General features: G+C 37.1%; 2 protein-coding genes across 4 annotated transcripts; one reads left to right on the forward strand and one right to left on the reverse strand.

Annotated features, from left to right (window-relative positions):
- Positions 1 to 20,605: 20,605 nt before the first annotated feature.
- Positions 20,606 to 38,188, forward strand: LOC121984158 (choline/ethanolaminephosphotransferase 1-like). Of its 3 annotated transcripts, none has more exons than XM_042536968.1 (19): positions 20,606 to 20,760; positions 20,854 to 21,130; positions 22,428 to 22,437; positions 22,528 to 22,578; positions 23,129 to 23,206; positions 27,371 to 27,446; positions 27,526 to 27,548; positions 27,623 to 27,723; positions 29,523 to 29,617; positions 29,720 to 29,788; positions 33,127 to 33,196; positions 34,974 to 35,037; positions 35,118 to 35,158; positions 35,252 to 35,336; positions 35,891 to 35,953; positions 36,095 to 36,153; positions 36,261 to 36,313; positions 37,703 to 37,775; positions 37,871 to 38,188. In XM_042536968.1, the coding sequence occupies exons 2-19, from the start codon at positions 20,994 to 20,996 to the stop codon at positions 37,890 to 37,892; spliced, it is 1,170 nt and encodes a 389-aa protein (XP_042392902.1). In that variant the 5' UTR covers positions 20,606 to 20,760; positions 20,854 to 20,993; the 3' UTR covers positions 37,893 to 38,188. The 3 variants fall into 3 exon arrangements, with proteins under 3 accessions (XP_042392902.1, XP_042392904.1, XP_042392903.1); XM_042536970.1 differs by having other exon boundaries at positions 20,897 to 21,130; positions 22,541 to 22,578; XM_042536969.1 differs by lacking the exon at positions 22,428 to 22,437 and having other exon boundaries at positions 20,878 to 21,130.
- Positions 38,189 to 43,803: 5,615 nt separating this feature from the next.
- Positions 43,804 to 47,728, reverse strand: LOC121986521 (WD repeat-containing protein 75-like). Its single transcript, XM_042540488.1, has 9 exons — positions 47,648 to 47,728; positions 47,399 to 47,539; positions 47,249 to 47,293; positions 46,210 to 46,376; positions 45,303 to 45,381; positions 45,143 to 45,228; positions 44,579 to 44,708; positions 44,355 to 44,487; positions 43,804 to 43,937 (listed from the first exon to the last, which is right to left on the reverse strand). The coding sequence occupies exons 1-9, from the start codon at positions 47,687 to 47,689 to the stop codon at positions 43,804 to 43,806; spliced, it is 957 nt and encodes a 318-aa protein (XP_042396422.1). The 5' UTR covers positions 47,690 to 47,728.
- Positions 47,729 to 72,089: the final 24,361 nt, after the last annotated feature.

Raw genomic sequence — 72,089 nt, forward strand, 5'->3', positions numbered from 1 at the left:
CTGAATCCTACTCAAGTTAATATGACCAAGCCTTAGATGCCAAAGATATGCTTGGTTCATTTCCGAAGGTTCTTTTCTCTTATTAGAATTGGAAGATGAGTTATAAATTTCCATGTTATGCTTTGTGGAAGAAATTGGATTTAAAGTATACAAATTGCCAACTAATGCACCAGAACAGATAATCACTTTATTTCTTTTAATAACTACATCGTTACTAAAGGAAACTGAATATCCATCTAAAAACAGTTTAGAAACTGAAATTAAATTCTTTCTAAAGGGTACATAAAGACAATTTCTTAAAATCAAATTTCTATTTCTACTAAAAGATAAGTAGACGTCTCCCAACAGCTGCTACTTTAGTAGCATTGCCCATGTAGACGGTAATCTCTCCTTCAGATAGTCGTCGGGTTTCTGGAACCCCGAAGGAATGCAGACATGATCGATGGCTCCGTGATCTACACACGGTCTTTGGTAGATAACACCGCTAAACATGTTTCAACAACTAGAGCATGAGATATACCTTTATTTTGGTTCCTACGAGGACAGCCCGCCTTTGCTTGCAGATGAAGCACTTGCCCTTGGGCTTCTTCACTCCCGTACACTGAGATTTATTCACTTTCTTTCGAGCCGACTTGTTTCTTCTTCTTCTTTCCTTTCGGTTTAGAAGTAGAACCATTTTCGATAGTGAATTTGAGAATTGTGACGAAATAATCCTTCTCTGTCAGTAGTTTCCCTAATGAATAAATCCTTTTATTCATATTATAGTTCAAGGCGAACCGCTCAAAACTTCTAGGTAGCGTTGGAGGATCATATCGATCCGGGTTTCCCATCAATTTCTCCTCCAAGGATCTGTATCTCGTTCAGATAAGCCATCATCTTTAGGATATGATCCCTTACAGGAGTACCCTCTTGCATGGTGGCTGTCATTATCTTTCTCATAGCTTCTTGTCAAGAAGCCCTATCCTGATGACCAAAGAGTTCCTTGAGATTGTTCATAATATCATAAGCTGTTGGTAAATCTTGATGCTGATGTTGCAATACATTTGACATTGAAGCCAACATGTAACACCGCGCCATCTCATCTGCCTTTACCCATCTCTTATGATATTCAATCTCCTCTTTGGTAGATTCACCAGTGGGTGCATCAGGACAAGGTTCAGTCAGTACAAATTTATAGCTTTCAGCAGTCAGAACAATGTCCAGGTTCCTTTTCCAATCTATGTAATTAGGTCTAGTAAGTCTATTTTGTTGAAGTATGATGGACAGTGGGTTGAAAGTCATCCTAAGAATCACAAATAACTTTTGGTCAGAACTCTAAATTTAGAATAATATTGATTCCTCAAACAATACTATTTTAAATTAACCAACACCTCATAACACCGTGAATTTTGTATGTCACGTTAGTGTGGACGTATACAAATTCAACATTTGTAAAAGGAGGATTTTAACCCATTAATTTTATTATCTTGTCAATCCTAACTTTTGACAAATAAAATTAATAGTTGGCATTATTTGGTCACACAAATAATAGCAGTGACTCCGATGGGGAGGATACTATTAGATGTGTCTAAGTGTATACCATTACTTGACACTAAGTTCATTAATAAGATTATGCCCCTTCCGTTGGGGAAGATCACACGCTCTTAATTAACTTCCTATAGTCATCCAAAAATGGAAGTATGTTCTAGTGATCCGCAAACAAGCTCATCCGTTATGGAGGAAGGCACTCAGAGCCAACGCGCAAGCTTGTTTGCATCACTTACAAACCAGTAATGGAGACCATTGGATTTACTTAAAAATCTCTCTCCCACTTAGTTATTTATAAATGAGGAATTTTAACTATGCTAGCCTACTAAACTTGTAAACTATCATGCACACATAGCACAATATAAAAGCAATAAATAGAAAATCTAATTTTCAACTATTATGACTTTTATCTCTAGTTGTCCTCCGTGTGTTGTCATCCCAAGCTGCTGCCATATTTGGCCACCGCTACCAGGTCTAGCTGTCGCATTCATCTTGCTCCTTGTTCCGCTGCGCCTCTGGTCCTTAGAAGGTTCCACGCTTTGCAAGATTCGATCCGCGACATAAATAGAATTTTACATTTTTGATCCTATATTCCATAAAAGGAATGTACATGTATCTAGATCAAAAATAAAATCCTAATAAAACTAAATACAGCTCCTGCTGTATTTTAATATAATCACGCACACACATATAAATGCCCATGACATGTCCAAGGGTCCAATCACACACATAATAACTAAAAGCCATAATAGTTGGATCCTGCATCCACAAAGTTAGCACATCCTACTATTAACCTGCCTAAATTATGTATGACATGTGCATAATTAACCTAATACCAAATACACAGAGGCAAAACCCTAGCTCTGATACCAATTGTTAGTTACTACTCGGAAAACCTAGAGGTTCCACTGTATAAAAATTTTGTACAAAGGTCTGAACCTTTTCCTAGCTACCATGTGTTCTTTTAAATTAAATTTTGGATCGCCTGCGGAACTTAACACGTTTGATCCAAAACTTAATCTATTTGTTCTTTTAGGTTTTGACTTGGATCTCCTGCGGAACTTAACACGTTCGACCCAAGTCTCCTTAAGTTATTAATTCCATTAAATATTAATTTCCATAATTGGTTCCCAGTACTGACGTGGCGAGGCACATGACCTTCTTGGATATGGGAGCAACCACCACCGACTAGACAAAACCTTTTATAGAAATCTAATATTTAATTTCCTAAAATAACTTTAGGTTAACCGAAAAGAACAATCAAATCACAAGGAAAAGAAAAAATAAAAGAACACAACATCGAAAAACATATTCGAAATTCTAGAACGTAAGCCTCTTGTATTTGGTATTATTTCCATAAATAACTAGCATGATGCGGAAAGAAAAATTACTAGTTATACCTTGTAGAAAAACCTCTTGATCTTCTACCGTATTCCTCTTCTAACCTTGGACGTTGTGTGGGCAACGATCTTCCGAGATGAGAAACCACCAACCACCTTCTTCTCCTCCTAGCTAGGTTCGGCCACAAAGAAAGAAGCTTCACCAAGGAAGAAAACCAAAACACCAACCAAGCTCCAAGAGATGCTAGCTTCCTCTCCTTCTTCTTCTTCTTCTCCAAGTAGTATCCGGCCACCACAAGAGCTCCAAGGGAATAGAGGGGTTCGACCACCACAAGAGGAAGAGAGGGAAAGGATGGTCGGCCACACCAAGGAACAAAAGAGGGAGAGAAAATAATAGAGGTTGTCTCTCATGAAGGCACCCTCACCCCTTCTTTTATATTCCTTGGCCTAGGCAAATTAGGAAATTTAATTACAATAAAATTTCCTTAATTTCCTTGACATGATTTAATTGAGAAAAATAAAATAAAATTTCCCCAATTGAATTCAAGTGGCCGGCCACATCATGAAGAACAAATTGGACAAGTTTCAATCCACAATTAAAACTTCCTAATTTGTTTCCGGAAATTTTAAAAATAAAATTTCTCTTCAAAAATCTCTTCATGGTTGATAAAAGAAAATTTCTATAATTTTAATTTTATCAACATGTGAATAATTTTAAAGAGAAAATAAAATATCTCACCAATCTACAAATAAAGAAAGAGATCTAATCTCTTTCTTTAATCTTTTGTAGATATTTTATAAGAGAGATATTTTAATTTAAATTCTCTTTAATAAATTATTTCTTCCACATAATAAAAATTAAAATTAAAATTCCTTTTTAATTTAATTTGGCCGGCCCCCACTAGCTTGGGTTTAAGCTAGGGTCGGCCACCCAATTTTATACCTAGGCCGGCCCTAGCTTGGTTCCCAAGCTAGCTTGGTTGGCCCCCAATTGGTGGGTATAGAAGGTGGGTATAGAACTCTATAAATAAGAGGCTACGATAGGGACTGAGAGGAGGAATTGGTTTTGGTCTCCCGATAAAATTAAGCATCCCGTGTTCGCCCCGAACACACAACTTAATTTTATCAATAATAATTCATTCCACTAGAGAACTATTATTGAACTACCGCACCAATCCCAAATTACATTTTTGGGCTCCTTCTTATTATGAGCGTGTTAGTCTCCCTGTGTTTAAGATATCGAATGTCCACTAATTAAGTGAGTTACTGACAACTCATTTAATTAATATCTAAGTCCAAGAGTAGTACCACTCAACCTTATCGTCATGTCGGACTAAGTCCACCTGCAGGGTTTAACATGACAATCCTTATGAGCTCCTCTTGGGGTCATTATCAACCTAGTATCTCTAGGACACAGTTTCCTTCTATAATCAACAACACACACTATAAGTGATATCATTTCCCAACTTATCGGGCTTATTGATTCATCGAACTAAATCTCACCCATTGATAAATTAAAGAAATAAATATCAAATATATATGCTTGTTATTATATTAGGATTAAGAGTACACACTTCCATAATAACCGAGGTCTTTGTTCCTTTATAAAGTCAGTATAAAAGAAACGACCTCAAATGGTCCTACTCAATACACTCTGAGTGTACTAGTGTAATTATATAGTCAAGATAAACTAATACCTAATTACACTACGACCTTCTTATGGTTTGTTCCTTTCCATTTTGGTCGTGAGCTACTGTTTATAATTTATAAGGTACTGATAACATTATCTTCTGCATGTGACACCACATGCTATGTTATCTATGTAGATAATTTGACCAAATGTGATTCTTTATTCAAAACAAATATTTACAAAAGCTTAGACTTTCAGTATACACTCCAACAACTTAGTCCGACATGACGATAAGGTTGAGTGGTACTACTCTTGGACTAAGATATTAATTAAATGAGTTGTCAGTAACTCACTTAATTAGTGGACATTCGACATCTTAAACACAGGGAGACTAACACACTCATAATAAGAAGGAGCTCAAAAATATAATTTGGGATTGGTGCGGTAGTTCAATAATAGTTCTCTAGTGGAATGAATTATTATTGATAAAATTAAGTTGTGTGTTTGGGGCGAACACGGGATGCTTAATTTTATCGGGAGATCAAAACCAATTCCTCCTCTCGGTCCCTATCGTAGCCTCTTATTTATAGAGTACTATACCTACCTATACCCACCTTCATACCCATGTTATAGGGGCCGGCTAAGCTAGCTTGGGGACCAAGCTAGGGCCGGCCACCCATGGACCAAGGCTTGGCCGGCCCTAGCTTGAACCTAAGTCTAGGTGGCCGGCCATTAAAAATACAAAAGGAATTTTAATTTTAAATTTTTTCTTTTGTGGAATACATGATTTAAAAGATAGTTTAAAAATTAAAATATTTCCTTTTATAAGATTCTACAAAAGATTAAGAGAAGAGTTAAATCTCTTTCCTTATTTGTAGATTAAAAGGTTGATTTTAATTTTGGTAAAAACTTTACTTATTTATCATCCACATGTTGAAAAGTTAAATTTTAAAATTATAGAAATTTCCTTTTATAGCATCAATCATGAAGGGATTATTAAAGAGAAATTTTATTTTAAAATTTCTCTGGAAGCAAATTAGGAATCTTTAATTTTTCTAGCGAAAAATTTCCTTGTTTGCTTATTTGATGTGGCCGGCCATATACACTAAGAAAAGGATTTTAATTTTAATTAATTAAAATTTTCCTTTTCAGTGGCAATAGAATTAAAGAAGGTTTTATTAAATTTTCCTTATTTGCCAAGGCTAAGGATTATAAAAGAGGGGGTTTGGGTGCCTTCACAAGACATAACCTCTATTCTATTTTCTCCCTCTTTTCTTCCTTGGTGTGGCCGGCCCCTTCAAGTTTTCTCCTCTCCTTGGTGTGGCCGAACCTTTCATCTTCCTTGGAGATCAAGTGGTGGCCGGATTTTAGCTTGGAGAAGAAGGAGAGAAAGCTTGCATCCCTTGGAGCTTGGTTGGTGGAAAAAGATCTTCATCCTTTGGAAGCTTTGTGCTTGGCCGAAACTTGAAGGAAGGAGAAGAAGGTGCTAGGTGGTCCTCGTCTCGGAAGATCGTTGCCCACACAACGTCCGAGATTAGAAGAGGAATACGGTAGAAGATCAAGAAGTCATTATTCACAAAGAAAGGTATAACTAATAATTGTTTTCCGCATCATGTTAGTTTTGTTTCTTTGTAAAAATACCAAATACAAGAGGCATGCGATTCTAATTTTTCGAATTAGTTTTCGAAGTTGTGTTCTTTTGTTTTTTTTTTCTTTTCCTTGTGATTTGATTGTTCTTAGTGGTTAACCTAGGGTTACTATGGGAAGGTTAAATATTTAATTTCCTTAAAAGACTTTGTCTAGTCGGTGGTGGTTGCTCCCATATCCAAGAAGGCCATGTGCCTCGCCATGCAGTACTGGAAGCCGATTTTGGAAATAGATATTTAATTGTCTTCGTGACCTAGGTGATTTGGATCGAACGTGTTAAGTTCCGCAGGAGATCCAAGTCTAAACCTAAAAGAACAAATAAATTAAACTTAGGATCAAACGTGTTAAGTTCCGCAAGCGATTCAAGTTTAATTTAAAAGAACACATGATAGCTAGGAAAAGGTTCAGATCTTTGTACAAAATTTTTGTACAGTGGAATCGTTAGGTTTTCCAAGTAGCAACCAACAGATAGAGGATATGTGTGTCGCTCAAAGGTCTTGGTTGTCAGCCTCACACCACACTCGAGATCATGTTTTTCCTGTTGTGTCTTGTTGTTTATATTTACGCTTTGTTTCATTCAGGGATTTTAGTCTTGTGATGTCCTTTTATTTGGACTTGTATTTGTTGTGTAAGTCATATCGATATACAGTCATTTATATTTTATTTTTATTGTGAGGGGATTGTGTAAATCCCTCTTTTGAGTGGTGGTTATATGTTTATCTTTCACAGAATATTTATTTCTGATTTGTGGACTTATATCATGTTGTATCAAATATTGTCACAAGAGGGTACCGTCAGTTCTATTGGACAAGTACACCTCTGGGACATGACAATTTTATTGGTATCAAATCATGGTTCGAGTTTTAATGCTAGGTTTTATATTTTTGGAATTTCCATTTCATTTTGATTTACGAGTTTTTAAGTTTGGGACGTAAGGTAAGCCATAGGACATCTCTGAGCTATAGAAAAGTAAGGTATAATTCTAGTGATTATCTTACCTTTTGTGTTCACTATTTTGTGTAATTTATTATTCGATGAGTTTAATATCATAGGAATTAAGGTATGGTTGGTTAATGATGTGTTAACTGCCAGCGCACGATTATCGTCAAGTAATGAAATTTATAAAAGTCGATCCCATGAGGATTGAAGCTTAAATGCTAGTTGGTTTTACACTTCAAATCTAACTAGACAAAATCAATAATAGGTTGTTTTGAGATTTTCGATCAAATGTAGAAGTAAAAGAATGAAAATTGAGGAAGTCCTTAATTTAGAAGATGTTCTAGGTCGAAGGTTTCATTGTAATGGTGGATGTTGTGCTATGAATTAACCCATTCCTAGTTCTCTGTTTGTATGTTTGTAGGACAGTCTAAACATTTACCGAATTCCACCCCGCGATGGTGTATCAGAGTACTTCCCTTGTCAATAACCAAGTACGCCATCAAGTGAAGAAGTAACTTAGAGAGCCTAGGTTTTCAGTAGAGTACCTCCGGTAACAAGGTCTCCCTTGGATATACGTCTCTAGATTATGTAGGTCACTTGCGTAGCGTATGATTAGGGGAAGCCCATTAGGTCAAGTGATAGACTTATCCATATATAGAATCGTCCTCCCTTAGGAGGTTACATTCCATATAGAAGGATAGTTACCTTAGATACTCAATTATAAACAAGTATCCTAAGGCCATGCCGAGCTATATCGGAACGTACACTCAAAAGAGACGATTATTTATGCATCTGATCAATGAAATTCAAGTTCATGCACAGTCTTAATTTAGACACACAGCAATGTATCTACTCAGAATAAGATCTATGCATACAAAAATGTAATCTAGATAGACAAATTCATGATCATAAGGGAAAAGCCTCTATGCAAGCATTTCATCAAACAGAACAAGTGCGTACAAGTTTCATCAAACAAGGAAATTGGCAATTCATAGAGTTTGCATCATCCACACATTACAATTACATCCTACGTCTTAGAACAATATAAATAAGCAAGAAATACAATCCAAACACTCAAAATATATAGAAATTTCCAAAATCCTAAGGAAAGGGAGTAGAAACTTATCCTTTAACATCGAATGAAGTGCTTGGAATGCTGACGAGGATGGAGCAACAGAATGACCTCAGATCGTCCAGATGACGGCTTTGAATGTAAGGATTCGACCTAGATGGTCTCCTCCCGTCCACCAAGCTTCCTCCTCTATAAAGGGGATGAAGTGTCTCTTAAATAGAGGTGAGGCATGGGGTGGTCGTGCCTCTAAGCACGACCTGAACATGGCTCTGGGCACCTGGTCGTGCCATTTGGTATGACCAAAGCTTTCTCTAGCTTTTGGTCGTGCCAAATAGCACGGCCAAAATAGAGTCTTCTTTGTTTATCCCTTCTGGGCCGTGTTATTTGACACGACCTGATATTTAAACCTACATTTCTAGAAGCATGGTCGTGTCTCAAGGCACAGTCAAGTTTAATTTTGCTTTGGAAAAAGGAATGGGAAGATTCTTGGTCGTGCCATTTGGCACAACCATGCCCATTTCTTCTCTGGCTCTTCTTCTTGGTTGTGCCATTTGGCACAACCTCTTACCTTCACTTCTTCCTTAGCCGTGCCTCAAGGCACGACCACCTTCCGGGGTGGTCTTCTTCTAAGTTTTCTCATGGCCATGTCTCAAGGCATGACCTCCTTCAAAAATGGGTTGGAACAAGAGGCACGGCCATGCCTCTAGGCATGGCCACCCCTTGCTTGCTGCTTCTTGGATGCGCTTCCTAGGATATGGCCGCCTCCTTGAGGCATGGTTAGGGGCACACCAGTATGAAATGTCACAATTAAGTTTGAGGAAAAGTTGTAGATCTCGAAGTTATCTTCACTTTGACACTTGGAACGACCCAAAACTCCAACCGAGCGAAAAGTTATGGCCGTTTTACTTTGCATTCGTGCACCAATCTAAAATCTGGCACGCCCATGCTTGAAGGCACGACCATGCCTTTTGTCCATGTGATTTTGCCCTAAAACTTCTCATGGTCGTGTTCCTCATCAAGTCATGGTAATGTGGGTGAAATTTGAGCATATTTTGACTTTGTTTAGACCCTGATATATTCCAAGGAACATGGAAATGTCGTTGGACATTATTGCTTGTTTTGTCTTTCGGAGTTGCTCCAAAGTGTACTCTTCATTTGTTTTCACTCCGAAAGGCATTCTTTTCATCCCAAAGTCCATATATGAGGGAGACATGGCCATGCCTTGGGGCATGGCTAGGTCTTAGCATTTCTTCAAATGATCTTCTTTTGTGTGTTTTGAATTTTTTTTTGCTTCAAATTGCTCCTGAAAATGAAAATAGACTCAGATCTCTAAATGCAAGATAGTAATTATGCTGAAATTAATATGATACAGGGTGAAAAAGCATAGATAATAGATAATGAATGCAAGAAGATTTGTGTTAAACCCTACAAAATAACATATATAATCTACGCATAACAATTGGACTCCCTCCAATTTTGTTGGATGGTGTAGCTGTTTCTAGACCTGTATATTAGGTACTAATTTATTCATTTCTAGCATGATGACACCTAGTGAGAAAGCCTTAATTTTTACTCATGGTCAAGGTCGACTATGGACATGATCAGTTGACATTTAGGACCCAAATCTGATGTTGAGGAAATGGATATGATGAGAACCTATTTCCCAACTAGAAGGAGAGTCAATTGAGTTGATATGATACACCTAAATTAAGTAATTGTCCTCTAGGAATAAATTATGATCAGTGCACTGAGGAGATGTAGACTAAGTTTCTTAAGAGCCATGATATTGCATCTGTAATTTACTTTTCGGTGTTGCTATTGTATAGTGATCTTGGTTCAGATTTCTAGAGCTTTATACCTTGTGATAATTTTAGGTACTTGAACAGTTGAACTTCAAACTGCAGCTTTTATATATGTAAGGATTAAGTCTCAATATATGTAACATAGGATAGGCTGTTGCTGTGCAAGATATGACTATATATGAGGTGTATGAAAGAAAGTTGTCATTTGTGCTTCATGTTGCTGGTGACTTGCGCACGTGGGAGTAGCAGAAGCATAATAGATTTATAACCCACAGAACAATGATTTCATATCTTAGGAGTAGATCATGTAGTTTTATAAGGGAATCTTAAATCCCTCATTATTGGAAATTTATTCATGATACTAGAATGGACTAGTATGTAGGTGTGCTATTTGATTGTTACATTTATATGGGATCTCTTAGTTCGAGTAGTAAATTTGGGGACTAAATTTTTATTAGCGGAGGAGAATGTAATATACGATAAATAAATAATAAGTGTTGTTTGAAAAATAACCTTACAAAATTTTCTATAATTTTTTAGGGATTTTTCATAATTAAAACTGAACCCGTATGATATTTTTAGGGAAAGAATTCAATTAATTAAAGATTAATTAATTAATCATTATTAATCAACCTTAAACATTTAACTTAATGTTACTGTACCCTAAAGGGAAAATTACCAATTCATTCACCCTCTCCCCATCTCTACGTCATCACCACCGACACCTTCTCCCTCGCGTACATCGTCGATCGTTGGCTGCCAGGCGTTGACGCCTGATGCCCATAGAATATATAGCTTTTTGGCATACTTTAACACACATTTACTTGTATTTTATGAGCATAATCTATGTTTATTGTACTCTATTTCATTATAATGTCATATTTCTACTTTTTTTTTTTATTTGGAGATCTACTTTTTTTGCTTATTTTCATTGATAGGACGTATTTTGGAGTAAAAATGGAGCAAAAGACACTTTAAAATATTTTGTGAAAATCCAGCAATATGACCTTGTCAAAAGGCATGGTCGTGTGTTCTTGCCTGTGGCAAAACAAGGGTAAACTGTGCCTCCCACCAGAGGCCAATCAAGGGGCAGCTGTGTGAAATCACACGACCGTGTCCTCTTTCAAAGCTGATTCAGAGGCTGGACATGCCAAATGACACAACCATGTCCCCTCCGTGGCCATTCATGCCATGGTCGTGCCAAAAGGCACGGTCATGCCTCTTTAGCCGAGACTATTCATGCCTAGGCTGTGCCAAAAAGCACGGCTGTGGCGGAGAAAATAAAGGGACCATGTCACGTGTAAACAAGGCTGAGTTGAATCTGGACAGACTATAGACTTATTTTTAAATGGGTATAACTTTGTGTTCGATTAAAATTACGGGTTGTTATTTATACCGAAATATAGCTAACTTGAAAATATGCAACTTTTCTTCAGGGTTCAACAGAGAATATTATGGTATAGTCATGCTAAAAGGCACGACCGTGACTCCCATCCATGGTCGTGTCACACACTCTGCCCAGACTGTAGATCAAATTTTGAACCACCATAAATTTTGGCTCAATTGGAGCCAAAGCTCGACCCAAATGTTAGAATATAGATAATTTCAAGGGCTACAACTTTGGTTCAGAGTGAAATACAAGAAAATCAGGTTTAATGCGTGAAAAATTTAGTTTACCAAACCCATGCAATCTTGGTTAATCTGGGCAGTTTGAAGAAGGTATAAAAGGGTCAAGAAATTCATTCTTTGACTCATCTTTGGTTTGGGGTTCCACCCCCATTCCTTGGGGAATAGTTCTCCCTCTTGGGAAAGCCCTAGATCTTCCATCTTTATCGATCTGTCTACCTTCGAATCAAGGATTGCAAGTAAGAAGACTGACAACACGTAGATAAGCATTCCTCTCTTCTCTATCTTATGTTTTGGATTGTAGGATGCTTAATTTCTCGTCTCTTATTTATAAATCCTTTATAATGGATCGTAGATCTCAAAATCAAGGATGTGCAAAATAACTATGATGTGATGTATAAACTATGTATTTGGATATTTTCTTATTCAATGAAGTATTTATGTCATGTTCTATATATTGTGCCTTCTATGTGTTTGATAAAATGTGTAAATGGTGTAAATATTAGATGTGTATTGATTATTTACCCCATGCAGGGGATACTCTAGATTGTACGACTTGGGGGGGCCTTAATGACAAGGGTATCCTTTTAATTGAACATCTAGAGTATCATCTTGAAAGGGAGCGTTGGGGTTGCAAGGTTGCAAACATAGTCCTATATTGAAAACACATGGAAAAGATCATGGGTTTATAAGAGAAAAGATATCTCCATTGGCATGAGGCCTTTTGGGGAGAGCCCAAGAGCAAAACCATGAGGGCTTAGGCCCAAAGTGGACAATATCATGCTATTGTGGAGATATCTAAATTCTTTTCGATCCTACAATTGGTATCAGAGTCCGGACTGCCAGAAGGTTTAACCACCGACTGCACAAGAGCTATGGTCTGATTGAGTCATGTGGGTACAATATTAACCTCGAACAAAGAAAGTGGGGGCTCCTATGTTCGGATCAAGAGAACTAGACACCAGGCAGGAAGTCCTAGTTGCGACTAGGCAATGAAGTCCCAGTAGGTCGGGTGGACCGAGGGGCAGGAAGACCTGGTGGGTCGAGGATCGGACGTGGGAAACCTATAGTCCTTTGTTTGAGGGGGGGATTGTTGGGGTTGCAAGGTTGCAAACATAGTCCCATATTGAAAACGCATGAAAAAGATCATGAGTTTATAAGAGAAAAGATATCTCCATTGGCATGAGGCCTTTTGGGGAGAGCCCAAGAGCAAAATCATGAGGGCTTAGGCCCAAAGTGGACAATATCATGCTATTGTGGAGATATCTAAATTCTTTTCGATCCTACAGGGAGGACAAGCCTCCACAAGGAAACATCTAATTAGACTTAATGAGTTATCTCTAATCCTATGTTAATAAGTGTCTTATGTAATCTAGTGATTATATGACTGGGAGACCCTAGTGACAGGGTTATCCTTTTAATCAGACTTATTAGGTTATCTCTTATGCTTAGTAAGATCGAATACCAATAGGGTAACACTCCGACATGATTGTCACGGGATAGTATCGGTATTTAGTTAGACTTTCTACATGTGCATAAGAATGGAGGTAAAGAGATGAATAATGTATAGAGACATTAACTAACATCATAGTAAGATCGAACTCCTAGAATCATTCCCTCCATTCACTCTTTCCTTCTCTCTACTCTCTTTACTTTTACTAACATTATAGTAAAATCAAACTCTTAGAATCATTCCCTCCAATCACTCTTTCCCTCTCTCTACCCTCTTTACTTTTCTCTCTATTTTCTTCCTTCTCCCTCTTTACTCTCTTTCTCTCTTTTCGTTCGAGACCAAAGTCAATCTTCGATTGTCTAGATAATTCATCGTGCAATATTAACTAGTGCTTAATTAAGAGTCTTCGTGGGATTAATATTTTATTACTTGACAACAACCATGCACTTATAGATTGTATACATCAATGGTCAACTCTGGTGCATCCACCAGCCAATCTCTCCCTCCCATCTCCTCTTCGTCACCAGCACACCAACGATTGCCCCCATGATGGTCATCGCCCCCAGCTAACTGTCAACATCTCTCTTTGGGTAAGAACAGCACGACAACATCGCAACCATTGTCGTCATGAGAGACGACAGTGATGCCTCTGATCCCTCCTATCTAGTGCCCTAGCTCTGCACTGGCCACATGCTTTCCACCTCGTGTGTCTCAGCCATCGTGAGCAACAATTAGCCGTAGCAATCAGCCATCAGCTACCGTGAGTAGACATTAGGCAACCGTCGGAGCCGGTCGCGCGAGGCCAAATTCATTGTCGATTGTTATGGGTTGCCGCTGGAGGGCTAAGACACTGTTGGGGAGTTAATCTATCACCATCTCACACTAGCGGACCATGAGCCGCAACCGCTTGCTACCACTATTGCGGGTGCTGCCGTTGGCCAATTTGACCCCGCTGTACTGAGTCCAACAACTACTACTATAGCCTAATTTGGTGGTTGCCACTGTCTATAATTGACCATCGTCGTCTGTAGTGAGTTGTTGTGTTCCATTAGGCCGCTAGAGAAGAAGGGTTAAATAGATACTAATTTGAGACACGTCCCGACGTGAAGATAGTTCAGGACGATATATATTTGAAGTGGGTAGTTCTTGCTTGCCTTCTTTAGATTGTTGACCATAGTGAATGATTCTATTATTTGTATTGCTTGTATAATACTTATTTACCTTGATATCTACTCTATGTTGCCTCTTGAGTTTGATCTTTTAATTACTTAATCTTGTATATTGATCTATTTTAGGTATCTATGTAGCCCAAATTGTTATTTCTACTTAGGTTGGTTATACAAGTAGGATATTACCAGACCATAGTATAATTGTGGACATATGTTCATATATGTTCCATAACCCTCCCAACGCCACCCCCCATCACTGTCCCCTTCCCTTTCCCTCCCTCTTCGAGCTCTTAGCATCCTCTCCGGATCTTTTAATCTCTTTCCCTCCCTCTTCAATCGATATTGCACCCCGCACCTCTCAGGCTCTTCAAACCGCCACACCCCCTTTCCCTCCCAAATTGTTATTCTTGTTTAGGTTGGTTATACAGGTAGAATATTACTAGACCATAGTATAGTTGTGGACATATGTTCGTATATGCTCCATAACTCTCGTAGCGTCACCCCCATAACCGGCCCCCTTCCCCTTACCCCCTTCCGTCTCTCTTCCAGCTTTTAGAACCCCCTCTGGATCTTTGAACCTCTTTCCCTCCCTCTTTTGTCGGTGTTGCACCGCGCCCCTCTCAGGCTCTTTAAGCCGTCACACCCCCTTTCCCTCCCTCTTTTGTCGCCCCCTCCCTCTTCAAGCTCTATCAGCGAATCAACTCTGCCCCACCCCTCCCTCTTCGAGCAGTTGTGTGCCACCCCCTATCATTGAGCTCTGTCAGCAGCAAAGGCATAACACCCCCGCCCCTCTTGAGCTCCTTCAACGACAGAGGCGTAGCATCCTCATCCCTTTTCTAGCTCCTTCAACGATATAGGCACATCACTACAACACTATCAATGACAAAGACACTTCTATTGAAAGATAGAACAAAAATATGGTACGAAATAATAAATCTCATACCTTGCTCTACTGAAGATCTTGGAGAATTAGATGGAGAAAATATTGGATGGAGGAAGTCGCCTCTTGCTGTCAGCGAGAAGGTGACGACAACGAACGCTTCTTAGCAATTCCACAAACCAAATCCTAGACTTTTTGCTTAAAATGAATGAACCCATACCTCTGTTACTTAGACGCTAATATATAAGAGAAGATTGTGGGACAACATGTGTTGCAACTTCTCAAGTTGATCACAATTTCTAACATCTCCCACTCATCAAAGTCAATCTACAAAGGCCTAGTCACATAGACCATGAAACAACATTCCAGTCATACTTGGGGAAAATGGTTTGTGTGACAATAAGCACGCTGAGCAATTGATACTAAGAAGGTTGTTACACCTTACATAGCCATTTTCTGAGCGATCAATGCTAATAAAATTGTTATACTTTACTTAGCCACTCTCCTGCTGGCACACAACTGCTCTCTAGAACAAATAAGAGACATTAAGATCTTGTATTTACCCTAGATTAAATCATTTACATCAATATAAACATCTCTAATCCCTCATAATGACTATCATGCCAAGAGCATATTCAATATCTCCAATCAATATAATTATTCACAATCATATTTTATGTACTCAATAAAAAATATAATTGGTCGACTAGTGAATAAATATCAAGGGTGTAAATATATCTTAATCTTCCTTTTTAGTTGAAATTTATTCATCCTAATCAGTCACTTTTGTAGTTATACTCCATAGAATAAATCATTCATAGTCAATAGGTTACATGTTAAAGTAGCATATACTAATTAGAACTTTAAGTAGATAGCTAAATAGTCACTTAGGGTAAAACTAAAATTAACTTATAATCTCAAGGGTATCACATAATAGAGAAGCAGAGATTCATTCTCTTACTACCCTTTTTATCACCATGACACATATGGTATGAATCACATGTTATGATGTATTTCTCTTCATCAATAAAGAGTATATGTTTTTTTTCAAAATTTAACATTGTATAAATTTTGATCTAGACATACCTAATGTTTAATACTGAATTCAACTCATGAATTTAAATCTAGCTTCCTGTAGATTTAATAAATGTGGGTATATTTACTCTGATCATTATCAATACATAAATGATTTCATCTTAATACAACTATCAAGGTAACCCCAACTTATGGGTATGTCTCTATTCATAGTTACATAAGATGCCCCATAAGTAATAGTTTACCTCTATTTATACTTAACAAATAGAGATGATTATTCATATGAGTGAACCAATCTTCACCTGTCAACATGCTCATTGAGACTTTATCCAAAAATATAACAACAACATATACACTGAATAAATCATGACATTTTCATATATCCAATTGTCATTACAAAGTGCTACATTTTATGAAGTCCCAAATGTAAGTACCCCAGATGAGTTTTGATATGATCAACCGAGTTAAGTTAGGCTTTGCACTTTAATGTCTTGTGTCTAAGTATGCAGGTACTTGGGAATAAAAGAAGTAAAACGGAAGACGTAGTAAGCGAGAAGGATGACACGGGAAGCGAGTTGACGAGCTCGATATATCCGAGGGACGAGGAGCTGTAGAAGAATACATCAGTGGATAAGAAGGGTGTGCGTGGTGCTTCCGTGGGATAAGAAGTTGGGGAGGAAGACTGCTAAAAAAAAAAGGCTGAAGCTGGGTTCAGATAATCTCAACTCTGAATGGTTGGAAAATCACCCAAGCAACTGGACAAGTCAACCTGAGTTGGCTGTGTCCAGGCACTTGGACAAGGCCCAAGCACCTAGACTCGCGCCTAGACCAAGTCTAGGCACCCGAGATGTCCCGGCCATGTCAGCGAACCATTGTAGTGAAGATCAGGTTGGTGTCCACGTCAGCAAGACTCTAGGCACCTAGATCGGGTCTACGCGCCCTGGACTTGATAAACTATCGACGAAGAGTCATTGCAAAATGAATTGAGGCGATCATGTCCAGGGGCAGATCGGGTTTAGGTGCTCCAGAGCTACCACGTTAGCTAATGACAAACTTCGACCAGTGGGCTCTAAATAGAGCCTTGGTCTTTGAAGTTCAAGACAACACACTTGTACTTTATTTTTGTAATTTTGTTTTAGTTGTTCATACTTTCACTTTTGTAAGGGGCTTCTCCACCTCCAAGAAAGGAGATCTTTAGTGTCCTTTATTTTGTCTTGGATTAGTAATCACCTACATTATAAACCAAGTAAAACCCCTGTCTCTTACTTTTCTTTTATGCTAATTATTTTTATTGTTTAATGAGTGTGTGTCCTTGCTAAGAAAATTACAAAAGAAAGTGTTAAATTTATTGGTAGACTATTAACCCCTATAGCCGGCTTACACAGGACCAACACCAAATACTTCACATATCCTTGAAATGACTCTTTAGTCAATGATTTAGTAAAATGATCTGCAAGCATAGAGGTGTAGGGATATACTCAAGAATTATCTTTTTTTTCAATAAGAAAAAAAGAAAAATGTGATAGATAAAGGAAGACAGCCTAAGATGATGGCGCCAACTATTGTTGCCCATAGCTCGGAAACAAACTCAACCCCAGTAGCTCAACTGTTCGGGCTCCATCACTAAATAAATCAACAAAATTTACAAAAAATAGAAAAGGATTGTCAATTTATTTTTTTTTTTAATTTTTTTTGAGATTATCGATATGATTCCACAGAAAATTTTGAAAAAAGGATTGTCAATTTACAGACATTTGATGTGAAAATTGAATTACGATCGACGAGTTACTTTGGCCGAAGGATAATAGCTTTAAAAGAGTGGTCGAATAAGTAGTACTACATACAGCTGAAGTTATGACAAACAATTACTTATTCCACTAATGCCAATTAAATTGAAATTTTAAAAATAAATCTGTGATTCAAATTTATATAAAACTATTTAAAATTTTAATTTTATCCGAATAATGTGTTAATAATTTTTATATATAATTTCTGTAGTTTAAATACTATGTCATAACTTCTGAACCTAAATTCTAAATCGTATCCTCTATTTTTTTTATAAAAAAATTAAATTAAATGCTCACGCGCGTAACTGCGCAATGCACATTATTTTTTTTTTAAAAAAAATTAGGATTTAACCATTTACGATTTTGACTTTAGAATTTCAAGATTATACTATAATATTAAGTATAAAAAAAATTACATTAAATGTTCACAGGACAGGTTGTGCTACATAACATTTCTCATATACAAAAAAATATTACTTTTCACGTTTTATAGTGCACATAAGATATTATGAGTATCAAGTATATTTTTTAAAATTATTTTTAGATCTAAGGGTTTAGATTTTAAAATTTAGGATTTAAGATTAGAGTATTTAAATTATTTTTTAAAAAATACACATGGTGTATATATATACAGAATGATGTATATATACAAGGAGATACTAGTCAAGGCAACCATAAAAAGTCATCATTTTTCTTATTTTCAAAAACTTGTGTGTCTCAATTTTAAGAACCGGTGCTAAGGTGTTCGGTTACTTTAATTTCACACTTCAGACTTTCTTTGTTTGATTTTTTTTCCCGTTTTTGAATTTTTGAGTAATGGAAAGTTACAGTCAATAATACATTTTATTTTAGTTAATACAAAAAATATAAATATTTTTTTGAAAAAAAAAATATGTTTCTTTTAAAAGATCCAAACTCATTTTTTAGAAAGTATAAATAATAAAAAATATTTTCTTAAAAATATACTCAAAAATACATTGCCTTATAAATTAATTATAAGAAAAAGTTAATCTCTTTTTGCCAAACCAGTAGCTAAATTTTTAAAATACTTAAATCACGTATTATAGTTTTAAAATTATCCAATTATATATCCATTTCCCATTTTACTCTCATCCTTAAATCAATTTCACTAAAAATATTTTCCAGTTGAATTGATTTCTTTTTATATGTTTGAAAAAAAAATTTATCAGTCAATTTCGGCTCAAACCGGCTGATGACGTGAAATCAATTTTTATGTGTTTATTTAATTCTCCTAATTATAAAAATACTATCAAATATTAATTTAACCAAATATATTAAGAGTAGTGTTTTTTTAAATATAAATGTATTCGAAAAACTAATTTATGTTTAAAAAATTAATGTTCTCAATATATTTGGTCAAATTGATTTTTGATAGTATTTTTACAATTGGCAGAACTAGAGGAACACACATGAACTGTTTTTATGTCATTTTAGAGGTCTTTATGTCCATCAATCAATTTTTGCTGAAATTAATTGATGGACTTAGAGACCTTGAAATGACCTTGAGAGCAGTAATTTTTTTTAAACTATGGCTGAATGAATGTAAATAAAATCAATATAGGTTCATTCGGTCAAAATTGGTTGATGGACCTAGAGAGCTCGCAATGAAGTGAAACCAGATCCTATGTATTCATCTAGTTCTCCTTATTGTAAAAATACTATAAAATATCAATTTGGCGCAATATATTGAGAGCAACGATTTTTGAATACAAATATATTTGAAAAATTAATTTATATTCAAAAAATCATTGCTCTCAATATATTGGATCAAATTGATGTTTAATAGCATTTTTACAATCAGGAGAACTAGACGAACATACATGAATTGATTTTCATATTATTCTGAGGTCTCTAGATCTATCAACCGATTTAGGTCGAAATTGATTGATTGATTTTTAAAATAGAATGAAATCGATTCAACTGATTTATTTTTCCAGTCGAATTAATTTGAAAATAAAAAATGAATATGTGATTTTATAATTTTAAAATTATGATATATAATTTAGATATTTAAAATATTTATTTACTGGATTTAATAAAAATCTGAAAAGTTAAGATATACGTTCCTATTCCATTCTTATGGCTTACAATAAATAATAAACTTAGGGGGCGCTTGATTCGGGTAAGGGAATGAGAATGAGAATAGGAATGATTGCAAATATTAATGAAATGGGAATGATTCACATACCCCCATATTACTCAGTAATGGTCCATTCCTATATTTAGAGGAATGAATCCGTAGGTCCCACCATCATTTCCCCAAACCAAACACCAAGTTTCATTCCATTCCCATTCCAAACCCCCCAAACAAGCAGCCCCTTAGGGTGCGTTTGGTTTGCACATTTTTTATTTTCATTTTTTGAAAAATACGTATTTATGAAAAATGATATTTGGTTTGTATTTTTAATATCTGTTTTCTAAAACAATAAATAGTATTTTCTAAAAAAATAGAGAATGATGAAAAATCATTTTTTATTTTCTAAAAAATATATATTTTTCTAAAAAATGAAAATGAAACATGTTTAAACCAAACCCATCCTAATATATTTTCTCTAATAATTCCATTTTACGAGTCTATATTATTTAATTATTTTTATTTGGTCCGGACTCCGGATCAATCAACCCCGACCGGTTCGCGAAAGCACACGGCTTGAAATTATTAACGCCGACACCGACAGCAGGTAAAGCGCCTTCCACAAGTCGTGGTTGTTGCTTGTTGGTTCCCTCCGCAGATCCATCTCCCAGATCGTAGAATGCCGCGACTTCAGGAGAGAGCTCCTTCCTTCGCTTGAGGCGCGTGTTGTCTTCCCGTCTTCTCGTTCCAATCCCAAGGTATCAAACGCTGCTATAATCTCTCTTATATTTGCTCTTAGGTTGCGGATTCCTTGATTTTGATCCGCCCTTCGTTTTTTTTTTTGAATTTAGATTCGATCTGCTATTTTCATTCAGACGATGTACTTTTGGATAGTCAAACTGTGAAACTCGGTTGTCTGGTGTGCGCTGGATCTGGTTCTTGGTGTAAGATTGTTAAGAGGAAGGAGGATCGGCTTCTTGTTGGATAGAAAATGGGGTACATTGGGCACCATGGAGTGGCAACGCTGCATAGATATAAATACAGTGGCGTGGATAACTCGCTAGTCGCCAAGTATGTGTTGCAGCCGTTTTGGAGTCGCTGCGTCGCGCTTTTCCCTCTCTGGATGCCGTAAGTACTACCAATGGCGTATGGCTTTAACTGTTTTATCTTGTTTGGGTTGAAAAATGATCATACTATCATTTATTCTTTATTATTTATTTTGTTAGTTATTTGTATGCTTACATAACCATGTAGCATATTTCGAAAGATTGAGGTGTCCATGTTCACTTGCATAAGTTCAATGTTGGTATTAACTGTTGATGCGTTGTAATTCCCTTCTGTCAATTTGAAGGACCTTCTGCAGAAAAGATAAATTTGTCATGCCAATATTTTATCTGCAAGCATTGGCAACTCTTTGGGCCGAAGAGTCCTGATTTGTCCAATGATTTCGATAAACTAATACATTAACACATCGAGCTATTTCATTTAAGTCTTCATCTAGATGGTTGTCAGATTTAAGAGTAAGATTAATGCCTATAGTTTATCATGATCGACAATTGATGCACTGCCAAGCACATGATATATATAGTACATAATAAGTGGGATCTTATTGCTGGAAGCAAATAAAGTCTATGTGCCAAACCCCAATATTGATGGACACATTAATGAATTTTGTCTCGATTAATTTATCCAATCTTTACTTTTGTCAAGTAACCCTTGTAGTTTTGGTGCCATAGTTTTGAGCTTGAATACAAGAGAAATAATATTTGAGGGAAGACCTAAACAACATCTAGCATCCAATTAATTGTGGAAATAACTTCTCATGTCCATTGGACATAGGGTAGAAGGACTGAATGTGGGTGTATTGGGCAGTACACTGCCCTTCGACTCTATATTAGCAAGAGAATGGGTGCATCTATTAGTACAGTTGGTACATAGGAGCTCTCACGCATTGACGGTTAGCTTTTGGCTCTTTGTCAATACCAAAGTTTCTTTCCAGGATTGAATGAATATATCAAACTTATGGTTGTTTTAGGTTTTTAGACATGACATCATATAAAGAAATTGTAAAGACATAATGTCTGCATTACTGCAGATATGCAATAATTCTCTAGTTCTTGGTGAACAACGCAATGAGTGTAGTGGGACAAAAGAGAACCTGTATTTTTCACTATCTAGATGATTTCACAAGCATATACAAATATCATTTTTAATTCTTTAACTGAATTCAATTTCATACTACCCTCCATATATAAAAGTTTTCAAGAACCCATGCACAAATCCTTATGAATACACACATACATCCCTATGTACATTCTTTTAACAGTTTTTTTTTGGTATGATACTTCAAGTTGTATCTTATGTTGCATCCATCAGATTTTCTACAATTTATTTCTTTACCCTCATAGGTTTGATACTTTTGTAGGCCAAACCTGGTAAGAACCTTGGAAATGTGGCTCCTTTTTATGCATTTCTTTTAAATTGACTCATCCTGCTGGAGCAGTGATCTCTTTATGTGCTTCCAGATTACTCTCACAGGACTTATGTTCTTAGTTATATCAACACTTCTCGGCTATGTAAGTTAATGATCATTTCTTTTGATCCTTTCTATTAGTAATTTTCTAAATTTTAATGTGTTTAAGTTTAATCTGTTTTTAAAAAGGTGTTCTTGACTTGGATGTTGGATCCTAGTGGTGTTTTCATTTTCACTTATCTGTATGTATTACTCATCTAAGTTGGCCAATCTTAAACCATCATTTTGAAGTTTTTATGTGCCAAAGTTTGCTACTATCTCCTGTTATAATTTGATTTATATGAGAACCATATATTCTATATCATTTTATGTTCGGCATTCCAAACTATCTTCCGTGACCCACCAGTCCCATATTTTTTCTGGAATAGGGTCATATAGTAGCATAATGAGTGTAGGTTTATTTACAGTTTATTACCACTGGATGATGATCTCTTTTGTGGTTTTGCCATTTTCCTTGTTTACATTCTTTTATTGTTGTGCTAAATAAAAATCTCCTATTCTTTCATGCTTACTGCTAGGTAGCTAACTGCAAGATGTATTTACTATTTACTTTACTTACTATATTTTGGATCTCTTTCTTGTTTCTTTTACAGATTTATTCACCTCGTCTAGACACAGCTCCACCAAGATGGGTTCACCTTGCTCATGGATTGCTTCTATTCTTATATCAGGTTTGTTCAGAATACTGTCTTATGTTCTGAAAATTTCTTTACAAGATTTTGAAAATAGAACAAGTATTTTGAGGGGAGTTTATCTCTAAGTAAAGAATGAGGGTTGGATTTGGGAATTTCTTGTATTAATAGAATGGTATAGATTCATGGGATGGTTTTTTTTTTTTGGTTCCCTTAATCAGTTAGATGGATTGTTATCATGTATACCATAGTTCTTCCCACCTGACTATTCACTTTTCTTCAATTGACTATCTAGCAGTTACTTGTTCTAGATGAAAACATTTATTGTGCATAATGATTCAAACTTCAAAGAGGTAATTTTAATGTCTAAATCTTGCATTGGCAATCGTGCGAGCCTAGTAATTTCTGAAACAATGATTTTGTTTCTTCCAGCTGAAGTATAGGTTACTTGCTGAAAAACATGATAATACACACTTATATAAAACAAACCTTTTATAGGTCAACAAAGGGAATGAATTAGCCACTCACTGATTATCAGAGCTTTATCATCTAAATCATTTCCTTTAGGTGGTACATAGGCTACTCAATCATAAATACCAGTTTGTTATTTATATGTTCAATTCTATAACCTCTTAAGGATTTAATTATGTTTTAATTAGTAATATGCTAACAGATTATTATAACTAAATGATCATTTTGTATTGCACTTTTTCTCTTAAGGTCTTAGTAAGTAAATATGCTAACAGATTTTAAAACTAGATCATCTTTTTCTATTGCACTTTTTCTCTTAAGGACTTAGTCAGTAAATATGCTAACAAAGTATTAGAACTAAATGATCCTTTGTACTGCACTTTTTCTCTAACACAGTACAGGTGTATCTTTATGTGTTTTGTGCTCTTATGAAAGATTGAACTAGAGATCATGTCACATTTCGATTATCATAATAGAAGTTTATTGGCTTAGTACAAGCACAATTAGAACTTGTCCAGTTTGCATTTTTGTAACCTATATAGTCTAGAGATGGTCTCGATCACAATATAATATCAAGGGCTCTCTTTCTTGGAGCATTTTAAAGGTATTTACGAATTCCTAAAATTACCATCTAGTGGTTATGACATGGAGATTTGATAAATTGGTTAATGATGCTCATGGTAAATGAGACATGTGACAAAGATAATTCAATTTACCAACAAATTCTGTACTTTTATGGATCAGTAAATAACTTTCATCCTGAGGTACTCTGACATTTGGATGCTTAGGAGTGTCCATTTGGAAGTGTTTGATTATGTTTTCAGCCTTATTTAAGTAATTTCATCATAAGGATTTGGTATTGTCATCTATTTAATGAAAAAAATACATTGAGAGATAAAGCAAAATACTGAGTGAGTGACCTGATACCCTTATGATCATGTTATCTAGAGAACAGTAAAACTAAATTTAGTATACCATGCCTTAGGAAGTTACTTCAACCCTAATAGTGATTTTCAGTTTGTACTCAAGGTCATACTCCTCTTGGGCGAAAAGCACAAGGGGTTGCTTCCTGTGTACTTCCTTGTGTGTTTTCGATATCCAGTCAACAGGGTGGCTGCTGAAACAATAGCTACTAAGGTGAGGAAGTGTAATCTTAGCCAATGATAAAAAGTGTCAACATAGTCAACGCTATAGATTTGGGTGTTTCCTTTCTTCCCCTACTAATCATGGCTTTTGTCTATCTACCAAACTTGTTACAATATTTTAATATTGAGTTCCCTTGTACGTTCATTTGTAAATTTACTAGAAGGGTAGTGAAACTAGTTCCTAAATATTGTTAGAGCAAAAAGTTAGGCTTTATTTGGTTAGTTAAAATCTTCCATTTCAGTTTATAGTTTTCAGAAAATAAAAGTCATTAAAAAAAATTACTACATTTTTTTTTAAAAATATTTATTTTATCCATCTTTTCAACTTTTAAATTCTATTTTCTTAAAAATGATTTCTTTTTTTTCAAAAAACATCCCCAACTAAACAAACTAAACACGGCCTTAATATCTCATCTACCATGGAGTGTCCCTCAAATCAATTGGTTAGTACCTCTGAACAAGTAATTTGAATTGGAGATGAATATGAAATAAACATAGAATATTAGGGTGACAAGGACTTATAAGAGGAATAGTGAGAGGGGATGCAAGTTAGTGAAATTAAGAGCTCATTTTTCTGAGAAATGGGAAGGTCTAGATAGAGATAGCAGATAATTTTAGTAGTAGTAGTAGTATGGAGCAAGGTTTAAAATTTTGACCCATGCCAAGATTTCAGTCCTACAGTTTCGGTACCATATCGTGTCGTGCTGATATAGTTTTGGTAATTTTTAAATATAAAATATATTAATTAAAAAATAAAATATTTAACATAAATGTTTTAAAAATAAATAATATTGTTGGGATTCAATCAAAGTCCCACATTGGAAAGATTTGGGAAAAATCATGGGGTTAAAAGGATGTAGGATATCTCCATTAGAATGAGACCTTTTGGGGAGAGCCCAAGAGCAAAACTATGATGGCTTAGACCCAAAGTGGATAATATCATGCCATTGTGGAGATATGTGAACATCCTTTGGGCACAATAAATGGTATAAGAGCCATGGTCCAGATCAGATGCAATGTGGGGTGACCTTGAACAAAGTTGAGGGTAGGCCCGAGTAGGTCAGGGTGACCGGATGCTTGCAGGGAGGCCCGGAGTAGGTCAAGAGTGACCGGAAGTGGATACTCGCGGGGAGGCCTGGAGCGGGTCAGGGTGACTGGATGCTCACGGGGAAGGCCCGGAATAAGTTAGGGTAACCGAATGCTCAGAGGGATGACCCGGAGTGAGTCAGGGTGATCGGATGCTCGTGGGGAAGGTCCGGAGCAGGTCAGGGTGACTGGATGCTCGCGGGGAGGCCCGAAGCAGGTCAGGGTAACGGGATGCTCGCGGGGAGGCCCGAAGCAGGTCAAGAGTGATTGGATGCTCACGGGGAGGCCTAGATCATGAGAATAATGGTGGTCCTTCGTTTGAGGGGAGGATTGTTCGGATTCAATCAAAGTCCCATATTGAAAAGATTTGGGAAAGATCATGGGGTTAAAAGGATGTAGGATATCTCCATTAGAATGAGGCATTTTGAAGAGAGCCCAAGAGCAAAGCCATGAGGGCCTAGGTTTAAAGTGGACAATATCATGCCATTGTGGAGATATGTAAACATCCTTTGGGCACAACAAATATAAAAAAATAATCTTTTAAAACAAGACAAGATATGAAAATAGATAAATAAATAAATAAACATTTTATTATAATTTTTAAATTAAAATAAATTAAATATAAATTAATTAGATAATTTCATTAGGGTTTAATAAAGTCTCTTTAGATTATCCCTATCATACTTAAGAGTTCATTAAAATAATTAACTTAAATTTTAATTAAAAAAACCGAAATTCGACACCACTTGTGAGCTCATGCGACTCTGGCATTGCTACGGGGTTGCACGACCCTTCTGCGGCGGTGGCGTGGTCACACGACGACCGCAGGGTTGCATGACGCCTCCGCTGCTATTGTGGGGTTGTGCGACCCCTCTACTGTGGCTGCAGGGTTGAACGACGCCTCCTAGCTGTCATGGGGCTTGGTGCCGGGATCGTATCGGTGTTGGTCGACGGGCGGAACGAGATATTTTGCTCGTTTCCATTGGCTCGATACAGTAGTTTAAACACTGGTCTGGAGGTTTAGCTCTGTCATGTTCAAATTGTGGCCTTCTACTATGAATTCACAGTGATTAAATCGAAGGTTATCAAGATCGAACCCTACAAAGGAACAAGACACTCCTTAGGTTTGGAAGGTAGGATCACAAGATCCAATACTTATTCTAGAAGCTAATGGTGGAGAAAATGAGGAATATTCCCAATATTCTACTTCTATCAACTTGATGCTATTAGATTATTCTGAATTTTCATTTCCTTATTGTTGGGCCATTAAGGGGGATGGATGGAAGATAAAAAGGATCATGCAGTTGAAAGAACCTTTATGAGAGAAATACTGATTATACACACATTTGCTGGTTCGTATAATTCCTTGATATTCTGCACTAAGCTTTCCTATGTGTAGTTAGCTTGGATTTCAAACAAACTTTTGTACATGTTTAAAATTGATGGTTATATATATAAACATATCTTGCTAACTTTGTATGCATTAATCATGTCATCATAGACTTTTGATGCTGTAGACGGTAAACAAGCAAGGCGGACCAATTCATCAAGTCCATTGGGAGAACTTTTTGATCATGGTAGATTCATTGCTAATAGGGTTTGCCTTACTAATGCACATTTTATTCTTATTGATACTTTGAGTGATGATATTTGCAGGTTGTGATGCACTGACATGTGCTGTATGTCATTCTTCTTGTCTCTGTTGATTAATTTTCTGATGTTTAGTTCCATGACGTATTATTTTTCATATCAGTTTGAAGCCTTGGCTTTTGGGAGCACCGCAATGTGTGGTGGAACTACTTTTTGGTTTTGGGTTATTGCAGCTGTACCTTTTTATTTCGCAACATGGGAGCAGTATGTCCTTTGTTTGCAGCTCCATTTTCTTGTATCTCATTGTTTGTTTTGACTGTTACGTTCAGTGTTCACCTCCATTTATTGCTAGATTGCTAAATCTTCGTAGATGTTTTCTAGACATTTGTTATACATTCTGGCTTCATTTCACGTCTCAACCAATAACCAATATGTTTTTTTAGATTTGAAGATGAAACTATGCTTATTGCAACTTGCAACTACATTTTATTTTCTTACACTAGAGAAATGATTCATCTTAGTATCATTCTGAAAATGGATGGAGGCAAAACACTGCAATGGGACACGACAATGACAATTGGTACCACCTTTTGCATAGTAGGGTATATTTATAGTGTGAAAATGCCTCTGGATGAAAATGTTTAAAATCTCATTACATAGAACCTTACATACCAGCAATCGACATGAATCCATGTGCAAATGCTTGGTTGATCCTTTTCCAGGTATCCTATATTACACATGTTACCGTTGATTACAGAATAATGAAAATTATTATTGAAACGAAACAATATTGCTATTGTTTATTAGTCCATCAATGCATATCGACCATTAAAACATCAAGTTTGTTATTTTAGCACATGAAATGCATTTCCCTGAGTTTCAATTCTTGATAGAACCTATTGTTTAAAGTTCTCCTCTAATTGCTTCTGGAACATTTCTTTGAGTATTCACCAATTTTAAGAGTTCTCATCACTTTGTCAGCCAACATTTAACTTTTATCTTTTGATTTTATGTTGTAACCTGTGGAGATTGATTTGTATGGTTCACGGATAGTTATGTCGACACAGATTACAGTATATGCTTCTCATGTTGTTACTTTCTTTTATTCACTTTTTGGTGCTTCTTAACTTGTACCTCATATTTAATCTTTTATCTTTTTGTATTTATTCCTAGAATTCTTATCATAATTTAGTACAACATATTTCTATAGGACTAGAAACAAGAAAACAATTTTAAAAAGTCACATTTGATTGTCAGATAAAAAGACAATGGCCTATATTGTTATGTGCTTGATAGTGATATGAACCTAATAGGCCTATATACTAGTTATAGGTAGTTCATAAGACATACTACTTGGTCTCAGTGGTAACAAACAAACCAACTCAAACTTAGGTTGCCCATCTACTTGTAAATTTTGGTTCAATAACATTTGAAGGAAAAAAGGTGCCAACTCTCCTATTTGATTATTTGCTTCCAGCTTCCCCCCTGTACTTATCCTTATTTGTTATCTAGAAATCTCTTAACCAAGTTTTATGCTTCATATTCAAATACTAATGCTGAGAGCAAGTAAAGAGTCCAAATTTTCTATATTCTTGCTTTTGTGAGTTTTATAACCCTGCACAATTATTCCATCTAATCTATAGAAGGAAATTAACCTAACCATTAGTTCATCTAATCATTCAGTATACATAGTGGTTTTGTTAGTTGAACTTGTATGCCCTACTGTGTTCGCCTTTTTGTTTTTTTTGTTCTTTTTACTGAACCCGTACTTTCACGTTTAAGGTAATACAGACATGTACTTAGACAATCAAGAAATGCTCTAATTAGACGATACAAAATTATGACAAATGTCCATATCAAACGTGGAAGAGGAAGACAAAAAAAATTTGGTTAGCAATAATAAAACAAGATAAAATTTATTTAAATATAAATGATAATATAATAGGGGATAGAGTCCAATGGCGTAGAAAGATCCATATAACTGATCCCACCTAGTGGGATAATGCTTGGTGGTTGTTATTGTTTATATATGCATTACTGAAATTCAGCCATTTATGTCACAGCTTCTTTACAAATACACTTATTCTTCCAATATTCAATGGACCTACAGAAGGCCTCATGTTGATATATGTTTGTCATTGGATTACATTCTTTTTGGGTACGTTTTGACTAAATTCTGTTTTGTTTCTGCACTTAAAAAATGAATGCATTATCCAGTTTTTCTGAAAAATATTTATCTCTATACAATGACCTTTGTTAGGAGCTGAATGGTGGGCAGAGGATTTCAGAAAATCTATTCCTCTCATGGATTGGGTGCCATTTGATAGCAGTAAGTCTGAACAAATTTTAGCAAAGCATTTCTCAATCAGGGTAGGCTTGAGCTGAGTTTAGATTATTCTCGATTTCCATCTCTCTGTGAAAAATCCTGTAGTTTTTCATCCTTAAGAATATAATACACAGTTATCTGTCTACTATCCTTTGTATTATCTGCTGCATGCACGAGTACTTGAGATTTTAATTTTCAGTCATACCCTTTTGATTTATTTCACTTCAATTTATAAATCTTTGCATTGTTACTCTTCAATGATTGTTATATGCTTACTTGTCATGTCAGCAAGGCTCCATATAGTAGTATTGAAGAATAAGTAATTATTTATTTTTAGTTATATTGTAAATGAGGAATGACCTTGATGGGTGTTTAAACTCTCTACAGGGATGAATTTGTAATCTTTATAAATCTTTCTATCATTCTTCTTAATCATAAGAAAGTTAATTTACGATTTATTATTTCCACTTTTGAACGTGACCAAGTGTTCTTTTCTTTGTTTAAAAAAAGTATTAGCTAATATAATGTCATATACTATCACAAAATCCAATATAGTTTTTCCTTCATTTATCCTTCCAAACTTATAACCCTTATGTATTTTTATATTCCTCATTTTTCGCTTCAACATGTTCATTTAGATCACCTTCTATTAAAATCATTTCATTTGGCGGAATGTTTTGATACGTTATCTAGGTTGTCCCAAAACCTTGATTTTGTAGCTTCATCTAATCCTACTTGCGGTGCATATATGCTAATTACGTTCATAGCTTCTTTCGCTATTATTATTATCTTAAGAGCTATAATTCTATCCCCTTTTCTAGTTACTCATACAATTTTATCCACGAACTATCTACAACTATACCCACTTCATTTCTTATTTTTATTCAACTTAAAACCTAAGTTCTCTATCATCTTTGCGTTCTCGCCTATTTATTTTGTCTCTTGTACACACAAAATACTAACTCTTCTCCTAATCATCGTATCACTACCTCCATTGATTTACTAATGAGGGTTCTTATGTTCCATGTTCTAAATCTAATACTATTTGTTTTCCTATAATATTTGTTTTTATCCAACCTATGATGTGAGAACTTTTGTCTATTTAACACATCACCTTAGCGGTTCTTGCCGATACGTTATAGTCAGACTTTGCATGGGGACATGAAAATGGGCATAATAAGAAATGAGAGTATTAGAGAGAAAGTCGGAGTTGCATGTATTGAGGGGAAATTCTGAGAGACATGTTTAAGATAGTACGAGCATGTACTTAAATGACCAATAAATACTCTAGTTAAGTGACATCAAACGAGGAAGAGGAAGACAAAAAAAGATTTGGTTAGCGGCAATAAAACAAGATAAAATTTATTGAAATATAGATGATGATTATATTATATACGATATAACCCAATGGCGTAAAAGGATCCATATAACCGACTCTACCTAGTCGGATAAGGCTTGGTTGCTGTTGTTGTATGGTAAATGAGGAATTGGTTTGCCATGGACCACAAATTAGAAATGTTTTTTACTACTGACCTAAGTTTACTAGCTTGATTCGATTAAATCTTACAAATTCATAGGAGAGCAAGTTCTAAGAGTTGACTATACACATAGATATTTGCATGCAATGATTACATCAATCATAATCAAGCAAGCATTGATATCAAAATACTCTCATCTTATCGTCTCTTCAAAACTTACATCTCTCTTCCAAGAAGACCTCTAACTTTGAAAGAATACTATTCTATCCTCTTGTTGTACTCAAAGAACACCAGACTTGGAAATATATGTTTTATAACTGGTCTAATTTTACTATATCGATTCAATTAAGTAGTCTTGCAAATTCACAAGAGACTGAATTATAAGTGTTGGCTTAATGCATATATTTGCATAATGTTTGCATCAATAGTAAAAAAGCAAGTATTGATCTCAAAATAGTCCCCTCTTCTCACGTTACCCTTTCTTCCAAGAAGATATCTAACTCTCACTATTCTATTCACCTGTAGTATGTAAGGAATGCCCCACTGATCCTGGAATTCCTAGAGTTTTACTAGTGAGGATAGGTAGCATTCTTAGATCACCTATCTTCTTGAAAGAGAGGATAAGAAGAGAAAATAAGAAAGCAGAACTATTTTGAGATTAATACTTGACTATTATTGATATAAAAAAAATTACATATAGATAGCCAACTCTTATAATTTGCTCCCCTATGATTTCGGTGTACATGAGTATTTACTTGAATTAATTAATTAATTTAGATCAGTTACAAATAATATTCCTAATCCCTTGATCCATGGTAGATCCATTTCATATTAATTCTAATTAAAATTATTCAAATATAATTACAATTAAAGACAACTATTCATTCTTATTTACTGCTGCTGTGGCAAATAAGCATATGATAGACTGATGTTCAGCCAATCATTATTGACTTGGGTTAAGTTTCTGAATTGTATGGCATTCTGTTGCATTGTCAGAAAATTATGCTAATTAAAAACAGTATAAGAGAAAGGGAGAAAAACATGGAAGGCATTGGTGCTTGCTCATCTTGTTCTAAAAACTGATTCAACTAAAAGGAAGGCTAGATTAAAGTTTAAACTAATATCAACAAAAAAAATATATTGTCCATAACTAGTAATATGATTTTCCGTATTTCAGCTAGTTAAAGTAATTCACAGCCTTGAATATACATTTATTCCTTACTACTGATGTGGAGCCTTGTTGGCATGGCAATGACATAATAACATATTGATGTTCTACTAATCATCACTGAGATGTGTCCAGTGGCTGGATCTGGTGAGGCATACTGTCTCATTTTTAAGAGAAATAATGTTAATATGTGAAAAGTTATTAGAATAGAGGAGAAAAATATGGAAAGAAGTGGATACTTGTCCATCTCCTGCTTAAAACTTTCAAGAAAAAGGAATTATAGTTTCAACTAATATTAACTAGAAAAATTGTATGATTCACAGCTTACCATATGGTTCTTCTTTTGGAAAAAAAATCAACTGATATTGGATGGTTGCACTAGTATGATCATTATATGTGCTATTCGGAGTGATTGCAATTGCACGAGTTCTTTATGTATGCTTCTTCTTTTGCATAAGGGTAACTTATATTGTTTGTATGAACTATTTTAAGATGGTAAAATGGACGAAAATACCAGCGGCTACAGAAATATTTGTTATGAACATTTTATTCCCATCTATTGAGTGACAATTATCGTTGTTCAATGATTACCTGACATTTGTTCGTGTTCTTCAATTCATTGTTGTTGCACTCAAATGCCTCATGCTGTTATCTACAATTTCACCTGCCAAATTATAGTGTTTTCTTTGTTACAGAGATTCCTACTTATGGAGTTGTGTTGTTCATTATGATTATTTTTGCTGTAATTCCGACTATTAGCTCCAAGTAAGTGAGAGTTGTGTTCATTATTATTTCTTTTGCTATAATTCTGACTATTACCTCCCAGTAAGTATCTTTGCAATGATATATAATTATGCATCAGATGACATATTTGGTAACTCTATATTCATCTGGAATATAGTGCTTATAAGTTCTAACAAGAATATAATCTGTGTTTTATATGTTTTGTGATTTTTTAATTTTGTAAAGAAGAATGTCTCATTAATACGAGGTTGATACACTATATATGCCTGGAATATATTTAATTTGTGGATTATAAGATTTTTAATTTGATACTCTATGATAACTTATACTTCACATTCTGATTTTTGTAGTTAACTAATTTATGTAACCAGTTTCCTGATTGTTTCGTTGTCCTTGTTATAGCCATAGAATTGATATCATAGTTCTGTTTCTTTCCTGTAGCTTCCTTGAATTTATTTTTAAATGGGGCAATACTAAGGAACAAAGCTCACCCCATATAGTTGGAACTATAAAAAATGAGACATCTATATAGAGAATAATGCACGAAGTCCAAGAAAAATAGCTTAAAATGCACAACAATACCATAGGTTTGTCAATCTCAAAAATATGACAAAGACATACAAATATCATGTATATCTCAATGCTCATGGCCGCATCTCATAATCAACACAAGATGGGTGGAACACTTATTGACTCAAAAGGCCTCTTCAGGATAACTGTCACTGAGGTCACACCATTCCTATTTTGGCATTGGCAGTCCTAACCAGCATGCATTCACATCTCTAAGGTCATGTTTTCCAATTAGGCACTGATGATCCTAACTGGTCACATGCTATAATATCCCTGAAGTAATGTGATATGTAGTTAGGCAACAATAGTACTAGGGTAAATGTTTTGCATATTACATATTAGAACAAGTAACATGTAAAAGTATTCTCTCTAAACACGTCATCAAATAAGAATAACAACCCTAAGCATGCATCATCAACACAACCAACTCTGAGCATGTATTAATAATTTAATATAAACAATAGTCATGGCAGATAAAATTAGCATGCGATAATCACACAAAAGATTCTATGTATATATGAAGTAACACAAGTAGAGGAATGGAAAGGTAAATATAGCCTTCGTTGAGTTAGAGTTCAATTAGAGCCTTATTCATCAAAGCGAAGGTTAAACCTTAAATCATGGTGTTTAGGTTCTTGAACAAAGAGGTTAATCACTCCGCTCTCAAGTTTTGGTGAAAACCTACCAGCTTTATGCTTTTAACTGTATAATAGGCACAGTAGCTCAACTAATACCTTATGTTTTACATACACCTTTTACATGCCTTACAATAAAGCCGCCAATGAAGGTGGACATAACAGCAAGATATACACATGGTGCCCCAGTTTGCTACTATGCAGTTGGATTAAGACCAAAATAATAAAAAAAGGGATCAGATTTATAGGTACAATATTCTTTATTAAAAACTAAGATATAACAAAAAACAAAAGAAAAATCTGTATGTACTTTTTCTAGCCAAGTCACTGAAATCCTGATTACCTCTGGTAGCATTCAAGTTTTTCAGAGATTATTCACATTAATTTTAACTCTAGTTTTGTAAAGGTTTTCTTTCATCCTGAAAAGGTTCTCTGGCCTAAGTTATACAACTTACTACAACCTGCTTATTTTGTGGTTAAAAAGAAACTTTTATTAATTTAACCTATTAGTGTATTATATGGTTGCTAAAATTGCTTTTCTTTTCCTGTTTTCTTGGGATCAGATTTCATTATTGATTGTTTGCGTTGTGCAGCATTAGTAATGTCAACAAGGTTGTTCGAGCAAGAAAAGGAAGCATGTTGTTAGCACTAGCAATGGTAAGTTTATAGGCAGTCTCCTTTCACTTTTTGAGCTATTGAAATTTCGAGGTTCTTTAATGAATTTTCTTTCTTATCAGGTCTATCCTTTTGGTGTGCTAATGGCAGGAGTTCTTGTCTGGTTGGATACATTAAATCTTGATAATTAACTTAAGTTTTCAAGTTTCATCACTTCAAAATTTTGTTTATATCATATTTTTGAAGTTGTATGTAGGTCGTACTTGTCCCCTTCAGATGTTATGCGTGAGCATCCACATTTGCTTATAGTTGGAACTGGATTTGCTTTTGGCTTTCTTGTGGTATGATACCTCATGATTTGATGTAAAAGAATGTGTTATCTTTAAGTATTTGTGTGATTTTGCTACCTGTACAAGTAAGAAGTAACTATAATGAAATTAGGTTAATGCTAGACATGTACGCGTGCATGTCTAGTTTGTAATTTTGTGGATAAATGAAACAATAGTTAGCTTCTTGTTCTATAATTATTTCACAATAGTTCTATGAACTCTAATGCTTTTATGATTTTCTTCCTAGTAAATTTAATGCACATCACATGCATAAAACAATTTACGTATCTTCCAATTATCAAAGTTTATAGTACCAATTCTGAGTTCATCTACCTATTTTGATAATTTCTCCTTTCAATGTATTGGTTGTATTTTTCTTTTGCACAACAAAAGAAAAGAGCTGTACTTCTCTTATGATCCAAATAAATAGCTCCATATGATCTGTAGCATATTGGGTAGTAGTCAGTAATAAGCTGTGTTAAGACCTAGCACTACATCAGTCTTGTTTTTTTAAATAAAAGAAAGACAACCATGTTTTTTTTCCCTAAATATGAGAACATTGACAGGGGAGGATGATTCTTGCACACCTATGTGATGAACCCAAGGGTTTGAAGACTGGAATGTGCATGGTACATACCTATCTCTAAGTTTATTGTTTCTGCATATATATATATATATATATAAGATTATCCATGCATTAAATTTTCTTACCATGTGGATTTATGAATGAAATTTGGAAATATTTCACTCACTGATTTTCTTGTCGACAGTCTCTACTGTTTCTTCCTCTTGCTATTGCAAATGCTCTAACTGCCAAGCTCAATGATGGGTATATTTTGTTTCTTGCATACCAGGCATATATAATGCTTATGAAATCTTCAATAATGTTGGGCAGCCGATTATTTCATTACATGAGAGTTTTTCTTCCTTGTGCAGAGAACCTCTAGTAGATGAGTACATTGTCCTCCTTGTGTATTGCTTGTTCACAGGTAATTTACTTTATCTATATTCAGATTACGAAAACAACCCTATGATGTGTTTGGTTCATAGGCATACCTATTTTATTTCCTATGAATTTACATGGAATAAATATATTTCTATTTTTCATTTCAAAAATGAGATTGGAATTTACTGATTCCAATGGAACATAGATTCCCTATTTTTTTCTTTTTAGTTATGGCTTACCTATTCAAAGAAATAACTATTTCTCCTTTATCCATTCTCCAAAGATGCTTATTCTTTTTTCATTCCATTTTCCTAAGAATGTATTATAAGCCAATAAAGTTGAGTGGTTGGGACGACTCAATTGGTCTGGCTGACGAATGAGCAATAATGATTGTACAGGCTAGTCAAGTAAGCTGGGCAGTTGAGTAAGCTGGTTTGGACCGAATGGATTGAGCCAGCTTGATAAGCTAGTTGGGCTCATATGATCATCTGGGCTGGGTAATCTAGATTGCTCAGCTGGATGAACCAATCAAGATAGGCGGGTTGAATGCATCAAACCAATGAGTTGAATTAGGCTACGTGGTTGGATGCATTGTGAGGGTTGATGATTTGGATACAACGGTTGGTTGAGCATGCCAAATGCATTGGTTGAGTGGCACACTAGTTGAGCTGAGAGGATTAAACAAACTAAACTAGTTGAGTGGGTTGAACAGTAGTGAGTAAATGCTTAGGTTGAGCAAGTTAGGTAACTAATATAGTCTTTTAGGTGATTGAATGTGTTGGTTGGATCTGATGGATCAGCAATCCAGGCATCTCGGATGGGCTATGTAGATTTGTTGAGCTAACTTTGGTCAAGTTGAGATTGATCAGGCTTTGTAGGCTCGACAGGTTGAAAGAACTGAGATACCTAGGCTGGTTGGTTTATTGGGTCAAGCAAGATAATGCAAGCTAAATGAGTTGAATAAAATATTTCATATTGGGGCAAATGTAGCGTCAGAATTAAAAAAAAAATCCATGTATTTGTTTTCATGAATTAAAAAATAGATATTCCTATTTTCTTTTCAATTTCATTTTCATAGAATCGTTTATTTGTTCCTTATCAATTTCATACGAAATCAAATTCACCATTAATGTACTCTTGGAAGCCAGAAATATCTTGGATTCTCTTGGTCCGGCTATGATCTTGCTAGTATAAATTCACAATGGCTAGAATTATATTTTCCACTGTCTAATATCCACAGGAGGTGGATCAACAACTTTTTTTTCACAAAGTTATATACAACTAAGAATTGTAATGATCTAACAGTTAGTTCATGTGACAGTTGCTTCCTCTTAAAATTGATACTTACATTCTATACGGCCTCTTTTTTTTTTCTTAGTCTTTTTTTGTAGCTTGCTTTCTTTGTTGTTTGAACCCTTTTATTTAACAACAGTGGGACTCTACCTGCATTTTGCCACGTCCGTTATCCATGAGATAACCACAGCTCTGGGCATTCTCTGCTTCAGGTGAGAAAAATTCCTTTTGGTTACTCCACTGCTGTCTTTTTGAACCAACTGCGACTTTTTGAACGGTGGGTATCCTGCTCTTGTTTTAACGACAGGATAACCAGGAAAGAGGCCTGAGAAAGGGTCTTCATTTGCTGTTCTTTGTGCGATTTTTATTGTTGGATTATTGGCATTGGCAAGGCAGCAAGCACTACAAGATCCATTTGTTGTTATATGAACTTTCCCGTTGTATTAAATCAATCCGTGTGGGAAATCCTTCCTTGTGAAAGGAAACGACATTAGCAGTTTAAGATGAGAAACTGTTGCAATTATAGATTTGCGTGCAGAATGTTTGAAATTGCAGCACCATCATGTTGGCAGAATGGAATTTATATAATTCTAAAACAAACTACAATTGGATTACCATTTTACTACGTATTGTTCTAACCCCATTATCAAATGTGGCTGCATGAAAGTCAAGTAGGGTGATTTTTTTAAGACCTAAGGGTTAGAAAATGTCTAAGCTATAAAAAATTTCATTGTCAATGTTGGCCCTAAATCTACTTGCGTCTCTAAGTTGTTAGAAGATTTAATTATTTTATATTACTTAAAATTTTTCATCACCATAACACATGTCTATACTCTGATTCCATATTGATTTGTCAGATCAACGTCACTAGGAATTCCGCTGTATATTTTTTTATTCATGTGGCAAAAATACTAAATAGTTGTAATGATCATTTTTTAAGTTTAAGCGTGATGAAGTGTGTATGATTTATCGTTAAGTAATAAAATATTAATTTATATAGATAATTGATTAAATACTATTTGAGTTTGTAAAATTAGTTATATAGAAAGTCGAAAGTGTGTGTTAGTTTGAGAGATTGAGAGAGAAAGAGAGATTGAGTTGAGAGAGCAAGAGGGAAAGATTTGAGAGGGTCTAGAGTAGAGGAGGTTAAGGAAAAGCTAGTGGTTGAAGATATTGGATTGGGGAAACGATTCTAGGATTTCAGTTTTATTACGATGCTAGTTGACACCCTAAGTATTGTTTACTTTTCTATTTATATATTTACTTGATTGTAGGAATTTCTATCCAAATTACCAATATGAACCCGGGAGGACTATATCGGAGTGTCTACCACAAATTCAACGCTATTAAATAAAGTATAAACATTAGAAAGTCCGCTTAAAGGAATACTCCTGTTGTATAAGACCCCACAGTCATATGATCTATATTACTTACCCTACTTCCTTGCATCAAATTGGAGCAAGCACATTAAGCTCTATGATAGTTATCCTTTGCAATGAATCAACCTCCTTTCAAGATGGTGACTCTAAAAAGTCTATTTAAAGGGATACCCCTGTTACATGAGGCCTCATGGTCATACAATCTAGAGAATCTCTTCTACATGGTGACCAATCTTCCACATCCTATTTCATTTAACACACATATACATTCAAACAAGAACAAAGAGTAAACATATCATAGAATAGAGAAAGGAACAAATGCATAGTTCATATATCAATAAATACATCGTAACTACTTCGTACTAGTAACATCTAGAGAATTACTCCATGGAGAAGGAAATACAACCAAGAGACATCAAAGGAAATATTCTACGACTCAAAATATGAAATCAAGAGAGGAGAATGCTTATCTAGGGATTTTCGACGTCGATGGAAGTGTTTCCAAGCTCCGACGGTGGATGAATCATCTTGATGAAAGAAGATGACTACTCTAGGGTTCCCCCTAGAAGAGGAAAACCTTATCCAAGGAAGGGGCATAGCCTCTTGGTCCAAGATGCCCCAAACAAGGGTTTCCTTGACCTTTTTATACTTTTCCTAAATTGTCCAGATCTGCTAGATTTATTGCGCTCCTCCAAAATGAGTTTTTCTCCCCTTAGATCCATTTTTCTCAGGTTGCATTTTGAACCAAATTTGTAGATCTTGAAATTATACATTTTAATAGATCGCACTCCCGTGGCTCAAATCGAGTCGATAGTCATGGTGGTTCAAAGTTTAGCCAATAGTTTGGGCCGAAAGCTAAAGCGGCCATGCTATGTTCCACTCGGGAAAATCTGTAGATTTGGCACGGTTGGCGCTTTTTGAAGGCTATAGACTTTGTTTTCACTTTATTTTATGTCAAATTTCGTCTGTAGGAACACACCAGTGTCATGGGATATGACTAGAGCGTATTTGTGAAGATCAGTCGAATAATGGAAGGACTGGAAAGGATGGAGTTAGTGGGACTCGAAACACTGGGACAATGGAAGGTGGAAGTAGTGGGGTTAGTGGGAAATCAAATCTTTATCCCCACCACTATAAATAACCTCACACCTATTAGAGGGAAGTTTTGACCGAAAGAGAAGATAGAACCCCGGTAGATCTGTAAAGTGATTCCCAAATCACTTACCCCCTTACAAACAGTTTCAGTTAGAGACGAAGGTGGTACCGAGAATGAGATCGAGGATAGAGAGCAAGTTGAGTTTTAGCGATGTTGAACCGACTCTAATTATAAATAGGAGGACTAGAATTCTGCTGCAACTAGGAGTTTCTTAATTTAGTTAGGGGGAATGCAATTTAATTCGTCGAACAGTGAAAACAATGTACTTTTTATGTTAGGAATGTAAAGACTAACTTTATGTAGCAATTACTATACTACCAAGGCTAGTTGTTTTTGAACTTTAGGTTGAAAGCAACACCAATGTTAGTCCCTGGTCCTAGAGGGTGACAATATTCTTTGTTTAAAATTTTATTTTAATGGTATTTTGAATGCCTTTTTCTTCCCGTACTCTTCGTGTCTGGCTCGATAATGAGGATTGATGATGAGACACAACTGTGCTTAGGTTGAACCTTTTTCCACTCCATCCTTCATTTTTCTTTAGCTATTGGAGCACACCTGTGTCATGAGATACAACCAAAGTGTGCTCCTTGCTTCAACTCCAAGTCCTATTAATGAAAAATAAGAAAAGAGCAGATCTCTGAACTAAAAGAATAAATTAATGAAATCACATAGAAATAGGGCGTGCGAATGCAAATCATGCTCATAAAATACAAGAAAATATATGTCAAACAATGCTTAAAAAACATGCATAATTTACACATATCTTCGTGAAAATTTAATAGGTGGTTGGTAAGAGGAAAGTCCACGTGAGTCCTGATTGATTAGACATTTGATGGTCGAAAGTCTAACAAAAAGTTAACATGAGACATGGAGTTCTGGAAGGTCAAGGTTGATTAGATGTGAGGCAATAAGAAAGTTTCAGCAGGTCAAGGTTGACTAGATGCTTGACAATGAGGAAGTCCTGACAAATCAAGGTTGATTGGATGCCAGGCAATGAAAAGTCATAACAAGTCAACATTGACCAGATGTTGAGAAAAGGAAGTTCTAGTAGGATAGGGTGTATCAATCAACTAACATAAAATGCTTAAAATAGGGTTGCTATAATAAACTCTAAAATATGCTACATCATTGCTATAGTAATTGTGTTATAGTACTGCTATAGTATTTTGCTACAATGATTATGAATACTAATTTGCTACTGTACTAGTTTACTGATGTGTTCGATTATTCAACTTTTTTTTAGGATTGTTACGCATGTGAGAGCGGCGGGGGGGGGGGGGGGGGGGGGGGGAATCCCGTGGTTTTAAAAATCTATCTTTTTATTTTTAAACATGAGTACACAGTGGATAAAATAAAGCAGAAATTGAAAAACACAAGTATACGAGGAGTTACTTGGTTCAGAGTCTTCGGCGACTCCTACTTCAAGACTCACGATCCCTCAGACCGTATTGACTGGCAATCCATTAAAAACCTCTTCCGAAACCGCTGGAAGAGGAAATCAAGTACAATATAAAACTAAGAACAAGTGTAACAATCTACACTTTTGTTTATACATTAATTAAGCACTTAATTAAAACTTCCATTAACCAATACTTATATACAGTAAGTTGTGTGTAGAAAGTTGCTAGAACATGGCTTATATAGGTTGTTGAGGGCACCTCCAGCATCGTTCAAGGCGCCTTCAGAGGTAGCATTTATCCCCTTATCCTCAGAAGTCAGAATTGATAAGCCATGTAGACTGCGACCTTTATCCACTTGAGGGCGCCTTCTAGGCGCTCCAAGGTGCCTTCGTGCCACGATCAAAGGCACCTTCGCGCCACGATTCAGGGAGCCTCTGCACCATGATCCAGGGCACCTCAAGCGACTTGGAAAGCACATCCACTCCTTTCCGTGAGAGTCTTTGGCCAAAGTAGCCGAGGCGCCTCTAATTGCACAAGAGATGCCTCGATCACTGTTCACCCGAGTGTGTCTTGTGGATTTTTACTTCTGCAAAACACGTTAGTCCAAAAATAAAGTGTAACATGCAAAAAAAAGTTGGCATAATAATAAAATAGTATTTATTAATTAGATCCTATATTTCTAAGACCAGAATCTAGTCATGGTCTCAGTGTAGGTTTCCAAAATAGACCTAAAATGGACCTGTGCCTAAAGTCCCTAATTGGACTCGTCCTCATTGGAACACTTTCCTTCAGTGGCTTATCTTACCTACCATGCAGAATCATTTGACTCTACTTCGTCCCACCAGGTTTTCCCGTCAGTTGTCAGGTCTGTAGACTCAACTGGACTTCCGCCAGCTGTCAGGTCCCATAGACCTAGCTAGGTTTCTCGCTAGATATCGGGTCACCTCTTGACCTATCTAGACTTCTACACCAGCTATCAGGTCCTCACTACAAGAAAAAAGCTAAACAACAACGCTTTTTTGGCGTTGTCGTATGTACTTAAAAAGTGATGTTGTAGATGGTGTTGTAGAAAGTCATATCAAAGACAACGCTTTAAAAGCGTTGTGGTTGGTCACAAAGACAACGCTTTTTAAGCGTTGTCTTTTCATTCTTAAAAAGCGTTGTTATAGATGCTGTTGTAAAAATGCACATATCAAAGACAACACTTTAAAAGCGTTGTGGTTGGTCACAAAGACAACGCTTTTTAAGCGTTGTCTATTCGTTCTTAAAAAGCGTTGTTAAAGATGCTGTTGTAAAAATGCACATATCAAAGACAACGCTTTAAAAGCGTTGTGGTTGGTCTCAAAGACATTGTTTTTTAAGCGTTGTCTTTTATTACTTAAAAACGTTGTCTTTTAAATTTATAAAAATAGTGTTTTCTTAAAATAATAAAAATTATAAAAATACTCAAAATTTACATATAATTGAACATCCACAACCACAATCATTTTTATAATAAGACTATTTAACAAATAAATAAAACTTTATATTATACAAACAAAATGTATACATATTGATCCACAAATTAAATTTGTATCATACAAGTTATCCTTAACTTCATGACAATAATTTTTCAAACACACAAGTTTTACAAAACCTCATCATTGACTAACCGTTGTTGTTGGTGTCCATCGCATGGAATTGCTTCTTTAAGTCCAACAATCTCTTCTTCGAAAGGCTTTCAGCTATCACTCTTAGAGCCATCTTCTTCAACTTGTCATCAACACACGGGGTTGTAGGCAATCAAGAAATTTTGTATGAAAACTTTCATACATGTAAATCTCGTACTAAATAATATGTCAATGTTATATATACATGTAATTCATACCGTAAGTGTGTTTATATAAACTGACAAGTTTTCTTTAGGGCCAACTTCTACTCAAGCTCTTTAAACACTGCATCAAAATAAAAAAATTGGCATTAGTTCTGTGCTAAATGAAAATCATATTTAGAGGAAAAAGCGGGAGTGCTGTAGATGGATATATTAACCAAGCATATTAATGTTTGACCTGTCTTTACAAGTTCTAAGCATATATATTAACCAAGCATATAACCTAAGAGGAATAAGTTACAAAATGCTACTTGATGTTTGACCTGTCTTTATTGGATTTTGCGGCCCCGGTCTTCTTGTAGCCAGGCACAATGTAATACTTGATGTTGACTCTACCTTTGCAGTTGTTTCGGCTTGAGGAGTGGCAAAGAATGGTGGAGTAGAGGATGGATTTTAGGTATTCATCCGTGCCATCGAGGAAATGACTTATTCCTCTTAGGTTGCCACAGGAACAGGATCTTCCACATCGAAGAAAAATATTACCCCATTTCCTTTTGCATCAGCATCACCTGCTGAACTGAGAAGAGCTAAGACGGCGAATTGAGATTCATCATGGGAACAGCTTACGGCTGTAAAAAAATGGGAACCATCAACAAGACAAAAGATTACAATCTTCTAACTACTCAAAGAGAAAATAGTATAAAGTTAAAGAAATATAAAAAATTCTATAAATATTTCACAAAATGTGAGCTTTGTTTGTAATCATACACCATTCGCAAAGCCACGGTAAGTTTATACTGGTCCAACAATGGACTGGTTCTTGCTGCCTATTTTGGACATTTGCAATTTATTAATATTAGTGCATGTATGCTAGAGACACTTGCAAAATAGAAGCTTTAGGACTCAAGATTGTTGTTGTATAGAACTGTTGACATGAACATCTAAAGTGCCAAAAATGGACTGGTTCTTTTTATTTCATTTTAATTTTCTGGTTCTTTTAGTCTTGGATTTATACTACGATCATTTAAGAGCCAAAAAATGCACACCTTCTGTAACAATCCCGTGAGACCAGTACAATGCCAAATTTGAAGTACTCCAAACTGAAAGTTGTGGCTTTAAACCGTGTGTATAGGACACCAGATATTCTGATTCCCCAACAAATGAAGGCTTTGTAATTGGCTGTACAAGAAAAAGGAAAAAAAAACAGATGTAAGGACATTCACTGCTATTTCGATTTGCCAGATAACAATATAGGCAAAATGATGATTACCGAAAGTGTATCTCCAATCATAGCCACAAGAATATTGGAATCTGGATCCCATAATGTAATTATAGTCTCAGCTGCAATAGCAAGGACTGATCCATCGGCAGAAAAAGCAGCAGCTGTTAATGATTTTCCCCTGTCATCAATTCAAAGAAATTAATTTCATGGGAGTTCCACTGTGCAACAACACTATATGATGGGAAAAGAAATATATGCAAGCAAATAATTTCAAAAAATAGTTTAAAGATTTCACCAATAATTCAATTAAAAAACAAGGCATCCTTTAAATTAAGAAACAGTATCTTTTTTTCATAATTAATGTATATACAAAATTGCAAGTTCCATACGCCCAATCAACTGGTTCAGCTCTGAGTAGCATCAAATACAAGTATTACTTTAAATATCTCTGCTTGATTTGAAAGCTGTCTGCTTCCACAAATTATTTCAATTTCATTCGATACAAATAATTTTTTATGTTAAAATAAATCATAAAAACTAAAAGGCATCAAATGAGCAATGATATTAATATAATAAAGGAAAAAACATTTCATTGGCAGCAAAATTTAATACTTGTATGAACCAACAGATTGGCATCTCCAACCAGTTCTCTGGATTGATTCATTATTTCTGTCGGCATGAGAACCATGAACCCAAACCTGAAAAATAGATTACTCATTTAATCATTATATACAATGGGGCAACAGAAAGAAAAGAGCCTAATAGACACTACCTTAAAATCACCACCATAAGATGATGTGACAGCCATGTTGTGTCCAGGGCGAAATGCAAGAGATGAAACTTGAGCATCACTACATCAGAAAGTAAAGAAAATATAAAAAGGTGGTTTATTTTATCTGTTAGAGTGGAAGGTGTAAAGGGTTAAAGAAGTGCAAAGAAAACATTAGTCAAGTAGTGAAAATCTTATAATTTGTCCTGGAGCTCCGAAGGATAAGATTCATGTAACTGATTCCAAACAGTTGGGACAAACATGGGATGGTAGTAATGATAACGGCAGCAGTAACAAAGAACCAAGAATTATTAAGCAGCAGAGAACAACTTGGCAACCAATCACTCAAAGAAGAGCTAAGCCAGCCCACAACCATATGGATCACTCAAGGATAAGCAACGTCAGCCCATAACCATATAGACCAGAAATGAAGTTTCAATATAAAATTGATCAACATTTAACTAATTCAAGATTGTCAACTTGAAGAATTTCTCTAAAATGAGTAATGGTAACAATCAAACTTATCACTCTTTTCCAACAATCAAAAGGTTCAATATGCTGGAATAAGATATGATCTGATCATTCAAGGATGCTTTTCATATTGCAAAAGAAATGCGTGAATGTGCGGATATAATAACCAAATCATAAGCACCAAAACTATATAGAAATTAAAAACCAATGAAACTTCTGTTACATAAAACTAAAGTATCTAGAAAATTGAAAAGGAAATATGTTTGTCTCACTGATATGAAAGACCACATTGGTGTGCCAAATTAAATACTTCTCCAATTGACATCATAGAAAATTAAAAGATTGATGGTCCCTATTCGCAAAGTTATGAAAGATTTATAGAATAAATAAACAAAAAAATAAAGAACAATAGATGAAGCTCTGTTTGTAGTCTTCTTACCTGTGAGGCTCATATATGACAGTGGATAATAAGTACTCTGCCACTAGGGAACCACGAGTCCAGTATTTTAGACAAACCAAACCCCCTAATTTTTCTTCAGGAATTGTCACATCAATGGTAGCCATTAAGGAGCCATCAAGAGAAATGGCTACAAGAGCCACATATAGCTGCAACCATCGAAGTACAAGTACATCCACGAAGAGTTAGCCAAAAATTCAAAGATCTAATTCATCATCTACAAGAATTATGATAGCTATCTATGTTGTAATGCAAAAGTAATTACATGCTTAAAACAAATTATGACAGCAACCAAGCAGATTTTAAGATTGACTCTCTCAAAATGCATCCCCAAGACATTATTTAAATAGGTGCAAATTTGTGATCTCGCTCTATTGAAACACAAACTACACACCAATCCTAGCATGGTAGTTTAGCATGAATCTCAGAAATTATTGAGCTTTAAACTAAATTAAATCTCTATCTTGTCCCAGACAATCCATGACTGATTACTCCAGCAATAGAAACATGTAATTGAATACCCCACAACTGCCACAAAGAGAGCCTGTGGGAGTTATGACACGTGCATTTCCAGTTTCCAGCAAATAGGAACCAATTGTGGTACTTTCTAGCTTATATCCCTGCCTTCTATGTGGCTGGCTAATCAGAATCAAAATGGATATTTTTGTACCCCATAACTGAGTTGTATCAAATATACTTGTTTCTAGTTAATGGAACCCAACAGTAACAGTGATATTTACAGAGCTAATTCCTGGAAGCAATAATGTCTTAGCAAAAAATGACCCAAAGAATCCATAAAAATGCAACTCCAATCAAGCTGTTTACAGAAATTTGGCAGTTGGTACAAATAATGCATTCTTTCCAAATGTCAAACTACAAATTAGAATTGCTTCTAAACTAACAGCCTACTAATGCATGGACGATTGACTCAAAGAGCTACGGATACAACAGAACAAAAGTTAAGGTAATAGTCATAACAGATACAGCACCGCAAATATATCTTGATTAGTTAATGGCGTACCATAACGTCATCTGCAGGCTGAAAATTTCTTTTGCACACTTGGACCTAAGCAATAAAATAAATATCATGAGAACTTGCTTTTTCTTAAAAGGAAAAAAGAGATGTCAAGCTCTAGATGATAATATCAGAATGCAAAAATAGAGCCATCACCTCTGAAACCTCATGGTTGTCAAACAAGCTATAGAATTGTACACAATAATCTTCAGTGGAAACAGCAACTAATCCAGTTGTCTGCTCAAATGCAACTTGTGTGCAGGATCCTTCATGTTTGAGAGGAAACGAAAAAGGAGGCTGAAGATATACTAGAATATATCAACATACGAAAGTTTATCCAGGAAAGGTTTTCAGTAAAACTAAGCCAACAAAGCATTGATGTCTAAACCATATGGTATGACAAACCTTGATTCCCGATATGGATTTTGAGATATCCATTGTAGGCATTTTTAGCAGATGAATGTGATTATCTGAACAAGATACCTGGAAAAAAATATGAATTAACATTGGCTTCCAAATTTCAATTAAATCAAAACATCAAAAGCAGTACAAAGCAATAAAAAGTAGTGTGACAAGTAGAACTATAGAGGTTTATCAATTCTGTATAGGATCATCAGTTGCCAATAATATGCAAAATGCCTGTAGATTTACTAAACAGGACCTCCTTATTAAACATATAATAAAAAATGGAAAAAAACCTCATTTTCAATGAAAAAAATAATGTAATGATATATAAGAAGTCTCCTTAGTTAAGTTGGACATCCTCTTTTGAGTAGGACTTCCTCTTTGATTCCCACGTGATTGAGAACCAGGAATCCTAATTAAAGTGTTTTGGTATTTTAGTCAGATTGAGCCTCACTTTGACTTCAACAACTCTAAATATATAGTGCCTAGCACAAACTTCATCAGATTATGTACTCATCTATGCAAACCATATTTTTAATCAGTCTTCATCAGATTATGTACTCATCGATCCGTGCCATCGAGGAATGACTAAATCATGAGAAAATACAATCAGGGGAGGGGGAAAATTGATGCAGTATGAATCCGGCAAAATGGCTAGTTCGGAAAATAATCAAAAATAAACAAAATCTTATTCTAGAGGGATGGAAGAAATTTTACCTTTCTTTCTTCCGTTCCTCCTACTCTCGAATCTGCTCTGCGAGGAAGGAACTAAGATCGAAGGGTTCAGAGGAGTTGAGGAGCCGTGAGAAGATTAGGAAGGGTAAGCTGACTTTGATTTTTTTTTGAGCAGACGACATTTCAAGAAATAATAATAGCATCGAATGCACATTTCATCTCATCCATGTGCCATAACACCACAGGAAGAAGCCAGAAACTGCACTCGTTTATATAATTAGACCACATGTAACACACTGCCATAAGATCATTAAGTAGGATTTTTTAACATGCTTATACAAACTTCAAACTGTTCATTTGGCATGGAAACAGCTGCTGACTCTGATTCTATTCTTCTTTTTTATCAGATTGTGTAGCAGAATTTTTATGAGGTTCCACAAGAGACTCTGTACCTGCATTTAAACCATCAACATTTTTTGAAGCAGGCTTGTATGGACAAGCAGCTGGCACCCTTGCAGGCTTTCTGTATTCCCAGCCGAAAAGCCTGTAGATCTTACCGACGATGAGATCGAAGAGCAGAGGCAAGGCGTTAACGACGGGGATCAAGAACAAAGGCAACAGGCACGCAATACAGACCATCCTGGCGATTGTTCCGCTCGGCGTCTACACTCCGCTGGATCTGCGTCGAGGGCTCGAGAGATTTGAGAAAGGATAAGCTGACTTTGATTGAGGAGATGGGGAAATGCGAGATTAGGGATCTCGACTTGGAGGAGTTGGGCCGGCGTGAGGAGTTTTGCGTGAGGAGTTTGGGTCGAGATTAGGGTTCAGAGGAGATCACGCGGCAAGGAGAGGAGAAGGCGCTCGTGGAGAGGAGAAGGCGCTCGTGGAGAGGAGTGGAGAGGAGAAGGCACTCGTGGAGAGGAGAAGGAGAGGAGAAGGCACTCGTGGAGAGGAGTGGAGAGGAGAACTCGTGGAGAGGAGTGGTGAGGAGAAGGCGCGCGCGCGTTGAGGGTTTAGAGTTTAGCAAAGCGAGGGCTGCGAATTTATTTTAAGTGAGTTTAGGGGAAACATACACAACACTTTAAAAAACGTTTTTTAAAAAAATGTTGTCTTTGACCATAAACAACAACACTAAAGACAACACTTCATTAAAAATCGTTGTCTTTAGTAAAAAGTAAATACCATAGACAACGCTTTTCACTAAAAGCGTTGTAAAACAAAGAACGACAACGTTTTTATTAAAAAGCGTTGTCTATTGGGTGTTGTTGAATGCAAAAATTCTTGTAGTGCCTTAAAACCTAGCTGGATTTCAGCTTGGTACTAGTCAGACCCGTCAAGTCCTGTACACTTGGTAGAAAGGTTAGATCACATAACATCTAACTTTAATCTATTTGTCATTCATCAAAACTTAGGTTTGATCATTGGTACAAACTTCCCTTGTATAATTGACTTGACTCCTAGCTAGACCTAGGATTGGTTCCATAGGTATAGGGATCCTATGATATGAAGCTATATCATTCTTAGCCTTAGGTTTGTATCCCAAACCTCTATGGCCATTGGATGACTTTTGGTTTTCTAAACCTAGGTTATGCTCTTTTTGACCCTTAATAATATTTTTCATCTTCTTTATGGCCTTTTCTGTTAGGGTTGTAAAGTTGCAAACATAGTCCCATATTGAAAAGACATGGGAAAGATCATGGATTTATAAGAGAAAAGATATCTCTATTGGCATGAGACCTTTTGAGTAGAGCCCAAGATCAAAACCATCAGGGATTAGGCCCAAAGTGGACAATATCATACCATTGTAGAGATATCTAAGTTCTTTTCGATCCTACAATTGGTATCAGAGCCCGGACTGCCAGAAGGTTTAACCGCCGACTGTGCATAAGAGCTATAGTCTGATTCAGCCATGTGGGTACAATATTGACCTCGAACAAAGAAAGTGAGGGCTCCTATGTTCGGATCAAGAGGACCATATACCAAGCAGGAAGTCCTAGTAGGTAGGGCGGACCGAGGGGCAGGAAGATCTTGTGGGTCGAGGATCAGACGTGGGAAGCCTGTGGTCCTTTGTTTGAGGGGGGGGGGATTATTGGGGTTGCAAGATTGCAAACATAGTCCCACATTAAAAACACATGGGAAAGATCATGGGTTTATAAGAGAAAAGATATCTCCATTGGCATGAGACTTTTTGGGTAGAGTCCAAGAGCAAAACCATGAGGGTTTATGCCTAAAGTGGATAATATCATATCATTGTGGAGATATCTAAGTTCTTTTCGATTCCTACATTTTCTAATTTATCAAGCTTTGACCTCAAGGCTTGGTTTTCCAACCTTAAATCCTTAGATTTTAATTTTTATTGATTTCTATGAGCATTTCTATTTTTAGGCCTATAATTAAATTCTTCGAGTTATTGCATAATTTATCTACCTTCCTAGTCTTAGGGGTGGTAGTCTTAACATGATAGGCCACATGATTTCCTTTAACACTATCATGCCTCCTATTTTTATGGTAAATAGCATTAAAATGATGTAAATTAGAACTAGCATGCTTTTTACCATGATTTAAAGGAATTGACTCAATAAATGATACTTGGAGTTTTACCTTGGAAGCTCCCCCTTGACTTGTGCTTCCTCCTTTAGGCTTGACTGATTTCTTCCCCTTTGGGCATTGGTTCCGGTAATATCCTTTTTGGTTGCAAGAAAAACACATAATATGCTCTTTGCTCTTCTTTGTTGTGGGGGTGATTTCCTTGGGCTTCTCCTTGCCCTTTGGTACCACTTGACCCTTCTTCTTGGCCAATTTAGGGCATTTACTCTTGTAGTGCCCATGTTCCCTACACTCAAAGAATATAATATGATTTTTATTATTTAACATTAAAATAGTTATACCTTCTTTACTTGTAGGGGTGACATCATCTTTTTCTTCTTCACTTGATTCGGAGGTAGAGACTACTCCGGAGTTAATGATTTACACTCCCCCACTCAATCCTAGAGGTGGAGGCTTTTTCATCATCATCCTTATGTACATGAAACAAGGAGTATGTTCCCTCTTTGCCTTTTTCATTTTACCTCGTTGAAGAAGAAGCTTCTTGGACTTCTTCTCCGGATGTTGAGCATCTCTCAACTTCTGAGTCCTCTTCCTCTTGATCTTGATCCAATGAGTCACCCTCTTTGGATTTTTCTTGAATTGGTGTAGTGGAGGGGACCTCATGAACCTTAGCCAATTTGCTCCAAAGCTCCTTGACATCTTTAAATTCTCTCACTTGCTTCAAGATGTTGCTAGGCAATAGATTGACCAATATCTTGGTCACTTGATCATTGGCCTTATATCATTGGATTTTCTCTTGGCTCCACTTGCTCCTCTTGAGAATTTTACCTTTGCTACTTGTTGGAGCTTAAAAATCTTTCATTAGAGCAAACCATTGCTCTATCTCCATCATGAGAAAATTTTTTATTCTTGATTTCTAACAATCGAAGCTTGTCATTGATGTGAATGGTGGAGGCACCCTTGCGTTGAATCAAGATCCAAGGAGATCTAAGCCATCCATCAACGATCTATTCCATCCAAGTTAAAGAGATGGTAGATCATGGATATATATTGATCAAGATCTAGAGCTTTTGATCAAGATCTGATGTGATCCAGCCATTAGATGGTTGATTAGAGCTATTCGTTCAGATCTTGATCATATTTAAAAGGGACGAGTAGCTACAATGTTGGTTCATCAACTTGTACAGTGCAAAGCACGATCGCGCAAAGCAGAGGAGGGACGATCTTCTTTCTTCCGACGCATCACCAGCCACCAGAGTTTCACCGAGGTCAAGGTTTCCCTTCCTTATCCATCCTTATCTCCATCAAAAGCTTCGGCCACCATCTCCCTCACCTAATCCACACAACGTCCCTCCATTCTGTGAGTTCACCATCCATCACTGATTGTCAGAATTCTATCCATCTGCTTGAAGAGGTTAAAGGGATTTTCCTTCCTCTGGTTGTCAACTATCCATCAACTACTGGCAATGCCACCTCCATGCCCACCATAATTCTTATCAATCGCAACGCAAGCTTCCATCCAGTAGAACATAGGATCATTGATTTCCTCAACCATCGCCGCTAATCTTTATCTTAGATCTGAGATGAGACGATCATTGAAGCTATGAGGGAGATAGAGTTTTTCCATCACCTTTTAACTTCTGTGTCCCTATTCAGATCAACACTTCATCATCTTTGATCAGATTTCCTTTTGAGTTCTTCACCGCAGATTCAAATCAGAACAAGTTAGGGTTGACTAGCTTGTGTTGTGAGTTTACTTTGGTTGTCAATTTCCTTACATTTACTTTATTGAACAAATTCCATGGGTAATCCGAATGATTGTTGCTTGATTGGTTAGGTGTTTGTTTGTTTGTTACATGTTCTTGATTGAGTTAGCTGTTATTTTGGGTTCTCTACCTCAGATCTATAGTTTGGATAGTTTGGATGCTTTATTTCTTTCCAATTTCTTGATTTGATTGCATGTGTAGTATAGTTTCCTTTATTTTCTCTCTTATGCATGTAGTAGTTAGATTTTGTCAATGCTTAAGTTCCATTACATGCTTTGTGCTTCTTTGGTTAGTTGAAATCATAGGTTAGGTTAAATAGGTTGTCTTTCATTATTCATCTTTTCTATTTGCTGTTAAAAATCAAACCCCCAAACTAATAAATTGATCCTAATATTTCATTATCATTACATTCCTTATGAGAGACGATTCGGGCCATTCCCTATACTGTACTAGTGTAGAAAGGAGTTTGGTATTTTATTTGATACCCATTTCATGACAAAAATACAGGTTTATCAGTCACTATCTCCCAACCCTCATCATTATCGGAGACCAGATGGACCACCTTGAAGAGAACATCAAGGTGATGAGCGGCGTCAAAGGACGCCCCAGCAACAAGAGAACCAGGCTCGAGCCCTCACTCGAGTTTAGTAGGATCATCCCCTGACGTGACAAGAGAAAAACTGTAATAATACCTCTAGGGGGATATCGGTATGATCGTTGGAGGTCCAACCAACGGAGACTCCAATTGGGCGAGGAAGTCACACGCTTATTGACTGGAGATCCAAATGGTTGGGTGTAACCAAGAGCAAGCACAAGGGCTTGAGATTAGTTTCAAACCCAAAGATTTAGAAGAGATAGAAGTACCCCACAATGATACCTTGATTGTTAAGCTACCATAGCTAATTATAACATACATCGCACCATTGTTGATACAGACAGTTCTGTCAACATCATCTTCAAGAAAGCATTTGAGCAGCTGCAAATAGAGCCAAGTGAGCTCTAGCCCATGACGACTCCCATATGGGTTCACAAGCAATGAAGTGTAGTCCCCCGGCTACATTAAGCTGGCCATATCTTTAGAGGAGGAACCCCATATGAGGACACGCCCTCAGCATACAATGTCATTTTGGGTCGGCCAACCTTAAATGAATTTCGGACAGTCGTTTCAACCTTCTACGAAAAAATAAAATTTTCCATGGATGACTAGGTGGGGGGAAGTTAGGGGAAACTAACTAATAGCACACAAGTGTTATGTTGAGATTATTAAGACTGAAGCCAGCGCTGTTGGTGTAGGGAGCACCAGATGATCAAACCTATATTTTGATAATGTCAAAGGGTTCAAATTTAAGGTTACTTGTTGTCTAACAAGTGTGAATGAGCTTGCAGGAAAGTCCTAAGTGTTCTTAGGTAAAAGTCCTAGTGATTCTAGGTAGGTAGAAAACCCTAGAGGGAGGTAACCCTAGGTTCTGGGGTGGTAATCCTAGGTTATGGAAAGTCCTAGCCGCGATTAGGTAACGAAGTCTTAGTTTGGGGGAGTGGGTGAAGTCTTGATGGGTCGAGGACTTTGGGTGAAATCTTAGAGTCGAGGAGTTTAGGTGAAAATACTAGGGGTCGCAGACCAGGTGAAAGTCTGGACGGGTCATGGGGCAGACGTTCAGCATGAAGTCCTAAAGTTTCGGACGCTGAGCAAAAGTCTAGACGGTCTGGAGGACCAGTCTGACAAAAGGTAATTTCTCCTGAGAGTAGGTGAGGACGTGTTTTCCGAAGAGGGAACGGTAGACGCCGATTTGACCTAGGATTTCTATAAAATCTAAAAGTCAGAAATGGACAGTCTGGAGACTTTCAAAGTTATATTTTATTCTATTTGCCTATTTCTCTAATTCTGTTTTGCAGAAAACTAACATTTTTTAGGTTAAATTTGTGACCTTGATCGGTCAGATCATACTCTTAAGCTTGACTCCTGAGCTTGAGCCTCTGGCTAGATTATAAGTGAACATGCTCTCACGCCATATCCTAGACTCTCGAGCCTCCGACTGGGTTATAAGAGAGCATGCTCTTGCGCCATGTCCTAGACTCTCAAGTCACTCAGGTTGTGTTATAAGTAAGCATGCTCTCATGCCATGTCTGAGACTCTCGAGCCACTCAAGCTAGATTATAAGTGAGCATGCTCTCATGTCATGTCCCAGATTCTCAAGTCGCTCAAATTGGGTTATAAGCGAGAATGCTCTCATACAATGTCCTAGACTCCCGAGCCTCCGACCGAGTTATAGGCGAGCATGCTCTTGCACCATATCCCAGACTCCTATTCCTCTAGCTAGATTATAAGTGAGCATGCTCTCGCGCCATATACCAGACTCCCATACATTCGGCCGAGTTATAAGCAAACATACTCTTACGCTATGTCATATAATAATGTGCATCTATCCAGGTTATAAGCGAGCATGCTCTCGCTTCATGTCCCTGACTCCCGTGCATCTGACCAGGTTATAAGCGAGCATGCTCTCGCACCATGTCCTAGACTCCCGTGCATCCAACCGAGTTATAAGGGAGCATGCTCTCGTGCCATGTCCCAGACTCCCGTGCATCTGGTCGGGTTATAAGTAAGCATGCTCTCGCGCCATGTCCCAGACTCCTGAGCCACATAGGCCGAGTTATAAGTGAGCACGCTCTCACGCCATGTCCCAGGCTCTTGTGCATCCGGTCGAGTTATATGTGAGAATGCATTCGCGCCATGTCCTATAGTCCTCTGCATTCGATCGAGTTATAAGCGAGTATGTTCTCGCGCCATGTCCCATACTCCCATCCATCCGATTGAGTTATGAGCAAGCATGCTCTCGAGACTATATGTTGCAAACTCCCGAGCCGTCTGATCGGATTATGAGCCAGCTTGCTCTCGCATATATCTTATTAATATTCCATATGACCTAATTTCTCGCTCGGTTCAATTGGATCGTTTGGATTGGCCAACAAAAAAAATTATTTCATTTAGCTTAATTATGTCAGCTAATTAAATTATGGGCAGATTGGTCCATGCATCTAAACATCGAACTCCTGCTCCATTCAGAACAATTTTTCCACCTAATCTTATTATTGCTCCCGACCTAATTATTTCGCTTGGCGTAATTATCCCGTCTAGCCTATTATTCGGCCTAGCCTCATTATGATTAAGAACGCTTACACACCTAACCTTTGGATCTCCAAGTTATTGGACCTTTTTTATGGGAGAGCGTTCACACATATTTCTTCTTACAAAGGATGTAGCAACAAATTATGAAAATACACAAGATAGGTATGGTTTAAAAATGAATAGTCAATACATATTTTGCGTTTAAGTTCCATTTCCTCATAGTAATTACAAGGCACATGGGTAAGCATGTTATACAGTTAATCAAATTTACCTAAGAGGTATTTTGGGAGCTCTTTCAGAAGTCGTTGGCGACTTATAAATCATTTGGGTGGCTCTGCAGATAAATCAACACCCTCACGTAATTGTTGGACCGCCCCTTCCTCTCCAAGAGTGAGCATCCTTATGGTGCGTGTGGTAAATTTCTGGCCGAATTCACTAGACTCGAGATAGACTTTCCACCTAATCTCAAAACATTCATCTTCTCCAACCTTATAAGCTCTCAGTTCGGACTTAGTGGACTCTAATTCGGCCTACATTAATTCAGCTTGGCCTCTTGTGTATCCAAGTTCTGCTGCTGCTCCAGGATCAACAGGTCCTTAGTCGATAATGCTCTAGTTTGCTCAGCTGATCTTGAGGCATGAGAAATCAGTTCTTCTAGCAAGGTGGTTTTGTGTGATAGGTCTACCATTACTTTGGTTTTTTACTGTAGTTTCTTCTTGGAGTTTGGATTCACTAGTGCTTAGTAGAATTTCTAATTTCCTTCTATCCCCTTGTTGAGAAGTCACAAGTTGTTGAGACTCTCTCATGGTCCACACCATATATGAGAGTAGGCCAGCTTAGACACTTAGTTCTTTCTGTAGAATGGCCACCTCAGTATTTGGATTGGACACGGAGAGTTATAATTCTCCCACATGCTCTCTCAGAATTTTATTATATCTTTCCAAGTCCACCACTAGGTGTCTCAGGTTTAGACTTGTAGTGTAAAGCTGAAAGAAAATGGATGGTGTTGAGAAACTTTACTTGCCAAAGGGGGTAAACTTAAAAAATTACCGTAGTTGCATTTTGGACGTATTCATCTGCACGCTTGAGAACTGAGAATTCCCTTAGTCATTGCCTCACACTCATCTAGGCTTTGGCTAATGATCCCTTTAACTTTACCACCCCATAAGATGGCGAGGAGGTGGAAACCATCCCCTATTGAGATGGCAAACCAAAGGTGAAGTTGAATCGGTGATTCGAGTCAGGAGGAGAGTGTGGTCAGGAAGAAGAGCCACACAGAATAAGGCTAGTTGTTGGTGTTGGACAGGTGGGGGTTGGTAGTCTATAAGTTGACTCATCTGGCCAAGGTGGTCGAGTGGATGTAGATGGCGTAGAAGAAGGACTGATCAACCTTAAAACTAGGGGCCCAGCTGGAGGTTGATCGGTTATAAGCAAGTTCTTTCATTGAGCAGGGGGCGCTTAGGATGCACTAGCAGTGGCTCGCTTAGCCCTTGGTGGTCTGGACGAAGCTGGAGTGTCCGATCGGTGTCTCTTATGCCTGAAATATAGTGGCACATCTGAGTTAGGAAAGTCCCGCGTTGTGCTTGAAGCATGGAGACGGTCAGGCTATGATGTTGCCCGTTCGGTTTCCCTTGCCTCTTAAATTACTTTCCTTGGTCGATTTAGTGTGGCTTTAGCTTGCTTGGTGCTCATCGAAACAGAAGCAATGGAGGTCTCAATTATATTCAACATGAAAAGGGAAGTGGAGGATCCTTACCAAAAGAGGATTCCAATCCCATTTGGGTAGGGCTCAGCCTAAAGATGTACAACATACCCTCTTGAAGTAAGATGGGAATGACAAATTGCAAGCATGATAACTTGTTGGTGGCCGCACTGAAGGTTGCATCCCTGTTGGGGTCACCCAAAGTAGGCATAGCAGGAAGGCACGACTGCCATGCATTCAGCTAGAAGAAGTCGAATAAAAAAGTACTTTCTCCTCCAATCAATCTCTTGAGAAGAAATCTTATCAAACAGGATATTGTTAGGAAGAGCACAGAAATGAAACAAGCCTTCGATTATTTATTTAGGGTAGATAATATAATGGAATACTCGAGGGGTTAGAGGAACCCAAAATAAACGAAACATAATAATAATGTCACACAAAAGGCGAATGGAGTCGGGGATTAATTGTTGATCCTGTTGTGGCTGGCTAGAGCGGGTGAATGGCTTGTGATCAGAGTTAGAAAAAAAAATCTCTTGCTTTTGCTTAGCAATGATGCACATAGAAGAAATAACAACTTAAAAGAGTAGGTAAAAGGTAAGAGTTTTACTCGGTTACAACCTAAGTAGTTGTTAATCCAAGGCATTGAAAAGCTCACTAAAGAACTCCTTTATTGAAGGCGGGGAAGCCTTTTACACATGTTGACAGCTCAAAAATGACTAAGAAAGTTAATACAGAAGTTGTTGTAGAATTTATAGGTCTAAGGGTCTTTTTATAACTCATGGAAAATCTTATCGACTGCTCGAAGGTGTCTTTAGGTATGTCCAAGGCACCTTCCATAAGAAAAGTTGTATCGAATAAGATAAAACTTTATTTTCAGCCAACGGTCATTTGAAGGCACCTCCTGTTAGGACCGATTATGTAACTAGAGGGGGGGGGGGGGTGAATAGCTCGGTGCGCTCGTCGTGCTCCTCGTTGATTGTTTCTTCAATGATATGCAGCGGAAAATACAAAGAAACAAAATACACAACGCTAACAAGAGGATTTACTTGGTATCCACCTCACAAGAGGTGATTAATCCAAGGATCCACACACTCACGCACTCTCCACTATGAAAACACTCCTTTATGGTAACTACCAAAGGTGGAGAAGCCCTACAAGTTCACACTACAAGAATAAAGGGAAAGGGAACAAAATACAAGCAAAAGCTTACAAGTTTGCACAAGAAAACCCTAACCCTAGATTTCTTCTTCTCATTGTAGATCCGCCTCTTGACTTGGAAGAACCTCCAAGAACTTCAAGAACTGGCGGTGAGAACTCTGTGGAGAAGCTCTGTGAAGATCTGTGCTTACTGGAGAAGAAGCCGTGAAAGTTCTGCCGAGAGAACAGCTCGCCAGCAGCTAAATATGACACCAACGGTCGGATCCCAATTGATTGGATTGCCCCCAATCGATTGGGGAGGCTTTGGATCGATCGGCGGATCGATCCAGAGCGCCTCTGTGCTCTTAGGAATGGCCTGGATCGATCAGCTGATCGATCCAGGGCTTCTTGCGTAGAATCACACTTCCCAATCGATCCATTGATCGATTAGGGGCTCTGGATCGATCCACCGATCGATCCAGCGCTGTTCTGTGCGATCACGCACTTGTCCCAATCGATCCACTGATCGATTGGGAGGAGGCTTGTCGCGAAGACTCGTCCAATCGATCGGCTAATCGATCCAGCTCATGATTTCTCCCTAAAATTAAGTCTAAAGCCTCCTAAACCAACATCTAGTCAACCATGACCTGTTGGTTCATCGTGCCTAGCATCCGGTCACCCTTCACCTGCTAGGACACCCTCACCAAGTGTCCAGTCAATCCTTTTGACCCACTTGGACTTTTCTTCCTCATGTCAAGTATCCGGTCAATCCCTTTGACCTACTTGGTCTTTCCAATACCAGATATCCGATCGTCCTTGATCCATCTGGATTTCCTCGTGCCTGGCTTCACTCATCAGGACTTCCTTCTGCCTAGCTTCACTCACTAGGTCTTTCACCTGGCTTCACTCGCCAGGATTTCCTTCTGCCTAGCTTCACTCACTAGGTCTTTCACCTGGCTTCACTCACCAGGATTTCCTTTTGCCTAGCTTCACTCACTAGATCTTTCACCTGACTTCATTCACCAAGATTTCCAATCTGCCTGGCTTCACTCACCAGGACTTCCCAGTCAAGTATCCAGTCACTCTTGACCTACTTGACTCTTCTTCACAATCTCCCCACATGAACAATCGCACCTGCAATCTCCATGTGTTGTCTACATGTATTGTCAAACATCGAAACCACAACATCAAGACTCGAGCTTGACTCAATTCAAGCTCAGTCAACATGGTCAACCTTGACCTGGGGAATATTGCACCAACACCTCCAACAGACTAGAAGGCACCTTCGACACTATTTATGGAAGGTGCCTTCTAAGCCATTGAGGGCGCCTTCCCTAAGGCAAATTAGCTCCTTAGCTAATCTTCTTCGCATAGGCGATGCTCCGGTTATTTGAAGTTAAGCTCACCCGAACCCAACTCCGACCTACTCCTCAAGCAGGCTTCTTCCTCGGCTTCTCGTCCCTCGAACGTCTCACACGCCCTTCTCATCCACCGGTATACTCTTCCGTAGAACCTCGTCCCTTGGATGCACCAAGACCATCAGCTTCTTTCCCGTGTCATCCTTCTCTCTAGTTGCATCTTCCACTCAACTTCTTGTGCTCCTAAGTTCCTACACACTAAACACAAGGCATCAAAGATAAACATGACCTAACTTAACTTGGTTGACTACATCAAAAATACCACGGGGCACTTACAATCTCTTCCTTTTTGATGTGCATCAATCCAAGTTAAAGTTAGGATTAAAACCAAAATGTAATAACATAATTAAGTAAAGTAGATTGCAATTATAACAAAAAATTACAGTATAATGAATTAAAGAATTTTGCAAAAATATGTACAAAGGATAAAAAATTCTAAATTCCAAAAATATCCTAACTCCCTCTTAACTTATACCTATTTCTCCCCTTTGATCACTTTAAAATAGGGGTTAAATATCAAAAATAGATTTGATAAAAATTCTAAGGGATACATATATAGTGACCAATACTTTAAAAATTTTGAAATTTTCTACTAAACACCTAGTTTTTTGAAAAAAATAATTTTAAAATAATTTTTAATTGTTTAAATTTTCTTAAAAATTTTATCACAGTTAGACACATTTATCTAACACAGTGATGAAATTTTCATGAATAAACAAAACTAATACAAGTAGTAAGAAATTATTCTATTCAGATATATGTATTTGTAAGAAAATTTGATTAATAAATAAATTTTGAGTTCTAAAATTCTTGTAACTTTTTCTCAGTATGTAAAATAGAGAGTATATCTATTGAAAAATAAAATTTTTTATATTAAAAATTAATATTTTGTTAAAAAATTCATAAAAAATAATATATCAGTGAAAAATTTTAAAAATTTTCCTACATATAAGTAATAAAATCATTTTTCATGAAAAAAAATTAAGATTTAATTAATTTTGAAAAGAAAGTAATCATAAAAATTTACTTGAAAAAGTTAGACAATTTTAAGCATGCAATGAAAATATTAGAGTAAATAAAAATTAGAACATGAATGAAAATTTAACCTAAGAATGATTTTGAAAATCAATATAGGTTCTTAACCTATTGGATTAATCAGATATTTTCTGAGAATTAATTTTCTATTACTTTTATAAGTTGACCCTTATAGTATCTAAAATGCCAATTAAGACTGCCATATCTTCTAAAATTAAAAGAGCTTGAACTTAAGCATGCATCATTCTTTTTCATTAGTTTTATTTATTCTTTTAATTTTTCATTTTCAATTTTCAACTTGTCAAAATCTTCTATTCGACAAGATTTTGCTAAAGTTCCTTTTAATTATAGGTTTTCCTTTAATAATTTTTTATTTTCAATTTCTAATTGACATGAATTCTTAGACAACATCTTAATAAACTTGTATAACTTGTCAAAATGTAGAGATCATACCTGACTTATCTTGTCAATCTTATTATGTGATGCTCCCCGTATATTGTTGCTTCCCTCTGACGTTGCTTTCCCTTCATCGGTACTCTCGATACTCATTTTGGATGAACTTACTTCATCATCTTTTTGGTGACTTGACATCAGCGTAAGTTCGGCATAGGCTTCAATCTCCTACTTTAATGATGATGTTTCATCCCATATTGCCTTAAGGCTTTTGTGCCTTTTTGGAGTCGGTCTTTTGTCCTTGCCCTTATCCTTCAATTTTGGATAGTTGTCTTTGAGGTGTCCTTCTTCTTAGCAATTATAACATCATACCTTTTGTTTGCTTCGTGAAGTTTGCTTGGCCTACGACTTGTTAAACTTGTTAGACTTAACAAAATTTACTGAATTTTCTTACCATAAATTCAGCTTCATCTTTGTCAAGTGACGTGTCTGAATCTAGTTCACCTTTTTGGTTATCCTTTAATGCTAGGTTATGGGATATCTTTTCTTCTTTGTTTCGTAAGCCTACACATCTTGATTTGTGAAGTTCAAAAGTGGGAAATAGATTTTCTAATGAACAAACTTCAAGGTCCTTAGAGATGTAAAATGAGTTGATTATAGATGTCTACTCAAGTGTCCTAGGAAATGCATTTAAAGCATACCTTAATGAATCTTAATTTGTTACCTTTTCTTCGAGATTCATGATTCTAGTGATGAGTTCATTGATCCTCGAGTATAGATGTATGAATGTTTCACCTTCTTCCATCTAGAGGTTGTTTATTTGGTTTCGGAGCAGGTCCCGTCTTGTGAGTTTTGCCTCCGAGGTCCTTTCATGCAATTCTAGGAATTTTTCCTTGAGCTCTTTGGCTGACTCATAGGCTTAGACCAGTTGACTTCTTGTGGTGGTAAGACATTTATTAGATGAAATTCTGCCTTACTATTGGTTACGAAGTCAGCTTGCTCCTTCATTACTCACTGATTTCTTCTTTGTCGGCTCTTTACAGATCCTTAGGTGCTACAAAATCATATTTTATTATTAAAAGTAAATCAAAATCTATTTTGAAGAATACCTCCATTTTTTTTTGTCCAAGTCACAAATTTCTCCTCGAATTTCAATGGGTAGATACTTAGTCCGACCATCATCTTGTTTGCTTTGATTGGCGGTTAGTCCTTTTGAAGCAGTTGGGCTCTAATACCACTTGTTAGTCCTTATATAGCTAGCTATAGGGGGGAGAATAGCCTACGATGAGAGTTAGAAAAAAAATCTCTTGCTTTTGCTTTGCAATGATGCATAATTTAATTAAGTAAAAATAATTAACATAAAAGAAATAACAACTTAAAAGAGTAGGTAAAAGGATATAATTTTACTTGATTCCAACCTAGGTGATTATTAATCCAAGGCATTGAAAGGCTCACTAAAGAACTCCTTCATTAAAGGTAGAGAAGCCTTTTACACATGTTGACAGCTCAGAAATGACTAGAAAAGTTAATACAGAAGTTATTATAGAATTCCTAGCTCCGGGGGCCTTTTGATAACTTTTAGAAAATCTTATCTGTTGCTTGAAAGCGCCTTCATGTAGTTCCAAGGAGCCTTCCATAAGACAAGTTTTATCACTGAAGATAAAACTTTATCTTCGACCAACGGTCATCTGAAGGTGCCAACAACAAGCTACAAGACGCCTTCGACGCTGTTCATGGAAGGCATCTTCCAAGCCATTAAGGTGCCTTCCCTAAGGCAGATTAGCTTCTTAGCTGATCTTCTTTATGTGGGTGATGCTCTGGTTATTCAGAGTTGAGCTCACCTGAACCCAACTCTGACCTTCTCCTCGAGCAGGCTTCCTCCCTAGCTTCTCATCCCTCCAACGTTATGCACGCCCTTCTCATCCACCGGTATACTTTTTCGCAGTACCTCATCCCTCGGATGTACTGAGCCCATTGACTCTTTTCCAGTGTTATCCTTTTTTCTAGCTGCGTCTTTCGCTTGACTCCTTATGCTCTTAACTTCTTGCGCACTTAGACACAAGACACCAAAGACAAACATGACCTAACTTAACTTGATTGATCACATCAAAACTACCATGGGATACTTGCACTAATTGGTGGAGAGGAATGTGAAAATACTGGCTCACCTCAACAAAAAAGGATGGGATAGGAAAGTGTAGGCCGACCAAAACTTGCTCCTTGAAAATGATCGTATGACCAGTAGGGGGAAGATGAGGATGATCTTGGTTGGTAGGTATGATTATATGCATGGAGTGGGGGACGTTATAAGTAAATCAGAGGTCGTCTAAATCTACCTCATTGAAGCTATAAGTAAAAAAGGTGCGCCACACACCTGGAACATTCATGGCTGGATTCAAGGGGAAGGAGCAAAGAAAAGCAAAGGGGAAGAGAGCTTGCTGGAACATGTGAAAGCAGAGGGTTAGAAGGAAGCGAGAAGAAAGGGAACTAGGGTTTAAAGGCAACCCTTTTAGTCCTCCTTTAAAAGGGACCGTTGGATCAGGGTGATAAAAAAGTGAGCTAATTAGCATGGTCGTTGGATCATAAGGAATCTAAACCATTATAGGTATGGAAAAGGGTGCATTGGTGGTCAAGTCATAAGAATGAGGTTCTTAGATATGCGTCACTGATAGTAGACATACATTTATAATAGATGTGATAAACAAATAATTATTCCCAATCACTAGTGCATTCATCAAGGTGAATTTTTACATTTCTTTGGTGAACAAGTCATTTAAAGGCTAGTTGGCTTTAATTCCGGCCGAGTTTTAGGACCTCGTCCCGCTCGGCTTTGAAGGCACTATTATTATATATTCGATTGACGTAAGGGCCGATCGAACCTTTTTAGTGTTGAGATTATTTAAAATGGTTGGTTTTAATGTCGGATGAATTTAACTTTGGACGATCCCTGAAGGTTATGACCTTACTTAAGCAATCTTTATTATACATCCAAGTGGCTCAAGATCTGGTCGAACCCTTGATGTCGTGTTACCCAAATGGTTAAGTTCCCAAACTTCTGAGTCAATCAATGTATGAGGTAAAACTAGCACACTTCCACTTTAGCATGTGGAATACTCACAAACACTTGAGGAAGATAACATCGTTACACAATCAAGTGTATGCTAATAAGTAGATAACATCTAATTACATACATAGAAAGTTACAAGGAGAAGTTTTTCTTGCCCATGACTGGGGTTGACATGGGAAACATATTACAAAAGCTTATGGAAGAGACCAGGCGGACATTCCTTTACTAGCCGCTATCGGTCCAAGAAGTGAGGTGGAGGTTTAGATGTTAGGTAGCCCCCTCTTAAAGCTGCGTGATGACTCCCTTGGCCCCAACAAGGAATGCTTTGTTAATGGTGGTGATGATGGGGAGGTTAAAGTCTCATGATTGGAGGAGGACCACTTTCCTTGCCTCAAACCATTTGTCCTCTCTTGCTTGATAAGCAGTTAATTTTGACCAGGAGGCTATCAGCACAGAAGAGAGTCCTGTTGGCTTGGATTTAGAGGCAGTTAGGGTGGTTTAGATGGCCTTTGATTCTGTGCGGAGGGACTATAGCTCGGTTTTCTGGGAATTCAAATTTTGTTGCTACTCAGATATTAGTTGGGTTTTGGCTGACAATTCAACTTCTTTAGTAGCCATTTCCAATACATGAGCATCCTTGAGTTCTTCCAGTTGGGTGGAGAGGCTCTGAATTTCAACAATCTTTCCATCTAGATCCTCCACCACTTTACTCTTTTGGGTTGTCTTAGAGTGCAGCCTATCTTCTGCTATTTTTAGGGTAGCCTCTGATTTGTTGGCTCACTCTGCCCAATCCCTTATTGACACCTAAGCTTATTGAAGTTGGTGTTGGAAGCCGCAAGTACAAGGCTACATCATCAGTAATAAAAATATCGATCCTACAGGGGCTGTTGATTATGCGCTAGTTGATGTCACACAGTGAATTCCCTAGACAATCGTAAGATTGGTTGGAAGAGAGAGAAAAATTAAAGAGAAAGAGAGAGAGAAGGAATAAGAGATGATCTTAGAAGGGGATGGATGGTAGATGTTAGGATTTTGGTTTTGTTACGATGCTAATTAATGTCCTTCTGCATTGTTCAACTACCCAACTTCATGCTTACACTCGTGTAGTAATTCTAACTAAAGCCCAACACAACCCTCGCGTAGGTTGCACCGGAGATTCTACCCAAGTTTTAACGTCATTAAGTAGAGAGGTAACCTAGAAAGTCCGGTTAAGAGGGAATCCCTGTCAATATGACCTCTCGGTCATACGTTCCTAGATTACACAATCACTTCCTAATGGTAGCACTGGAGTATCCACTTCAATTTGAATGTCTTAACAAGAATTAGTACATATGTTAAGATTTTTTGACTCTAGAAAGTGGGTAAGTATCAATGCCCTCTGTTACTAAGAGCAAAATATGTCCGGTTGAATGAGTATTCTCTGTCACTAAGGATCCCCCATTATTCAGTCTAGTAGCAAACTTAACATAGAGATAAACCTCTCACGTCTACATGTTTACACCATTCACACGTTTCGTCAAACATATAAAAGGCATAACATATATAAGAAGTAGTAAACACATCATTGCATATAAAAATATCAAAATACAAGTTCATATATCAACATCAAAATATAACTACTTTCTACATCCTAGATCTAGAGATTTACTCCATTACAAGGGAGATACAACTAAGAGATGATAAATATAGCATCTACAACTCAAAACATGGATTGAGAGAGAAGAGAATGTTTATCCTTGAAGTGTAGCATCTTTGGAGGCGTTCCCTTTCTCTAGAGGTAGGCAGATCGGTGAAAATCAATGAGGATGGAGCTTCTAGGGTTCCCCCAAGGGGGAGAACCCTTCCCCAAGGAATGACGGTGAACCCTAAGCCAAAGATATGAGTAAAAAGGGGAGAAAAAACCCCTCAAATAGAGCTAGGCATGGGCCTATCATGACCCTTGCCACAGTCGTGTCAAATCACACGGCTATAGTCTAGTCTGGTGGTACTACTGTATGAAACCACATGACCATAGTCTGGTTCGATGGCACGGCCGTGTGGATTCACACGACCAAGGTCGACTCCGACTCTAGAAAATCCACACGGTCGTGTGGTTCCACATTGTCAGAGTCTGCTTTACCTCTAGAAACCCACACGGTCGTGTGAATCCACACGGCTAAGGCTATCTTCTTCTCTAGAAACTTGAGATGACCGTGCCATTTAACAAGATCGGAGCCTGCTTTACTTCAGGATAGCCACATAGCCGTGTGCTTTCATACAGCCTGAGCTTGATTTCTTCAGGAGTTGCTCTCATGTGTATTTTTACTTCATTTTCGCTTCAAATAGCGTCCTATCAATCAAAACATGCAAAAAGTATATCTTCGAACAAAAAGAATAGAAATATAATATTATAATAAAATAGAGTGTAATAAATATAGATTATACTTATGAAATATAAGTAGATGTGCGTCAAAATATGCATAAAAGTATATATAATCTATGCACATCAGTTGACTCTCTAATTCACTCAATCGATTGAGTTGTGCGGCAAGGGCATATATAGAGCCGACCTCTAACAGGCACTCTTTCAAAGCTTCTTTTCCCTAGCCATGGATGTCAATTTTTGAGTCATAGCCATCCCAACTCCCTAATTCTACAGAACATACATCATCAGAGGTATTCAAAAAAAAATAAAAAGAAAGATGGAAAGTTATGACTTACCATGGTCACGTTGTGTGAATACCTGTCCACCATCTCCACGGGCATGTATTCCTCCAACTTGCTCCTTGCCAGCTCCTAAGCCTCCATTATCTGGCCCCTCAATAATATTCAACCGTAGGCTGGTCAAGGAGATGTGGGGGAAGATATAGCTTGAGAAGAGGGGAGGTTATAGATTGCTGAAAACTAATAAAGGAGTTTCGGCTCCATGGAGGAAGTTGCAGCAGGATGCACCTCAGCAAGAGGGGTAACAGGGAGAGTAGACTCTAAATGCAAGACGAACACTGGAGAGCCACCCGACTGAGAAGTGATCTCTCAGTTGAATTGTTAGAGGGCAGAGTGGACAGAGTCCACTTGAAAGATTGGGTCGGGACTTCCTCTCAGACTGGTGTGAGATGGGGTGAATGTACCCCGATCGGAGATGCTTGCCCTTTAGGAACTTGGGTCAAAGGGATGAGCTGACGCCTCTTGCGCCTCCTCTTTAGTGGTGCCTCCGGATCGGATAGAGAATCTTTGGAGGCCGAAAGAGGATCGGAGGTCAGTTCCTCTATTGTAGTCGTTGCACTGGATTCGGCCACCCAGCTACTGGATGCCTTGCTAGTAGGGGTCGATCTGTTGTTTTGCTCGCTCAACCAAAAGTAGCTGCTCATGCCGAGCAAACTCCTCGTCCTCTAGTTGAATGTGCTCATAAACCAGAGCTTCATAGAAAGCATCCACTCCATAAAATAACAAGACCTTAGTTAACAATAACCTAATAGACAAGTTGATAAGGCTTACCAAAGGAACAATGAAGTGATTCTCAGACAGGGCTTAGTCTGAACAAATAAAGCAGGTCCTCTCTCAGCAACTTAGGGGCCTTAAATTGTACATCGCTATGCTTCTTTTAGTGGGAAACGAAAGCTGGATCTTGTTTAAAGTTGCCAATATCTGGAATGGGCAAAAGGGTTGATTGCGCGCCATGCAGTCGGCTAGGAAATGGACTTGGGTGTTTGAATAAAAAAGTAATGGGATTGCCATCCTTTATTTGAAGAAAGTTGTTCCTTAAGGAACACTGCCTTGGGGCCAAATTGAAATTAAAAGACCTCCGACTATGATTTTTTCGGGTAAGAAAATAATATAAATTGTGGGAAGTCAGGGGAATGCTATATAGGTAGAATAAAATGAACATCCCACACATAGTGTGAAATGCATTTGGGGCAAGTTACTAAAAGAGAAGGTGGAAGTTATGACTTATCTTAGAAAGAAAAGAGGGATGGGAAAGCATAAATTGACTAAGATTTAATTTTTAAAGAAAATAATATAGCCAGGAGGAGGAGTATGAGGATGATCTTTGAGAGTTGGAATGTGAATATTATAGTTTTTGGGGATTTCATGTTGAAGTCGGAGCACCTCTCGATTAGAATTATCAAAATCAGACCAAGTAAAGTATATTAGGGAGCAAATGTTTTCTATGCCATGAGGAAGTATGAGGAAAATAGAGGAAGATTAAGGGAGAAACTTACTAGCACCGGTTACAAGAAGGTTATGGGTGGAGATCATCCGAGAGAAGGTCAAAGAAGATGAAACACAAGTGATTGGTTGCCTCAGCACTTAGGGTTTTTAAATAGAAGCCCTAAACTACTTTCCAATCTTAACCAACCGATCAAAACTGTTTAGTCATGGGTGGCCTTTGGATGGCATGGGAAGGAGTGTTGTTGGTCTGTACGAAAAGGCATGCGTCAGCTATTGCTCTGAAGAATGAGGTAGTAGGACAAGTGGCACTTATCCATAAATGGGTATTTATGCTGGACAAGACAACCACATCATTACACTGAAAAATACATTCCCGCGTATCATGGGTGCATAACTTAGCTTGTTAAGGCTTATCAAAAGCCTAGCATGCATTTTTCAAGATGAGAGCATATTGCAATATTTAAAGTGCAAGTAGGAACATGGTTGGATGGTCAGATCAGAAGCACATTTAGTCGGTTGGACCAATTAGTTAGGCAATCGAACTAAGATAAAACTCAGGCCTAGTTAATTGGCTACAAGCCTCTTTCGACTAGTTTTAAAGGGGAGGCTAGTGATACGGGATATTATCGGTGGAACCCAATGTGATGTGGCAATCAAAGTCAAGGTGAGGTGGTGGTCAAATTTAAGGGTTGGTAGAAACTTAGCGGGTCACTCCCAACATGACTTTTCTCCTCTCCTAGCGCTAAGGCCTTCAGTACGAGAATGATCGATCTAAAGGATGGTCGGATCCAGGGGACCTAGTGCTCAATTTCTATGCTAAGACACCTATTATATGCATGATCAGTCAATAGTCAATCAAGTTTAAAGGATGGTCAACCTACTATGAATCCGATCAGTAACAAAGCCAGTCCGGTTTACACAGTTTAGCATGCTCGTCTCCTATATGTACAAAAGATAAATGCACAGGGCAATTCTCATTATAGACTCGATCGGACTTTAGGATCTCAAGTTATCATCTTAGGGATGAGCCAACCAACATATGGATGATCGGCCAAAATTACCAATCTAATCTCTTGGGACTCGACTCCCCATTCCTCATACAAGCATCTTAGTATATGGCCGGTTGGTCATAGAATCGACTGAACCTAGGGTGCTTTGCTCCATATTACTTCAATGTCAAAGCTCTAGTATTACACAATATAAAGCTACATGACCGAAGGGCCGGATAGCCCTACGATGTTGGGTACTCTACTTATGTAGTACTCTGCCAATGTATAATTGATCGGCAAAATATCCTACCGGAATATCTTTAGGGGACAATATTATCAGAAAATCACAATAACCTATCAAAGAGTAATAACTATTCATCAAAGAATATTCGTCTATTATAACAGATGCATTTAATGGAACATTTTTTGAATGCGATTTTACATCTTCCATCAGCTAATAAAATATTCGCATAATTGCTTCATTAATGGTGTTAAGTTACAAAAGAGATGCACATGTGTAATGAAAGATTTCTCAAATGGTGACTATACATCTCCTAGGTTGTACGTCTTCCTTTACTTGACAAATACTGACACCTGACATTATCTACCACCTTATGATTACGAAGGTGATGAGAGGAGGTAAATAAAGGGGGGTTTTCTCCATTGGCAAGGTACGCTCTACAAGCTTGACCAATTATTACACATCATTCCTTACTATGCTCACTCATTTCTACTATAGTTTTTCTCTACTTTTCGCTCGGTCATCTACTGATTTGAGCGTCGAAGGGTTTACCCTAGGGACTTCTTCCCTGGTTTTTGCCCTAACGTTCTGTGGATTTGCTTTCCCTATGCACAGAGAGGAGGGAAACACTTGAAACCATTTTCCTGCTCTAGCCCATCATCTTCTTCTCTCGTATAAAGTCTTCTTCTAGTCAACAGCATCGCCACCTTCCCAACGCGCTAGAGTGTGTGAATAGCTCCAATCACTTCTCATCTTGATCTCGTGCTCATTGTTTGAATGTGGAACGAAAACTTGAATCAATACCAATGTCATATGGTGACCGAAGGCCTACTCCTAGTGATCTCCCTCAAATATGAACTTCTTTTCGGATACCTTACGGAGACAGAGAAGCCTCTTAACGCATATTTTTACAAGAGCACAATAAGAAAATGAATACAAAGATAAATTAAATCGAAAATGACTTTATTTCTTTGGATGCTTTCTTATTGCTTGGAAATGCATCTCATTGATCCAGAAAATGCACCAGTACTTTGTCTTAGAATCTCCAAGAATCAGCTCAAAAAATCTCCTTAAAAAATCTCTTTTAAATCCTTTAGGTTGAGCTTGATTTTTGCCTATCAGTTAACTGATCTTACCCATCAATCGATTGATATAATCTTCAACACTATTCCTATTGTTGAACGACCTCTTAACTTTTAGAAATCTATCTAATTTTATTGCTAATTTTAACATCATTCGATTGATGTAAACAATCATTTGATTGATCAAATTAGTTGAATCGAATAAGTGAATATGTCTCACTTTATTTCAATTCTGGTTGGTATCAGACAAATGATGTGAATCATCATTCGACTAATGTCATCAGTCGAATCAAATCAAGCGAATTTGACTCACTTCTATTCAATTTCTGAAGTTTGATAGTCAACTGATATCAACCATCAGTCAATTGATGTCATCAGTTGAGTCGGACAATCGAATCAACTTACTTATGTTCGATTCTGATTGAAATTAGTCGACTGATATCCATAATCAGTTGATTGATATTGGGTAAAAAATAGAGATCTGTGAATGAACTCCATTTCACACATTAGATCATCTCGTTCTGATATCCGACTCAAAAGTTATGATTTTTAGAAGTTTGCTATGTCGGAACTTCCTTGTTGCCTAACATCGATCAACTTTGACCTTCCAGGACTTTATTGTTGCCTGGTATCTGGTCAACTTAACATGTCGGGACTTTACGCCTCAAGCCAACTCCCTTTTGGACTTTTGACCATAAAGTGTCCAGTCAACTATAACCCACTTAGGTGCTACCAACTTGAGGTCTGAGATTTGAATCTCGGTATAATTGAGGTAAATGTCTACCTCATGTGTTAATCACTATTCTAAGGGCTACTAGTCACCCGTGATTTATCTCCTCCGTGTTTGCTCTGGGACATGTTGACCGTGGCCCCACTTGGACTTTTCGTCTCGTGTCAACTCCATGTTGGACTTTCGACTCTCAAGTGTTTGGTCAATAGTGACTTAAACTTTTTCTTATCAACTACCGGTTGGATTTCTGATTACCAAGCGTCTGGTCTACCATGACTCACTTAGATTTTTCATATCTTGTCAAGTATCTAGTCAACCTTTATCTACTTTACATTTCGCTCAACTAACTTAGCATATTGATCGATCGTCAAGTATCTGGTCAAA

Source organism: Zingiber officinale, chromosome 5B (genome assembly GCF_018446385.1).
Source record: "Zingiber officinale cultivar Zhangliang chromosome 5B, Zo_v1.1, whole genome shotgun sequence".
Lineage (NCBI taxonomy): Eukaryota > Viridiplantae > Streptophyta > Magnoliopsida > Zingiberales > Zingiberaceae > Zingiber > Zingiber officinale.

Coding starts and splice junctions, on each gene's coding strand:
- LOC121984158 (XM_042536968.1), top strand. CDS start 20,994: ATGGGGTACATTGGGCACCATGGAGTGGCAACGCTGCATAGATATAAA. Junction 35,337..35,890: donor TTGCTTTTGGCTTTCTTGTG/GTATGATACCTC, acceptor GAACATTGACAG/GGGAGGATGATTCTTGCACA. Junction 36,314..37,702: donor TGTGTATTGCTTGTTCACAG/GTAATTTACTTT, acceptor ATTTAACAACAG/TGGGACTCTACCTGCATTTT.
- LOC121986521 (XM_042540488.1), bottom strand. CDS start 47,689: ATGCCTACAATGGATATCTCAAAATCCATATCGGGAATCAAG. Junction 46,377..47,248: donor AGCCTGCAGATGACGTTATG/GTACGCCATTAA, acceptor CGATGGTTGCAG/CTATATGTGGCTCTTGTAGC. Junction 45,229..45,302: donor CTTATGGTGGTGATTTTAAG/GTAGTGTCTATT, acceptor TCTATTTTTCAG/GTTTGGGTTCATGGTTCTCA.